Source organism: Squalius cephalus, assembly GCF_949319135.1.
Source record: "Squalius cephalus genome assembly, chromosome: 15".
NCBI lineage: Eukaryota > Metazoa > Chordata > Actinopteri > Cypriniformes > Leuciscidae > Squalius > Squalius cephalus.
In genome coordinates this window covers 3,279,715-3,340,662 of record NC_137136.1, presented here as the reverse complement: position 1 = coordinate 3,340,662, position 60,948 = coordinate 3,279,715, and the positions used below count along the sequence as shown (strand labels likewise).

Here is a 60,948-nt window from a genome sequence, read left to right as displayed (position 1 = left end):
ACCAGCTGGAGTGCCCTTGAGAGCCACCAGAGGGCACTCCACACCAGACTCTCACATTCACTCACAGACTACATCTCCCATCATTCTCTGCCTGGACTCATCAGCACTCATTATCACATTCACCTGTATCTCATCTTCTTGTTTAGTTCACCCCATATAAGCTTGGTTCACCCCTTCACTCACTGCGATGTTTTGTTTGTGTCACACTGCATCTCTGAGCGTTTTCCCTGGTTTCCTGTTTCTTGGTTTTTGGATTTCTTGCCTGTTACGTGGACTATTCTCTTGCCTCTGACCCCTGCCTGTCTTGTTTTGTTTTTGTTTGTTTGTTTGGACTGCCTACCTGTGTTTTGACCCATTGCCTGTTTATTGGATTACGTGTCTGGATTGTCTCTTAATAAAAGCTGCATTTGAGTCTCGGAGCAGTTTCGTGACAATTATATATATCATCATATCGTCCAGCCCTAAAACTTTTATAGTTTGCAGTGTTTATTTAAAAACTTAGTGTTTATTCAAATTATGCAAAATATAAGATGGTAAATATTTAATTGATGATTTGTCAATACAATATATAACAATACAATATATAGGGTATGATTTTACCCCAAAAGTCAACATATTGACACAAAATGACAACTGCAAATCCACGTTTCGCTGCCTGGAGTCGCTATTTCTGTGAATTGCAGCAATTAATTTGCGTATCTTTGTTGTAGCTTTCGATAGTCTGTATAAATATATCTCAGATTTCTTTGTCAAATCTATTGGTACAGTCAATAGCTATGTTTCCATCCACACGTTTTTATCCGAATTAAGTTATATCGAATGAAAAATGTCTTATGGAAACAGTAAAATTCGATTGAATTTCATGAATATTGACTCAAATGAAATACGTTCGGTCTCATCGGATTTTATCTTGATCGATATACGGCTTATGCGATAAACTCTGATGGAAACGATCATTTGTTGGTAGATGACGCGATCCATTTTGTCTAACTAAACTTTGTTTGCAAATGTTTGCTTAAATGTTGTGCGATTCAGTGCGAAAATGAATGGAAATACCTTAAAATGTCTCAAATCAATTCGATATACCAATTTGATCGCAAACCAGCATGTGACGTCATTACGCACAGGTTTTTATTCGCTTTAAAGCCGTTTGATGGAAACACACTTTCACCAGCTTTATTCGCATGAGTTTTTTTTTACCAAACTTCAGATAATTCGATTGACAAGTGGATGGAAACTTAGCTATTCTCAAAGCTCTTTCGCATTTTAGATGTGTTGTGTGTGTTTTTCACGCTGAAAACCAATGCTACTACTTAGTCTTTTGCCACTCAGTGGGCGTAACCGCAGTCACTCCGGCCGACAGTGACGTCACACACATCTCCTCTCATTCCCTCCTCTCATGGTTGAGTAACCCGAGACGTTTTACAGAAGGGCTGGATTTGGTTTAGAGGGTGGGCTCTTCAGGGCGAGACAATGTTTATAAGAATGAAACTTAGTGGCTCAGAAGATCATTCTTTCACCTCTGACACATCGGGAAACATCATCGTTCCTGCTAAAAAAAAAAACTCTAGGTAGTGCTTGAATAGAACAGATTTTTTACATTACACTTATGTACATGTAATGATGAAAATGATGCAAAAACTGCTGTTCTAGTGCTGTACTGTCATATGAAAGATAATGCATGGATTTATGTTTTTCTTAGACAAGCATGTGATGTTGTTTACATAAGGACAACTGAATTGACCAATGCTCTGTTTGGGATTTTCACTTTGTTATGCTGATCATCTCTTTCTCTCTCTTACTTTCTAGCTTGTGAAAATGGAGTCTTTGACTGCAGCAAACACACAGTTCTCCATCAACCTGTTCAAGAAGATCAGCGGAGGAAACGCATCAGGAAATGTGTTCTTCTCTCCTGTCAGCATCTCCTCGGCTCTGGCCATGGTGTCGCTCGGTGCAAGAGGAAACACAGCAGATCAGATGATTAAGGTGATCTCACACAATATACTTTTAAAAGAGGGTGACGAGAGAGAAGACTGAGACAGAGGGACCAGGAAGTGACACATGCCTTTGCATGCATTCCAGATTTAAAGGGGTCATGAATGGTTTTGTTTTATTGTTTTATAATGTTTGCTGGGGTGCACTTATGATGTTAATAGGATTTTTACATTAAAAAATGGTCATCATTTATATATAAAAGGCATTTTTCTACCCTTTCTATTTTTCTACCCTTTCTATTTTTTCTACCCTTCTTTTTCTTCTTCTTCCTCGTTAATGGCCTCACTCAATAGGAGTATTATCTACTATCATTATCTACTTGGATCATCATTCAAGTGGATGCTGCACACTGGTGGTGGTTGAGGAGAGATCCCCTGATATGATTGTAAAGCGCTTTGGGTGTACAGTAGTACATATGAAAGCACTATATAAATGCCTCATTCTATTCCATTCTATTCTATTATCACCACTTACTGTATATCTTACATGGGTATCTGTAATCTGTATTTTTTGTTTGTTTAATGCCCCGCTCACCCTCTGCTGGTGCTGTATGTTCAGCTCCTCCAGCTTCCAATCTTTCCCCTCAACTTCCAGGATGGGCAGAAGCATCACGATTCCCATACATTATATCCTATGAATCTCTCAAACCATGAGATTTACTGGTTGTTGATCATCGTATTTGTTACATTTAAAAAATACATGCTCTACTGTTTTTAAAACATCACTGTAAGGACCACCCATTGGCCCAACGACGGAATCCAACGGTGGGTGAAGGAATAATGTGTGTATGTCTTTTCAGCGCTCCAGTGTAGTTCACTTAAAGCTACACTGTGTAACTTTTTAAGTTGATTCTTAGCAAAAAAAACTTTGTTCTATCAAAATTATATGTGCTCATTCATGTGGAATAACTTCTACCAACTAATAAAGTATTCTCGTAAGCTTAGAATCTGCCATTTATAATACATACGAGCGAGTCTCTCGAATGGCGGTAGCCATGTTGCGCCTCCATCTTGAAAATACATACGCCAAAGAGGGACATACCTGGAAATTCAAGCTTCGCCTTTCGCGCTTTACACTCAGTGACACCGTAACGAATGCGGGGGGGAGATTACTTGCGACTGCCGGCAGATTTGAAAGATTGCTGAAGATGGAGGATCATGCCTATTTTCAAGGACGTGTAACAGAGTCGCCAAGGAAGCGAAAGAGAGAATTAAAACGTCAACGCGACAGGCAAATCAGCCAGCCCGGTCTCACCCCAAAACGTCATATACTGACGGGTCTTGACCATACGTCAACATACGACGAAAAGGGTAACCCTATAACGTCAATATGAGACACAGACATAAGCGCACCAGCAGCGCCTCCTAGCGGTACCCTAACGCATACCTAAACCTACCCATAACCCGAATCGTCACACATGGACATTAAAGGGGTACCCTTTTCGTCGTATGTTGCCGTATGGTCAAGACCCGTCAGTATGTGACGTTTTGGGGTGAGACTGTGTTAAATCAGCAGGACCAAAGTCAATATTGGAGTAAATTTTCCCAGATGGAAAGAGCTCACGAGGAGCAAAGATTTTAAAACGGACGCGGAAGTTGCCTGCTTTCTTCTCGACAGGTAATTCAGCCTATTTGTGTAAATTCGAAGTTTTATAGTTGCTTGTCTAACCATAGCATGTTTGAGCATAACTCCAGAACGACCTCTAGTATAACTTGCGTTACTTTTCCTCGCGTCAATGGTGAAAAAGTATTGTTTACCCTGTAACATAAATCTGTGCTGCGACGGATCACAGGTGATGAATAGTTTTAAAGGCGGAATTAGACAAAGTCGAACTGGAAGCCATGCTAATCTTGGAATAATGCGGCCACCGTAGGAGTTAAAACGCCCTCGGAATTGAAAGGAACAGAAACTAATATTCACTGGGTAGTCATATACAATTTCACCGCTAGATGGGGGAAAATATCACACAGTGTAGCTTTAATTTATTGGAATTTAGTTTCAATATTATTTTAGCTCTATGCGTAATCTGACTCCAATTTCAAATGATAATCAAATTTAGATTTTTTTTTTTTAATAGTTGCGAGCTTGCAACGTGCTAAGATGATCCTGGTAAAGGGTCCCAAATACTGCTACCCTTAAATAACCAGACCAGAACAAAAGGGTTATAAAAATATTGTTTAGAGTTCTTTTGGATCAATCCAGCACCTGGTTTCGGGAGATATCTTGAAGAGACATCACCCAGAGAGGAGAACAGGATTCTCCTAAGTTCTCAAACTTTCTCATTAAACCAATGACTGCAATGAAATTAAGACCATTTTACCAATCGCACTGAGACACTTAAAATGATACTAAACATGAAAAGGAAAAAAAAATAGATTCACAAGATACATCATATGTGATATATAGACATTCTTAGTGAACTTTTCGTGACTTGACTCGCGAGAAGAGGAGGGGAGGAGGGGAGGAGGGAGAGGGGGATGCAGAGATAAGGAAGAAGAAAGGTTTGGACAGGCTAAGTCACACTCAATAATGCAGGTCTGTCCTGTGCTCTGTCTTTGCTATCTTTTGTCCAGGGTGCGTTTTATGGCTTTATTGCATGAGTTTGGTCTTAGCAGGAAAATCTGTCCTTACATCACATTCATCACACATACCGTTTTCATGCTTCCCCATTATTTATTGCAAGTGTTGAGTTCAATCCTGTGTGCTTTTTCCTATCCTGATTTTAGCCTCTGATTTGAATTCTCTGTTTGAAAGGGGCGTGTGTGCTGTGAGACTTCAGAGCCCACAGCTGTGATTGGCTAACATCTGATACCGTTATTGTACTGAGAGTTGAAGGATGTCAGATGATTGTTGGCCAACCAGCGTCTGTTGGCCATTCATAAATCCTCTCCCGTGGCCTCATGGGATAGTAAAGTGTCCATCGAATGCGCACTTCAGAACCTTGGAAGTAGTAGTAGGTCATCCGGGGACTTTTCGCCAACTGTGTTTCAAATACAGTGCATACTAATCCAGACTCAAAACACTTCTGTTTAGCTGTGCATTTACTGAATGAGATCTGTGCCACTGTTCGTCTGACTATTTGTACTGTATTTTATATTATTTTATTATTCAAACTGTTTTAATTATTCTTATTTCTTTTGATTATTTTATTTTCTTCTATGTAAAGCACTTTGAATTACCATTGTGTATGAAATGTGCTATATAAATAAACTTGCCTTGCCTTGCTTTACTCTTTTGGTGTAGGGAAGTATTCGATTCTGGACGCACCACATGTAAACTGAGTTCCAGGCATGGCATAAACAGTAAAGCGCCAGCAATTAATCACTCTTTCCACTCATTAAAATGAGCATTTGAGAAGTGCATTCACAATATATGCTTAAGTTATCTTTATTAACTCTACCATATCAATGCTGTGTAGGTCCTGGGCTTTAACAATGAACCACCAATGATGCAGCAAACCCAGAATCCTCAGACTCCTGCTGAACTCAAGGTTTCGTATGAATATTTACATCAAACACTAACCCAGTTAACAGGGAACGTTCTCAGAACTTTAGCCAACATTCTGTCTAGGTTCTGTTGCATGAACAGCTGTATTTACTGTAGAGATGCATGTATCCTTTGGGTTCGTCTGATTCAACTGATTAAATCTGATATTGTTGATGCAAACAGAAATGTCCAGAGGAAAAACCTGAGGACCAAATTCATTCCAGCTTCAGCAAGTTCATGAGTGATCTGAACAAACCAGGAGTCCCGTATGTGTTGAGTCTCGCCAACCGCCTCTACGGAGAGCAATCCTACCAGTTTGTTGAGGTAAGACTTGGTTTATTCACTGGAGGTTCTGGAAATGTTCTCAACTCTAATATCACTTCCACCTCAATCGGTTTGCTGAATTACAGAAATTCCTCGATGACACAAAACACTACTATGAAGCCGGACTGGAGAAGGTGGACTTCAAGAACCAATCAGAGGCTGCTCGTGTCAACATCAACCAATGGGTGGAGACAAAAACACAAGGTGAAATCCAGCATAAACTTATTCTCAATTTTAAACTTATTTTACATTCTTACAAATAAAAGTTATTTCATGTTTTTTGCAGCACTTTAGGTTCAGCAAAAATGTCTTTTCAAGGGCCATGTTTGGCTTCATGGGTTCTTGAGTTGAGCTTTATAGTAACAATATCAAACCAACCAGTTCAAATCACTGCTCAAAGTGAACAATGTCCATTTGTATTTTAGAGAAGATCAAGGACTTGGTGCCACAGGGAGCCATCGATGGGAGGACGAAACTGGTTTTGGTGAACGCCATCTACTTCAAGGGAAACTGGGAGAAGAAATTCCCAAAGGAATCCACCAGAGATGGGCAGTTTAAGCTGAGCAAGGTGAGAATTCCTGCTCTTTTTTATATTATTTTACTTATATTTGTAACATTCATGATGAAATCTGAGAGGTTATAATGTATTTCCATTGATGCTTGGCAGAATAAAACTAAACCAGTGAAGATGATGTATCAAAAGGAGGACTTTCCTCTGGCCTTCATCCCAGAGATCAAGAGTCAGGTTCTGGAGCTGCCGTATGTCGGGAAGAATCTCAGTATGTTGATCATCCTTCCTTACAAGATGGAAGACGACACCACTGGCCTTCAGAAGGTGATTTGAATGCTTAATTAGCCAGCCGTGACCAGCCAGATGTTTATTTGTGAAGCAGTTTTCATTTTGACTATTTCAACTATTTCTTTGACATGTCTCTCTCATTATCCAGCTTGAAAAGGCACTGACCTACGAGAAGCTCATGGAATGGACCAAACCAGAAGTCATGCATAAACAAGAGGTTGAAGTATCTCTGCCCAGATTCAAGATGGAGGAAACCTACGACATGAAGAGTCTTCTGATCAGCATGGGAATGGAGGATGTTTTTGATGAGAAAAAGGTGAATCTTTCAGGCATGTCCTCCAACAATGACCTGGTGGTGTCGAAGGTGATCCATAAAACCTTTGTTGAAGTCAACGAGGAAGGAACCGAAGCGGCTGCAGCCACCGATGCCGGCCAGACTTTGTGTTATATCAGCCCGCAGGTCTTCAACGCAGACCATCCTTTCCTTTTCTTCATCCGACACAATCCATCCAAGAGCATTTTGTTTTATGGACGCTTCTGCTCTCCATGAGTGAGTCCTGCTGCATGAGACGCTTCCAGCTAGTTTAGGTGATGATCTGGTTAAAATGAGTAGAGGAGACTCGAGACGACTACTACAAATCAAAACAGTTTAAGAAAAATGTATATGTGCCAACAGATCTTTTGCAATTTACAGGAGAAAGACTTATTTAATTAATAGTATAAAATTTTACAAAAATGATTGCTTCAAACACAAATTAATCCTACAAGGTTAAGTGGGACCTGCATTACAATTATTTGAAATACATTCATTCCTAATCATTATCGTTAACTAAAACCATAAATGTTACTTGAAAAAAAAAAAAAACATTTAGTTTAAGTTGAAGTACTCAAATAATTAAAAATGACAATGTACACAACAACAATTACGAAAACTTTAAAATGCAAACAAAATAGCCTATAATAAAAAGGAAATCTAATTGAAAATATTACCAAAAACTATAATAGTATATCAATGATAAATGTTACAAACTGCTCGGATACGCAAAGTCTGAGGATCCAAAGGCAGTAGTTTATTAAAGGGTAATCCAAAGTAGTGATGTGAGCTTTCGAAACACTCCTTCATGAAGCTTCGAAACCTTTATGAATCTTTTGTTTCGAATCAGTGGTTCGAAGCGTGTTTTGAAACAGTGAATCATTTTGCAAAGCAATTGGTTCAATTGATTCAAAGCTTTTCTCCCATCACTAATCCAAAAACGTAATCCAAAACAGGCAAAAGGTCAAAACACAGGCAAACAATCCAAATAGATACCAGGAAAAATCTGGAAGAACAGGCAACAGGCTTAAAACCATGGAACAGATAATCAAAGAAGCGCTCAGAAATGTAAAGGTGACACACACAAGACTTAGCAATGAATGACTGAATAAATCAGGCTTATATAGATGGAGTTAAAGCTACACAGTGTAGGATTTTCTCCCATCTAGCAGTGAAATTGTTTATGACTACCAACTGAATATTACTTTCTAGCCCCTCCCATTCAGAGGGCGCTTTAACTCCTACGGTGGACGTACTATTTCAAATCTGCCGGCAGTCGCGAGTAATCTCCCCCTCGCATTTGTCACGGTGCCACTGAGTGTAAAAACGCGAAAGGCGAAGCTTGAATTTCCAGGTATGTCCCTCTTTGGCTAATGTATTTTCAAGATGGAGGCGCAACATGGCTGCCGCCATTCGAGCGACTCGCTCGTATGTATTCTAAATGGCAGATTTTACGCATACGAGAATGCTTGATTAGTTGGTAGAAGTAATTACACATTAATGAGCACATATCATTTTGAAAGAACAAAGTGTTTTTTTGCTAAGAATCAACTTAAAAAATTACACAGTGTAGCTTTAACAAGGTTACACAGCTGACAGCATCAGGGATAATGAGTCCGGGAGAGTTCTAGGAAACGTGTTTATGATTGAAGAAATTAAATGCATTGCAGTTGTCCTGAGTCTCATTCAGGCTGTGGTTTTGGACGGGTCTCTTCATGCTACTGTACATGTAATCAAATCTATCAGTTTACAGAATCATTTATGAGGCTACATATCGTCACCTTCCTAAAATAATTGCCTAAGTCATTTTTTTACAAAAATGATTTTTTTGCATAAGTCATTTCCTCATGATTCTGGCCACCTCTGGTAAAATCGGCCACATCCTCAGTTGAACAGATCATGCAATTCTACCCCTATAGTATAATCGCCTATGTCAAGTGTGTGACTTAGGCCGTTTTATTTTGCCTAAGTTAAAAGGCAATGAGACTTAGGCAATTTTACAAACCTTTCAAGATGGCCGGTGCATCAAGAAGATCGAAAAGCTACTCAACCTCTGAAGTTATTTTCATGATTCAGGGCTTACCCCCTGTTGGTAAGTGATGAGGTTTACTATAATATAGGCTAGACTATAAATATTGCATAGTTTTTTGTCTTTTTTAGTCCACATTTTAGTCAATAAAAATAGCTAAGTCAATGAAGCTAGCATTAGGTTTTCTGTTAACCCTCTATGGCATGGTGTTGCCCTCAGGCAACAAACTACCCTTTGGACCTCACACCACCCCTTTAATTTTTTTTATATATTTTTTTAAATAGCCTATATAATATCCCCTGACATGTCTGCTCAATGAAATCAGGGGCTGAAGTGGGTGTGACCTTTTGTTTGGGGGTGGAGTAGTCCTTTCATGAAGCAAAGCCACATGGTACACAGTGCCACCAATTAGTAAGATAAATATCACTTTTTAACATGTTTAAGTTAAAATAACTTTATATTAAAAAATATATGCATGTGCATCAGTATGTAAATAAGTATGTTTGATTGTTTAAAGATTTATTTTGTTTTTATTTATATACTAAAACTGTGTTTTTTTGTTTGTTGCCTCAGGGCAACACTGTGCAGTTAGACCGCTTTTGTTCAGGCAATATCATAGGGTTAGGAGGACCAAATGGTGCATTCAAGTTCTCCTGGGAAGTTTGTTTTTACAAGTTCGGAAAACTCAAATAATGCGCATTATGTGTCATAATTTATGTTTCATTATTATTGTTGTTGTTGTTATTATTATTATTTGAAAGCCAAGATTTGAATAGGCTACCATATTGGAATCAAACAGCTAGAAATGATGTGTATACACTCACCTAAAGGATTATTAGGAACACCATACTAATACTGTGTTTGACCCCCTTTCGCCTTCAGAACTGCCTTAATTCTACGTGGCATTGATTCAACAAGGTGCTGAAAGCATTCTTTAGAAATGTTAGCCCATATTGATAGGATAGCATCTTGCAGTTGATGGAGATTTGTGGGATGCACATCCAGAGCACGAAGCTCCCGTTCCACCACATCCCAAAGGTGCTCTATTGGGTTGAGATCTGGTGACTGTGGGGGCCATTTTAGTACAGTGAACTCATTGTCATGTTCAAGAAACCAATTTGAAATGATTCGAGCTTTGTGACATGGTGCATTATCCTGCTGGAAGTAGCCATAAGAGGATGTGTACATGGTGGTCATAAAGGGATGGACATGGTCAGATTGGCACTAAGGGGCCTAAAGTGTGCCAAGAAAACATCCCCCACACCATTACACCACCACCACCAGCCTGCACAGTGGTAACAAGGCATGATGGATCCATGTTCTCATTCTGTTTACGCCAAATTCTGACTCTACCATCTGAATGTCTCAACAGAAATCGAGACTCATCAGACCAGGCAACATTTTTCCAGTCTTCAACTGTCCAATTTTGGTGAGCTCGTGCAAATTGTAGCCTCTTTTTCCTATTTGTAGTGGAGATGAGTGGTACCCGGTGGGGTCTTCTGCTGTTGTAGCCCATCCGCCTCAAGGTTGTGCGTGTTGTGGCTTCACAAATGCTTTGCTGCATACCTCGGTTGTAACGAGTGGTTATTTCAGTCAAAGTTGCTCTTCTATCAGCTTGAATCAGTCGGCCCATTCTCCTTTGACCTCTAGCATCAATGAGGCATTTTCGCCCACAGGACTGCCGCATACTGGATGTTTTTCCTTTTTCACACCATTCTTTGTAAACCCTAGAAATGGTTGTGTGTGAAAATCCCAGTAACTGAGCAGATTGTGAAATACCAACAACCATGCCACGCTCAAAATTGCTTAAATCACCTTTCTTTCCTATTCTGACATTCAGTTTGGAGTTCAGGAGATTGTCTTGACCAGGACCACACCCCTAAATGCATCGAAGCAACTGCCATGTGATTGGTTGATTAGATAATTGCATTAATGAGAAATTGAACAGGTGTTCCTAATAATCCTTTAGGTGAGTGTATAATCTGTTTGGTTGTAAAATGTATTACCTGAATGAAATGAAATCGAATGTATCGTCCTGTGGAATCATTCATTCAGACAGACAGCATACGAAGATGTTCAACTAATAAAGATCTTCATCGCTGGCAAACAAAATAATTAATTTGCAGATTTGCTTTCACTTGACTTGACTGTACTGTAGGTCCACGGCCAGTACAGTCGGACGCTTGATGTTCTTAAATCTTCCTGTTATAAGTCCGAGTGTGAAACCGCTTCAGATTCAGTGCGTGCAGGAAACCGAACAAATCATTCAAACTGATTCGCAAACTGATTTAGACAGTTCTGCCAACTTATTTGATTAAGTCCCCAGCAAAGAAGAGCTGGAGGTAGAAGTGAGGAGATGCACATGCCTCCTCAGAATGATGTTTAGTTTGTTTGTTAGTGTTTTATTGTTGACAGAGTTGAACATTTAAAATTGCCTAAGTCACAAAGGCATGTTCAGAAATCTGCCTAAGTCATTTATTTCTGTTACGTTACATAATTGACATGCATTGTTATTAGTATGTCAATAGTCATCTTCTGCCATAACCTTTTTGAGTGACATTATCAATAAATATCATATATTCAATTATTGATTCAGTTTTTTGTGTTTTCTGAGAAACCTGAAAAAATGACTTAGGCAATTATTTTAGGAAGGTGACGATATTATGTTTATGCATTCACTGTAACAGTATATTCAACATAAATGAAATAAATCTTTACAATTCTTCAATAAAACCTGATTTTGAGTCATTTTTAACTGTAAACCGCTTTCACAAATTAACTGTGGTCAAACTCTGGTGCCAATGAAACTCAAAGAAAACTGGTTTCTGAAAAGAGTGTTGAGGGAAAACATGGAAAGAGAGGAAATTAATTTACCATTTTAATTAGTAAAATAAGTTTATTTTTATGATTGTAAAATCAGGGTGTATATGTATGTATATTAATCAAAAAATGTATTGGCTAAAATTATATTTTTTATATTTTTACCATTAAATTTGAGAATTATGTTTCATAATATTACTGTATAAAAGTTGCTGAAAAACTTTGGAAGTTTAATGAATTTCGGGAATACTTTAGATTGGGGCTTGTTGTTGTAAACTGCATTTCATTTATAGTTTTGAGCTTAACTGTCATGTTTTGATGAAAAGCCAATAAAAGTTGCACAAACTGATCTGTGGTTACAAAAAGATGAGTAAAGACTGACAATTAAATATTAACCAAACTCAAAGATCAACTCAAAACTAAAAGGAATCTGATCTAAAACTTGTGCCATGATCTAGAATCAGACGACCTTGTAACAAAAGCCTATAGTCCATATAATGTGACAATATGGGTAATAATGTTCAATCATATTCAAGACTAGTGTTGTTTTATAATTATTATTTTCATTATTATTATTAATATATCATATTATAGCCTATTTTATAATTAAAATAAAGCTTAATTTTAGTTTAAGTTTAGTTATTTTGTTATGAGCTTTTGTCGATTTTATTCGGGTGGGTTTTTCCATTCAATGTAGCCTTTATTTTAATTGCATTTTTAGTAATTGATTAGCTTATCAAAATAAATATATTAATAAACATTTCTTATTTGTTAAACAACTCTTGACAAGTGTTGTTATTCTCAACTAAAACTAAAAATGTAATTACTTTGGGTAGTTAAAATAAAGATGAAATAAAATATATATATTAGATGGAAAAACTTAAAAATAAGAAATGTTTATTAATACATTTATTTTGATAAGCTAATCAATTACTAAAAATGAAATAAAAAAGGCTAAATTGAATGGAAAAACCCACCCGAATAAAATCGACAAAAGCTCATAACAAAATAACTAAACTTAAAATGAAATTAAGCTTTATTTTAATTATAAAATAGGCTATAATGATATATTAATAATGATAATATTAATTATAAAACAACACTAGTCTTGAATGTGATTGAACATTATTACCCATATTGTCACATTATATGGACTAGGCTTTTGTTACAAGGTCAGAAACCAGTTTTCTTTGAGTTTTGTTGGCACAAGTTTGACCACAGTTAATTTGTAACAGCGGTTTACAATGAAAAAATTACAATAAAAACTCAAACAAAGCAGGTTTTATTGAAAAAGTGTAAAGATTTATTTCATTTATGTTGAAAATACTGTTACAGTGAATGCATACCCGTAATATGTAACCTCATAAATGTTCTTTTAAACTGAGATTTGATTACATATACAGTAATAGGGCTGGGTATTGACACAAATTTCACAATTCGATTCGATTCAATATTGATTATTTTGGATATCAGGTACAATACATGGCAAATTTTCTCAAGGAAAACAAATCTCTTAACTAAAGCTGTAAACTATGGGAGTCAGTTGTAGCCTATAGGCTTCATTAGCCTACTATAATATTGAAGGTAAAAATTAACTGATTTGTATACATACTCTTAAATTACACTTTTATTTATTTTTATAATAATAAAGTTATATGAAATATAAACATTTAAATGGTGGCTGTCATAAACTTGCTTTATTTATTTAAACATGCATTTAATATTGAAGAATCTAAAAAATTATAATGAATATGTAATATGGTGCATATATTTAGCAAAATGCTCCTCTCTAGAGTTAATTTTTCAAGCTGACTGACGAGTTTATGGTCACTGGATATGTTTTTTCTGAGGTAAATGTGACGTCACATGACATTGTTTACAAGCTGTTTTACTGACGTCTTTCCATGGTTGAAACACTGATTGAGCGATTCCATGTGACATGATACGGATTTCGATAAGTTGTACTCTATCTTTTAACACACTTTCAGATGCTCATTCATGTTTATTTCGCGCTGTAACTGGTGTTATTAAGGCGGAAGAGAAGATCACGTGCTTCTGCTTCTCTTGAGCTGCACCAGAGCGATCTCACGCCACAGCGCCGAAACTGTATTTATGGTTTTGAATTTCATAAGAAAATGGACGTAATTTGAAATCTGAGACTTTGTTTCATATCAGTAGCACAAAGATTATTGCGATTTATTGGATGGGATGTCGCTACGATGTTCCATTCATTCATCAACTGAAAACAAGATGACTAGCCTAATCGATTCTTGGGATTTAAAAATCGATATCGGTTCGTAAAAATGAAATCTGGGGACTGCAGATGCAAATTAGCCTAAGGCTAACTCTGGTGTAATGCATCAAATGTTTACATTTATGTTTTTAATTGCACATGGTCCCTTTTAAATAAAATCAAATCAATCAATCAAAATCAATATTTTTTTACCCAGCCCTATACAGTAGTATGAAGAGACCCGTCCAAAACCTCAACCTGAATGAGACAACTGCAATGATTTTAATTTCTTCAATCATAAACACGTAAACATATGTTTCCCAGAACTCTCTGCCTGTGTCAGCTGTGTATTATTAACCTTGTGAACTCTGTCTATATAAGTCCGGTTAATTCAGTCATTCATTTCTAAGTCTTGTATGTGTCACAACTGCATTTCTGAGCACATCTTTGATTATCTGTTCCATGGTTTTGTCCCTGCCCTGGTTTCTATTTGGATTGTTTTTGCCCGTGTTTTGGATTACGTCTTTTGATTAGTGATGGGAGAAATTAAGCTTTTCAAAGCTTTGAATCAATTGACCCTTTGCAGAGAGTTTGATTGACAGGCGATCTGACCGATCATAATCCGCCATCCGCCGAATCCGCCATTCAGGAGAGTTAGTAGATTAATGTCGGTGGATTAGAAACGGTGTGTACTGACATCTTTCCATGGTTAAAACAACATTCCTTCTTATATTCATTCATGTTTATTTGATGTTTTAAACGACATGAATCGGACATGGGTCACAACGTGTAAACGGACGGATATAGGCAACCAATCAGAATTGGGCATCAAGACCTGCAGTGTAAACGAGGCTTAAGTGAATGATGGGTTTCTAAACATTTATGATGTAATGAAGCCTTGTTTACTGAAACCATGTGACTTTGGCACTTTAAAACACGCGTTGAACCACTGGTTCGAAACAAAAGATTCGTAAAGGTTTCGAAGCTTCATGAAGGAGTGTTTCGAAAGCTCACATCACTACTTTGGATTACCCTTTAATAAACTACTGCCTTTGGATCCTCAGCCTTTCTGAGCAGTTTGTAACATTTATTATTATTGATATACTATTATTGTTTTTGGTAATATTTTCATTTAGATTTCCTTTTTTTCAATTTTGTTTTATGTCAGTTAATGTTTATATTATTTCAAGTAACATTTATGGTTTAGCTTTTGTATAACTTTATACTATTCAAGTCTTTCTCCTGTAAATTGCAATAGGTACTAATCTGTTGGCACATATAAATGTTTCTTAAACTAAAATATGACAGGTTGATTTGTAGTAGTTGTCCCGAGTCTCCTCTACTCATTTTAACCAGATCATCACCTAAACTAGCTGGAAGCGTCTCATGCAGCAGGACTCACTCATGGAGAGCAGAAGCGTCCATAAAACAAAATGCTCTTCGATGGATTGTGTCGGATGAAGAAAAGGAAAGGATGGTCTGCGTTGAAGACCCGCGGATAGGTCCAACAATCAAATATTATGACGACACCGGTGGCTGCAGCCGCTTCGGTTCCTTCCTCGTTGACTTCAACAAAGGCTTTATGGATCACCTTCGACACCACCAGGTCGTTGTTGGAGGACATGCCTGAAAGATTCACCTTTTTCTCATCAAAAACATCCTCCATTCCCATGCTGATCAGAAGACTCTTCATGTCGTAGGTTTCCTCCATCTTGAATCTGGGCAGAGACACTTCAACCTCTTTTTTACGCATGTCTTCTGGTTTGGTCCATTCCATGAGCTTCTCGTAGGTCAGTGCCTTTTCAAGCTGGATAATTAGAGAGACATGTCAGATGAATAGTTGAAATAGTCAAAATGAAAACTGCTCCACAAGTAAACATCTGACTGGTCACGGCTGGCTAATTAAGCATTCAAATCACCTTCTGAAGGCCAGTGGTGTCGTCTTCCATCTCGTTAGGAAGGATGATCAACATACTGAGATTATTCCCGTCATACGGCAGCTCCAGAACCTGACTGTTGATCTCTGGGATGAAGGCCAGAGAAAAGTCCTCCTTTTGATACATCATCTTCACTGGTTCAGTTTGATTCTACCAAACATTAATGGAAACACATTATAACCCCTCAGATTTCATCATGACTGTTAAAAATATTTTAAAAAGAGCATGAAATCTCACCTTGTTCATCTTAAACTGCCCATCTCTGGTGGATTCCTTTGGGAATTTCATCTCCCAGTTTCCTTTGAAGTAGATGGCGTTCACCAAAACCAGTTTCGTCATCCCATCGATGGCTCCCTGTGGCACCAAGTCCTTGATCTTCTCTAAAATACAAATGGACATTGTTCACTTTGAGTAGTGATTTGAACTGGTTGGTTTGATATTGTTACTATAAAGCTCAACTCAAGAACCCATGAAGCCAAACATGGCCCTTGAAAAGACATTTTTGCTGAATCTAAAGTACTGCAAAAAACATGAAATAACTTTTGTAAGAGTGTAGAATAAGTTTCAAATTGAGAATAAGTTTATGCTGGATTTCACCTTGTGTATTTGTCTCCACCCATTGGTTGATGTTGACACGAGCAGCCTCTGGTTGGTTCTTGAAGTCCACCTTCTCCAGTCCGGCTTCATAGTAGCTTTTTGCGTCATCGAGGAATTTCTGTAATACAGCACTGGTAGGATTGCTCAACAAACTGGTAGGATTGCTCTCCGTAGAGGCGGTTGGCGAGACTCAACACATACGGGACTCCTGGTTTGTTCAGATCACTCATGAACTTGCTGAAGCTGGAATGAATTTGGTCCTCAGGTTTTTCCTCTGGACATTTCTGTTTGCATCAACAATATCAGATTTAATCAGTTGAATCAGACGAACCCAAAGGATACATGCATCTCTACAGTAAATACAGCTGTTCATGCAACAGAACCTTGACAGAATGTTGGCTAAAGTTCTGAGAACGTTCCCTGTTAACTGGGTTAGTGTTTGATGTAAATATTCATACAAAACCTTGAGTTCAGCAGGAGTCTGAGGATTCTGGGTTTGCTGCATCATTGGTGGTTCATTGTTAAAGCCCAGGACCTACACAGCATTGATATGGTAGAGTTAATAAAGATAACTTAAACATATATTGTGAATGCACTTCTCAAATGCTCATTAGAATAGTTTCAAATGTTCTAGAAAAGACAATGAAGAACTGATGATGTCAAACACATTCTTTGTTGATTTTGGCCCTCAGGCCTTTGATAATTAAATGAGTGGAAAGAGTGATTAATTGCTGGCACTTTACAGTTTATGCCATGCCTGGAACTCAATTTACATGTGGTGCGTCCAGAATCGCATACTTCCCTACGCCAAAAGAGTAAAGCAAGGCAAGGCAAGTTTATTTATATAGCAAATTGGTAATTCAAAGTGCTTTACATAGAAGAAAATAAAATAATCAAAAGAAATAAGAATAATTAAAACAGTTTTGAATAAAAAATAAAATAAAATACAGTACAAATAGTCAGACGAACAGTGGCACAGTGCTCATTCAGTAAATGCACAGCTAAACAGAAGTGTTTTGAGTCTGGATTAGTATGCACTGTATTTGAAACACAGTTGGCGAAAAGTCCCCGGATGACCTACTACTACTTCCAAGGTTCTGATGTGCGCATTCGATGGACACTTTACTATCCCATGAGGCCACGGGAGAGGATTTATGAATGGCAGTGAAGCGACGCAACTGATGCTGGTTGGTCACGTGACAGTATCAACATGGTGGATGTAGAACGTCTGGATTACATTCATAATACACATTCATACTTCATATAACACGCTTTTTAATGCCCACGAAGTAAATTCAAATTCAAATGTAGTGCATACTCAGACAGTTTGTGATTCAGACGCAGCTACAGATTAGATCTCATTCAGGAAACACAATTTTTCCATTTGTGAAAGCATTTTTACATATATAAAATGTAAACGCTATATACAGAAATGGGAAGTAATGAAGTACAAATACTGTGTTACTTTACTTAAGTAGATTTTTCTGGTATCAGTTTACTTCACTATTTTTCTGACAACTTTTTACTTTCACTCACATTTTTTTACACAAATGTCTGTACTTTCTACTTATATTTTCAAACCTGGCTCATTACTTTAATTCTAATCTGTATTTGCTGACATGATCAATACTATTTCTTGTCATTGCATGTCTTTTTCAACAGAAAACATGACTCCCCCATTGGTGTATAATTTTCTTGACTATCACGCACCACAGACGTAGGCTATAAGCTCCCACAGAGCAAGGCAGAAGACAACAAGAAGAATGATTAACGTTATGGATGAGACAGAGGGAGTTAGCGATGTCGACATGACTGAGAATAGAGACATTCCTGATGACGCACGGCCATATATGAGGGAGATTATGTAATTGTCTGCATTAAAAAGGATTCCTGGCGAATGCATTGCTAATTGTGCGAACCTAAAAAGCACAAAATGCTGGCTTTCAAGAATTCGCTGTTGAATTTAAGAAAGCACTTAAAGGTTGTGTATGACAGATAATGCCCAGTTTTTGAAGCGATTCGCAGGGGTTCAGATTTAGGAGCGGCTAAGGATTTTTCCCAACAATTTTGTTTCTCAGTGTTTGTATAAGGGATGTTGCCACATGTTGCTGGTGCTGATGGCACACACATTAATATTCAGTCTTTAGCACACATTGTTTAGTCCAGTGTTACGGTTGTGATGCTTTTGTTGTTGTTCCTGCTGTCTCCTTCTCCTCCTTTAGGATTGGTCATGGACTTAATGAGAAGTGTTGGTGGTTGGACCAGAGAAAGAGGGCTGGACTATAAAATCCCTTGGAATTCCTCTGGAGGGAGCTCTCTGTTTTTGTTTTTTTTTGCCTGCACTTTGTTGTACTGTGTGTTTGACCTGTGAAAGTGTAATACAATGTCTGCTGTGCTCTTTCTGTGTAGAGTTAACAGAGTGCTGTTAGCCACCTAATTTTTGGTGACATGTTTTTAGAAACTTCAATGTTTTTGATTACATCTGTTACATACAAGCTACATGACTTTGAGAAGCCGTAGGGGGTGAGTGCCTCATTTTCTTTGTAGGCCAAAAGGCCTTCACTTTTCTCCTGTTTACTGGATAGTTAAGGAGATAGGGTACTTTTTTGTATATTTTGTTTCTTTTATTTGTGATCAATAGGGAAGTTAGCTTTCTTGTGGGAAAGTTAGTCTCTGTTTGTTTGTTGTTTTGGCATTAGCTCACCCCTGAAGTTAAGTTTTTGCTTCATTTGATTTATTTGATTTACTCAAAACACTTTGTAAACTCTGAGATACCATATTCCGAAAACAATCAAGAGAGCAAGAAAAGTCAAATAAAAAGACTAACTGAGAAGCATTGTGTTTGTTACTTCCCTGACCTAGACCAGGGTCCGTAACACCAGTGAATAGTCAGCAATTTGAGCATGTACTGATTTAAATACTTTTTCTTTTTTATTATGGAAATGTGTACTCTGCTGTTATTTTCTCCACTAATAAGCGGTCATCACAATTTTCTTTCTGTTTGTACTTAAATAGAATTTACAGTATAACTCGCCTCAATTTTGTCATTTTTAAAGCATCCAAAGACAAGAGGCAGAATCACCCTACAATCTATGATGTGGCCTAGGGGGCGGGAAAGGTTTTTTTTTTTTTTTTTTTTTTTTTTTTTTAAATCAGCTTAGTCTTTTCTCTGCTTGTGTATTACATGGTACGGTAGTTGCTCCGATACATTAATTAGCTAACAAAATTTGAAAGGTAGGCTAAGTTCTTTTGTATTAAAGCATTAATAGGATGTGAGGTCCATTTACCAGCGCGACACTAAAACAGGTAGTAGTAATGGCTACTTGAAACATGAGTACAAAAAAAACAAAACAAAAAACAGATGCATCACCCATGTAGGCTATCCAGTAGGTGGCAGTAATACTCCTAAGGAGTGAGCAGCAAAATGCCTTTTATTTATATATTTGGACAATTTTTGGTGTAAAAATCATACTAAATTCATAAGTGCACCCCAGGAAACATAAAAAAATAATGAAACAATGCAGTTCATGACCCCTTTAAAATCTGGAACGCATGCACTCGTTGTGTTAACTTGCTTCCTGGTTCCTCTGTCTCAGTCTACTTTTACTGTTGTGTGAGTCTGTAAGATCACCTTAATCATCTGATCTGCTGTGTTTCCTCTTGCACCGAGCGACACCATGGCCAGAGCCGAGGAGATGCTGACAGGAGAGAAGAACACATTTCCTGATGCGTTTCCTCCGCTGATCTTCTCGAACAGGTTGAGGGAGAACTGTGTGTTTGCTGCAGTCAAAGGCTCCATTTTCACAAGCTAGAAAGTAAGAGAGAGAGAGAGCGAGAAAGATGATCAGCATAACAATGTGAACATCCCAAACAGAGCATTGCTCAGTTCAGTAGTCTGTTCTATTCAAGCACTACCTAGTTTTTTTAGCAGGAACGATGATGTTTCCCCAGAGGTGAAAGAATGATCTGCTGAGTCACTGAAGTTTCATTCTTACAAACGTTGTCTCGCCCTGAAGAGCCTATCAAATCCAGCCCAAACGTATCGGGTTACTCAACCATTATGGGATTAATATCCTGCCATGATTCAAAACTGAAAATAAAGTTCTGAAAGGTTGAAACTAAGTGTTCGAAAACTCAAAATCTTACAAAAAAAAGTTTTGCAAGATCGAAAAATAAGATTTGCAAGCTTGCAAAATGTAAAATATATATCTCTGCAAACATTGTTGTTTTTGAGATTTCCTTCTTCAGAACTGCAACTTTTTTTTTTACGATGTTGCGCAAACAATTTTTCAGAGTTTCAAATTTGTCAGTGTTCTCCCATTGTATTAGTCTGTTTTCCAGGTTTGAAACCTTGTAAATGGTGATCTGAAAACTGGTGTGCGAATGTGTGAAAAAAAAGTTTTGAAACTCTGAAAACAGAGTTTTGCAGGCTTGCAAAGTGGTAAAAAAAAAAAAAAACTCTGCAAACATCATTTTGTTTTGAATTTTTTATTTTTTTTATTTTATTTTTTACAAAATGTAAAAAATATATCTATATATATCTCTGCAAACATTGTTGTTTTTGAGTTTTCCTTCCTCAGAAGTGCAACACTCTTTTTTACGGTGTTGTGCAATCATCTTTTCAGAGTTTCGAATTTGTCACTGTTCTCCCAGTGTATAGTTTGTTTTCCAGATTTGAAACCTTGTAAATGGTGATCTGAAAATTGGTGTGCGAATAGGTGAAATAAAGTTTTGAAACTCTGAAAACTGAGGTTCGAAAGGGCGAAACTTATTACATTACATTCCTATTGCAGACTATTTTTTCAGAGCTGAGTTTACAACACCCACTTTGCGGAGATACACCCACACAGTTGCGAGCTTGCGACTCATGTGATTTGTGGCAGCGTTGTCACGCAGCTCTGCTCTGAAACTCTGAATCTCAGACTGAGCAAAAATGAAGCTTCGCAACTTAAACAAAAAGCCTGGAGGGAGGGCCTTCTGCTCTTGGCCAATGCTTTGCTGTCTGCTGACGTACTGTACGTCATATTCAGGCGAGGCAAAGCGCATCTCAAACAAGCTTATTGGCTTCTGTGCGTCAGATGCCATGTCACTTAAAGGAGAACTCCGGTCAATTTTAACATTGAGCTCATTTTTTTGTACATTTGGAGTGCTGTCAGTACAGAGAACAACGACAAAAATCGGTGTTGCCTACACCGTGTTATCCTCTTTTTAAAATTTGCACCCTGTTGACTTCAATGGGGCAAGTTTTAAACCTGCTTTTAGCCTCTTAACATCCTTGATGTGTCATTACAAGTGCACAGGTCATGTGAGTGATTCCTTCAGAGTGAACACGAGTGAATCTGACTGCAGTAGATGTGAAAGATATGAATAAAAATTATATTTATTCAGCCAGCGCTCATACCTGTATTTACATCCTGTTTTCGGTCAAAGTCCATAGTAATCGATTGTCGAGTTCACGCGCATTGGCGATAATTTTTATTCATATCTTTCACATCTACTGCAGTCAGATTCACTCGTGTTCACTCTGAAGGAATCACTCACATGACCTGTGCACTTGTAATGACACATCAAGGATGTTAAGAGGCTAAAAGCAGGTTTAGTACTTGCCCCATTGAAGTCAACAGGGTGCAAATTTTAAAAAGAGGATAACACGGTGTAGGCAACACCGATTTCTGTCGTTGTTCTCTGTACTGACAGCACTCCAAATGTACAAAAAAATGAGCTCAATGTTAAAATTGACCGGAGTTCTCCTTTAATGTTAAAACTGCTACTGCAGATTACGACGCCAGGAAAATATAAAAAGCAAATTTGCCTGTGAACGCTTTATATAAAGACAACATAGGAAGGTCTAAATCCGGGTGATCATTTATATCAATATTATATCGTCATATCGTCCAGCCCTAAAACTTATTGTTTGCAGTGTTTATTTAAAAACATCAAATTATGCAAAGTATAAGATGGTAAATATTTAATTGATGATTTGTCAATACAATATATAACAATACATAGGGTATGATTTTACCTCAAAAGTCAACATATTGACACAAAATGACAACTGCAAATCCACGTTTCACTGCCTGGAGTCGTTATTTCTGTGAATTGCAGCGATTCATTTGCTTCTCTTTGCTGTAGCTTTCGATAGTCTGTATAAATACTTCTCAGATTTCTTTGTCAAATCTATTTGTACAGTCAATCTCAAAGCTCTTTCGCATTTTAGATGTGTTGTGTGTGTTTTTCGCGGCATTCACGCTGAAAACCAATGCTACTACTTAGTCTTTTGCCACTCAGTGGGCGTAACCGCAGTCACTCCGGCCGACAGTGACGTCACACACATCTCCTCTCATTCCCTCCTCTCATGGTTGAGTAACCCGAGACGTTTGAGCTGGATTGGTTTAGAGGGTGGGCTCTTCAGGGCGAGACAACGTTTATAAGAATGAAACTTAGTGACTCAGCAGATCATTCTTTCACCTCTGACACATCGGGAAACATCATCGCTCCTGGCTGCTAAAAAACCTCTAGGTAGTGCTTGAATAGTTCAGATTTTTTACATTACACTTATGTACATGTAATGATGAAAATGATGCAAAAACTGCTGTTCTAGTGCTGTACTGTCATATGAAAGATAATGCATGGATTTATGTTTTTCTTAGACAAGCATGTGATGTTGTTAATATAGGAAAGGACAACTGAACTGAGCAATGCTCTGTTTGGGATTTTCATATTGTTATGCTGATCATCTCTCTCTCTCTCTTACTTTCTAGCTTGTGAAAATGGAGCCTTTGACTGCAGCAAACACACAGTTCTCCCTCAACCTGTTCAAGAAGATCAGCGGAGGAAACGCATCAGGAAATGTGTTCTTCTCTCCTGTCAGCATCTCCTCGGCTCTGGCCATGGTGTCACTCGGTGCAAGAGGAAATACAGCAGATCAGATGATTAAGGTGATCTCACACAATATACTTTTAAAAGAGGGTGACGAGAGAGTAGACTGAGACAGAGGGACCAGGAAGTGATGCAAGCCTTTTATTGTTTTATAATGTTTGCTGGGGTGCACTTATGATGTTAATAGGATTTTTACATACAAAAAATTGTCATCATTTATATATAAAAGGCATTTTTTCTACCCTTTCTTTTTCTTCTTCTTCCTCTTGTTAATGGCCGCTCACTCAATAGTATTATCACCACATACTGTATCTTGTGAGACTTCAGTGTAAACGCCCACAGCTGAGTATTACATGTGGGACTCTATCGTAAACGTTTACCACGTTTTTACTATTACAGCTCTCAAGGTTAATTAATCGTGTTGTTTGTTGAAATTATATTTAGATAGCGTATATAGGCAGGTAGATAGCGTATATTGATGGCAAAAGTGCACACATCCTTCACTAAAGCAGAAGTACAGATACTCATGTTTCTACGGAGCCCCTAAAGGGACGTGGTGGTCCACTCATTTAATTATCAAAGGCCTGAGGGCCAAAATCAACAAAGAATGTGTTTGACATCATCAGTTCTTCACTGTCTTTTCTAGTACATTTGAAACTATTCTAATGAGCATTTGAGTTGTGCATTCACAATATATGTTTAAGTTATCTTTATTAACTCTACCATATCAATGTTGTGTAGGTCCTGGGCTTTAACAATGAACCACCAATGATGCAGCAAACCCAGAATCCTCAGACTCCTGCTGAACTCAAGGTTTTGTATGAATATTTACATCAAACACTAACCCAGTTAACAGGGAACGTTCTCAGAACTTTAGCTGACATTCTGTCAAGGTTCTGTTGCATGAACAGCTGTATTTACTGTAGAGATGCATGTAAAAACACAAGGTGAAATCCAGCATAAACTTATTCTCAATTTCAAACTTACTCTTACAAATATAATTTATTTCATGTTTTTGCAGCACTTTAGTTTCAGCGAAAATGTCTTTTCAAGGACCATGCTTGGCTTCATGGGTTCTTGAGTTGAGCTTTATAGTAACAATATCAAACCAACCAGTTCAAATCACTGCTCAAAGTGAACAATGTCCATTTGTATTTTAGAGAAGATCAAGGACTTGGTGCCACAGGGAGCCATCGATGGGATGACGAAACTGGTTTTGGTGAACGCCATCTACTTTAAAGGAAACTGGGAGATGAAATTCCCAAAGGAAGCCACCAGAGATGGGCAGTTTAAGCTGAACAAGGTGAGATTTCATGCCAGGGATGGAAATTAACTTTTTTGTCCACCGGCCACTGTGGCTGGTGGATTTCAAAATCTACCAGCCACTCAATGTTTTCACCAGCCACTTTCTTGTTTTTAACCGCCAATGTGAAACTGCATGTGAAAATTAATACCACTTAAAAATGAAAATTCTGTCATCAAATACTCACCCTCATGTTGTTTCAAACCTGTATGAATTTCTTTCTTCTGCTGAACAGAAAGGAAGATATTTAGAAGAATATCAGTAACCAGACAGTTTCTGGGTCCCATTGACTTCCATAGTAGGAAAAAAATATACCATGGAAGTCAATCAGACCAGAAACTGTCTGGTTACTGACATTCTTCTAAATATCTTCCTTTCTGTTCAGGTTTGAAACAACATGAGGGTGAATATATGATGACAGAATTTTCATTTTAAAGTGGAGTATCCCTAAAAGCAGTTTATTTAATCTCAAGTCTCAATGAAATACTGACATTTTCTATTTCTCTCTTATACACTCTTTCTCTCTTATATATATATATATATATATATATATATATATATATATATATATATATAGTGCCGTCGCAGGTGGGGTGCCAGGCCCTGTGCGAACTTGAAATGCGAGGCCCTGCTCTTTGATGTGGATGCTCAATTGCGCATGAATAACAGTCACACGGACGGACGTAGCTGTTCTAGTTCTATTGCACGCATAATCTCGCTGCAATACGTTTTTATCAAGTAGAATAATACAGCATAATCATGCACATCTCAGAGTCAGCTATGACTTTTTGCTATTTATTTCAGAGGGGAAAAAAATCAAATGTGCAACGAGGGGCTTTACATCAAGTCAGCTCGAGAATTTTCATGTGAATACATAAATAGATCCGCCTATGTTAGTAACGTGTGTTTTAATGGTCCAGTGGTAGAACTTTCGCCTATCGTGTCAGAGGTTCTCGGTTCTAGTCCGCCCTCGTATAGTATTTTTTTTTTTATCGTATAGTTTTTTTCCTCATCAAAACCGATTATGTTCATCAGTGGTTGTATATCAAGCAGGGACACATTTGTGTGGATTATGTTTGGTTATTTCACCAGAACGAATAGAGTATCCGCAACGGATTGAAGCGCGCGTCCGAGTGAAGTTAGTGCGGTGTGTGCGCGAGCCACACGAGAAAACACTGTATCCGCGCCACTGATCGCAGCGGCAACGAGCACTTTGATCACTTGATTTAAAAAACATTTCAGCGCTAGATCGTCTCTTATTTAAAAAAACGAACGAAATGAATGCTCTGCCAGTTAACTGGAGATGTTTTATTTGTAGAATTGTTATATTCGCGCCGCGAGATGTTTTAAAAAGTGGTGGGGACAAAAAAAAAAGTAATGTAACAAAAAACAAAAAAAAAACCAGCAGGATTGCGAGGCCCCCTAGTGGCGCGAGGCCCTGTGCGGTTGTACAGTTCGCACAGTCTATGCGACGGCTCTGTATATATATATATATTTCTCTTTTTTACCTGGATGTGGCATTTGGATGATTCGTGGTCTTTTATGGCTTCCAGTTTTACGTTTTTAGTCCCAACAATGAAACTATTCGGCCCTGTTTACACGAGAACGCTCGCGGGTGCAAACGTAAAAATATTTTATCAGATGTGCCTTTCGTTTAGACGGCGACGGCGTTTTTGGGCTTAAAAACGCAAAAAAGTGAAACACCCTCCAGAGTGGAAATCTTAAAAACGCTCCACCGTCGCGTTCCCGTCGGTGCGTATAGCGCGTCCGGCACGAGTGATTTCAATGTTAAGTTAAGGCAAAGATGTTTTCTCTGCAGACCTCTTAACCAGCTCTTAACGCCCGCGATGTAACGCCACATTTTTTTTTTTTTTTCTAAAAGTGTCCGCCGTCTGTGTGAAACAGTATGCTATTTTTATTTACCCGCCACGGTGGCCGGTAGGTGAAGCGAGTTTACCCGCCACAACACAAAATCACCCGCATTTGGCTGGTGGCGGGTGCTAATTTCCATCCCTGTTTCATGCTCTTTTTAAAATAAATTTTAGCAGTCATGATGAAATCTGAGGGGTTATAATGTGTTTCCATTAATGCTTGGCAGAATCAAACTAAACCATTGAAGATGATGTATCGAAAGGAGGACTTTCCTCTGGCCTTCATCCCAGAGATCAACAGTCAGGTTCTGGAGCTGCCGTATGACGGGAATAATCTCAGTATGTTGATCATCCTTCCTAACGAGATGGAAGACGACACCACTGGCCTTCAGAAGGTGATTTGAATGCTTAATTAGCCAGCCGTGACCAGCCAGATGTTTACTTGTGGAGCAGTTTTCATTTTGACTATTTCAACTATTCATCTGACATGTCTCTCTAATTATCCAGCTTGAAAAGGCACTGACCTACGAGAAGCTCATGGAATGGACCAAACCAGAAGACATGCGTCAACAAGAGGTTGAAGTGTCTCTGCCCATATTCAAGATGGAGGAAACCTACGACATGAAGAGTCTTCTGATCAGCATGGGAATGGAGGATGTTTTCGACTCGCAGAAGGTGAATCTTTCAGGCATGTCCTCCAACAACGACCTGGTGGTGTCGAAGGTGATCCATAAAGCCTTTGTTGAAGTCAACGAGGAAGGAACCGAAGCGGCTGCAGCCACCGGTGTCGTCATGAAGTGTTTGTGTTATATCCAACCTGGTCTCACAGGATTCCGTGAAATGTCCACGGGCCCTTAACTCAAAATCCGTGGAGCCATCACGGAATCGCCCCAAATTCCGTGATGCGGCCACGGATATAACTCCAACGCAAGTCAATGACACTGACCTTCCGTGGTCCACACACGGATACCCGTTTCAATGACTGAATACAGAACTCACTCAACGGACGTGCTTTCTCATTTGGAAACGCCACATTTGAAGTATTTGTTTCTTTTCCGACATCAAATGCCATAATGACGTTAACCTGTCTGTTATTGTAGCTATTGCATTGTCCTGTCATCATAAAATTTCAGTTAGCCTAACCAAAGTCCCGTGATGGCACCACGGACCGCAACAACGGACCTCATAATGGACGATGTAATGTTTCTGGCTTGTTTAGGAACTTATAAGCTTTAGGTCAACTGTGTTGCAATGGCATGTAATTAACTTGACATTTTGTCTCGTCCTGTCATCATAAAATCCAGTTTGATGGCGTTTTACACCTTGCTCGCTTGGCTAGTCAGAACTAAAATCTGTGATAGGAGCACGGAGTGAGTCTGTGGTGAGACCACGGATAACTCCAACGCAAGTCAATGACACTCATCTTCCGTGGTCCACACACGGATATTTGTTTCAATGACAAATAACAGATCTCACTCAATGGACGTGCTTTCTCATTTGGAAACACAACATTTTAAGTAGGCTATTTATTTTTTTTAACACCAAATACTATAAAGACGTTAACCTCTCTGTTATTGTAGCTATTGGATTGTCCTGCCATCATAAAAATTCAGTTTGATTCTGTTAGCCAAACTCAAGTCCCGTGATGGCACCACGGACCTCAACAACCTGACCTGATCACTGGATGTTGTAATGTTGCTCACTTGTTTAAACACTTAAAAGCTTTATGTCGACTGTGTTGCAATGGCATGTAATTTAGTTGACATTTTGTCTTGTCTTGTCATCATAAAATCCAGTTTGATGGCGTTTTACACCTATTGCTTGCTTGGCTATAGTCAGATCTAAAATCTGTGATTGGAGCACGGAGTGAGTCAGTGGTGAGACCACGGATAACTCCAAGGCAAGTCGACTCACGTCAGTTCGTGATATGGTCACGTAATTTAATCTATTGATTCGTGCCACGTTTATTTATTCGTTTTATTTATTTACGTTTATATTTTCGTACACTACCAGCACGTTTTTTAAACTAATGTATTGTCAATGGGAAGCGTCTTTCGTGATCACAGCACTTTCTGCCTGTCGGCTGCAGCAGAGAATCTGTTTAATCATTTACGAGATCTTATCTTATCATGCTTTATGTATTTTTAATGTTATTATTTCGGTCTTATTGCCAGGGAAGCTGGATTGCTTTGCTGTTTATTGATATTTTTTAAATTATATTTTATCAGTAGGAAATCGCGCTGAAGAAGTCTCGTTCCGAATACATCGCGATATTTGGCATTAGGTCACGTGTCGTGTGTCAGATGTTGGTAAGTAGTAAATACCTAAATACGTTGTCTTAATAATGTGTATATTCTGTCTTTCCTGTTTGTCGATATTAATCTGCCATTATATCTGCCATCTCCACGGAGACTTTGCGTTTCATTGCTTTCTAATTCAAAATAGGGTGATTAAACACTGCCTGTCACGTGACGTGCTATAGGCCTAGATATTCATATCAGATTAAAAATAGTACAATTAGTTCCAAAGCTGTTTTTGTAGTAGAAGCACAGTAAAAACAACACTTACCATGCTTTTACCACAGTAACATTAGTTTTACTGTGATAAGTGTAGTAAAAAGACAGTAATCACAAAACTTACCATGCTTTTACCACACTATTGGTAGATTTAATGTGATACTTATTGTAAATGCACAGCAATCACAACACTTACCATGCTTTACCACAGTAACCCTAGTTTTACTGTGATAGGTGTGGTAAAAGGACAGTAACCACAAAACTTACCACGCTTTAAACCTCAGCAACCTTAGTTTTACTGTGATTGGTGTAGCAAAGGACAGTAATCACAAAACTGACCATGCTTTTACCTCAGTATTGATAGTTTTAAAGTGATATTTGTTGTAAATGCATATTAACCACAACACTTGCCATGCTTTTAATGCTTTACAATGTAACATCCAACATTTGTTAGGTATATCAGTACTTTTTCCTTTAAATAATCCTATATATTATACATAATGATATTTTCTTTTCTCTTTTTTCAGCTGAAAAGACCAAAAGGGCCTTTCGGACTCAGTCAGCCCATTATTGTTGGAGGAGAAGTAAACGGAGGAGACAGACAGCTGCAAAGGGAAATATTCACAATGGTGTGTATGTGTTGGTTTTAACCCTAAATCAAACATTTTATCAAGCATTTGTTGTTTCTTAACTTTTCTCACAAAACCCATAGCCCAATCAGTACGAACATAGTCTGAAAGTCTTAATAATTCACAAGATTTAACAAGTTGTCAAATTCGTATGATACTCGTACATATTTGTATACTCGTACACAATCCTGCAGCTTTTACTCCTAGTGCTGTCATTGGCTTCTGCCTCAATTCCTGTCCATATTTATCACGATATTTCAGTTGCGCCACTTCTTGGAAAGTTGTCGGATGTCACACACACTGTCAGAAAGTTTATATTAATTGCAAATTGGTCCCCGTCTGTTAATGTTCCAGTGATACATGCTGTCTCTCCACACCTCATAACCTACCTCTGTTTGCAAGAGTGTAAAAGCTTATCTGACTTGTCACATGACATCAGATACTCGATTATTTTGTCATAATCAGATCAGTTACACTGCTGATAACTGTCCCGTTTGCATGTAAATCGTTTTCATATGATTATTGCTTGCTATTAAAGACATACTTTTATTTATAGAAATGCCCACATATCAGTGAACTTATAACATAAAAACGCTTTTAACATTTAATTATGCAACACTCTTTACAGAAAACATATCCTACAGTTATAAACTGACTATTTGTAAGTAATGTATTAAAATTACCTTCCTTTCTGTTTTGCAGGATTACTAGTCCTTTTTGTTAAAGCTCTACCAATATCAAACTCAACCCTCACAAGAGCTACTAGTGAGTCGCAGCGAATCTTGCCGTGATCAGCCCTTCCCAGGTGAAGTTTCTAGAATATTGCAATCAGTATTTACTCATCAAATGTTCTCTCCTGAATCATATGGTAAATTACTTATTTATAACTGTCTTAATTTATGTTTCAAGAACAATAGTAATTGCACATAGAGTAAGTCGAAACTTTCTTGTTTTACAGCAGAGAAGGAAGACCAGTCCTTATATCAACGCAAGCTAATCGAATAAGTCCTTTGTTTCGGGTGAGGAAGGAACATCTGGTGCCCAAAGGAGACAGAAAAGTGTGCGAGTCCATTGGTATGTCTTGTATTGAAACCATGCTGTAATATGTAGTACATCATTTGATGTTGACAATTTTACATTGTACAGGTTATCACTTGGTTTTTGACCAAGTGAAGCTCTTGAAACAATTGACAGAAGAGTATGTTGTCTGGAAAGAAATAAAGCATCACTGGCAAAGGCTCAAAAGAGACCATGCCTTTCTAAAAGATCTTTTAAAATAGGCTGCTGTTGATATGGGTAAAACGGTTTTTGTTCAGTACTTAGCTTATATTATGTGCTGCAATATTATATATATATATATATATGTATGTATATATATATATATATATATATATGTGTGTATATATATATATATATATATATATATATATATATATATATATATATATATATATATATATATATATATAATACTTCAATGTGTATAATATATCATGTACTGACTGCTGCTTTGTAAATTTATGTAAGGAACAGGCAACTCTGGCCCATTTGCGTTCTCCTTTTTGAGGTTGAGAGTCAACCTCCAACCCTAATCGAGCACATCTGAAAATTTTAACCAAAGTCTTCAAGTTTATTTCTAGACAATAGGCAGGAGGGTTTGAGGTCGGAGCTAAACCTGCAGGACAGTGGACGCTGAGGGCCAGAGTAAACCATCACTGCTTTAAATAACGCAGAACATAAGCTGACCCGACTGTCCATTAAACAAATTCATTTGAATGGTTTCTGTTTTTTGTTTTACTTTCAGACCAGGACTGGAGAACGCCTGACAGTGGGATGTTGAGACTTCTTCCTCTGGTTGAGAAAAAGCTACACCACATCAGTGATCGCATCTTCTGTTCTTCAACTGAACAAACTGTTTAGACGAGGAAGAAGAACACGATAGAGACGTACAGGGAAGAGCAAGAAACCAGTTTAGCTGTGATAATGAATCATTATTTTCCAACACAATATCAAATCTGTTTTCTGTATCATAGGTGACTAAATATGATTATCTGGCACTCGTTTTGTGGCTTCAGCAGCTGTGAATGGATTCATATGATGTTAATGTATTTTTGAAGACACATTTTTATTTATCTTGAATCTCATTTTTCTTTATGCTACTTTATCAACTTTATGCTTTGTCCTCCAATAAAGTGTTTAATAAAGTATGGTGACTATTGTGTATTGAAAGTGGTGTTTGGTACAGTAAATATAAATTTTTATTTGAGAAATTTTAATTTCTTATTTCTTTAGTTTAATTAACCCTTGTGTGGTGTTCATATTTTTGTTATTCAGCCAGTGTTCGTGGGTCTGGTGGACCCGCTGCATTTTTTGGTTTTTAATTCAACATAATCAAACAATTTATGTTAAAATACTCAACAGATGTTTACTTCATCCCAATTACAAGCATTATAAACAGCCTTTATGGTTAATATTTCCTCTTTAGCTTTGTGAGATCACATTTGAGAATTGCAGCCTTGTGCGGGAACGGCAGGGGTAGAAACAAAACTCACTTTTGCACTCACACTCTCTCACACTTCAAATCTCTCTCACACATACACACGCAACACACACACACACACACTCACACACACACAATAACAGCAAGCCCTGACAGGAGGACAGAGTATAGGTAAACAGGACCTAAAAATTTCCACACTTTTATTAGCCCCCGGGTCCAGTGGACCCGAACATCCTTTGTGTAATATAAATGTGTAGGGGGGGTGTACAGTGTGTGGTCATTGATCAAATGTGTTCTGATATATGTTCTTCACAGAAAATGAGCTAAGGCCAATGAGTCTGAGGTTGAAAAAATAATTAATCGTATAATTTTTCTTTTGATAAAAAATGAAAACGGGTCCAACAGACCCGAACACCATACAAGGGTTCATTTAAAAATAACTACATATAATTAATAACTTATAAATAACTACATATAACTAATGACCATGATTCTTTTACTTGGGACATAAAAAATGTAGATCTGGTTTATGATATTTGGGACAACAATGCAACAAATGTTGCACATACTGTACTTGCATGTATGCCAGTTAGCAGTGAAATAAAAGGAAGCTATAATGAAGTGAATGCACCTGCATGAAGAGGCTGCAGTGGGCTATCTTGCTATAAATACTTAACACTTAATTGAAGATGATCCATGTTGATCATTCTAGTACATCTACTACTGCTTTTCAGTTGAAAGCATATATCACTGATGTCAGGCATATAAGCAGCAATCAGAGGGGGTGAAAAGGAAATGTTGGCACTGTTTTTTTGTTGTTTTACTGAATGGTGCATTACCCTTGTGTAATAGTAATAGTGTGTGTAGATCTGTGTAGATTATACTGCCCTTCCACCCCCAGGGGCCCAGCAACGGCCCCCAGAAGAGCAAACAAATGCACATTTCAAATGACTGTAACTCAAAGTTCGGTTAATGTATCAAAGAGAAAATCAGCTGGACAACTACTTATGCTATGTTTAATAAATAATGTTGGCCACAGTTTTCAGACATATATGGAAAGCTGGCATAAAGGTTATTTTTAAAGTGCTCACAGTAAAATATAAAATTTCAGCCTGTCCCTCATATATGTCATAAAGGTTTGCACAATGAACAAATTTAGATATCCAGTTGTCCATTAAATATATTATTTATTTAACATTTATTGTTTTATTACTAAACGTTTTAAACTACATTACCCAGATGTCTCTGTCATTCTATCAATGAAACAGGAAGCATGGAGCTGTAGTTCATTGAAATGTGCAGACATGCTTAGGGTTAGGGTTAGGATCTCGGTAAAGGAGTAATTTCTCACAACATAGAGACACTTTATAGTTAGCTTAATGTATAACTAACGTAATAATAACATCAAACCATACTTTGTAACATGAAGCGCCGTTTTATATGGGTTAAAACGATAGTCCAATCACAGCGAGCTCTGCGATAAAGTCACAGCCAATAACAACACAGCTGAACAGATGCGTCACACTTACATGCCCATTTATGGTAAATGATGACAGATCTCTTCTGGTTCCGGCTGCAGGGATAGATACCTTAAATATTTTATATTTAGGCTGTTAAACATGTATTCCTTCTAATTAAATTATAAAACTTGTATTTAAAAACAAAATACTCCTTTGTGTGGTTACCATCCAAAAACGAGGTCACATGATCAATGACACAAATTTGCTCATTTGATTAGACTGATGCATAAATACATTTGAAAGAGAAACTTTTTTCTAAGCAATGTCCTACAGCAGGGTAGTTTTGCAGTATTTTAATTAAAGATAATTACATGTTCTAAAGTGCTTCTAACATTTACAGTGTATGTATAGTATATTAAAGGTATATCATATCATTATATTCATATAAATGTAACAAAAGCACAATGAATGGACACAATTTTGAAAGCTTATTCCAATATTTAATGTCAAACTGTTTAAAGACATATGTAGCGCCAAAACTACTGCACAACAGTATAAAAAAATCAGTTAATTAAATATCCAGATACAATCTATTATAGTGACACATACATTAACATTAAAAAATTGCTATGATGAAGTTATATATTTACAAACCAAGAGATGAGATTCAACTTTGTTATGTGAAAATACATTTGTTTCTTCGCTTTAAAGAACAAATAGGCAAAAACATAAGCACAACATTTTACATTCTCAACTTTCATTCTATATCCCTGTGATTATTGGTCACTAAATGTAACTATGCAATGATTATGTCCTTTAGCAAAACACCTGATGAGCACTGACCCTTTTTTATAAAGGCATTAGGCAGAAATCAAGTACAGTTTATGAAGCTGAAAGAGAAAACAAAATGCTTTAATAATATGGAAAAAGATAAATCACTATTTTCAAAATTGGTTCAGCATAATCAAAGAGATCACGAGGAGGAGTGGGACTTCACATGAAGACTTTCAGAAACTGAGACAGAGCAAAGGCTGCATCTCGCTGGACACATCCTACACATTCCCAAACAACACCACCCAAACACAGTGATGAAGTGGACACCACCAGGAGGATGCAGGAGACAGGGAAGACCAAGGAAGACACGGAGACAGATGTTTCACGAAGATCTGAAGAATGTCAGTGTCCCATGGGAAGATGTGAAGAACTTGGCCACGGATCGAATACGCTGGAGGACACTTGTTGCCCAATGTGCCCAGCACAGCACTTGATGACATTGTGAGTTTATCCATAACTGTAGGATATGTTTTCTGTAAAGAGTGTTGCATAATTAAATGTTAAAAGCGTTTTTATGTTATAAGTTCACTGATATGTGGGCATTTCTATGAATAAAATTATGTCTTTAATAGCAAGCAATAATCATATGAAAACGATTTACATGCAAACGGGACAGTTATCAGCAGTGTAACTGATCTGGTTATGACAAAATAATCGAGTATCTGATGTCATGTGACAAGTCAGATAAGCTTTTACACTCTTGCAAACAGAGGTAGGTTATGAGGTGTGGAGAGACAGCATGTATCACTGGAACATTAACAGACGGGGACCAATTTGCAATTAATATAAACTTTCTGACAGTGTGTGTGACATCCGACAACTTTCCAAGAAGTGGCGCAACTGAAATATCGTGATAAATATGGACAGGAATTGAGGCAGAAGCCAATGACAGCACTAGGAGTAAAAGCTGCAGGATTGTGTACGAGTATACAAATATGTACGAGTATCATACGAATTTGACAACTTGTTAAATCTTGTGAATTATTAAGACTTTCAGACTATGTTCGTACTGATTGGGCTATGGGTTTTGTGAGAAAAGTTAAGAAACAACAAATGCTTGATAAAATGTTTGATTTAGGGTTAAAACCAACACATACACACCATTGTGAATATTTCCCTTTGCAGCTGTCCGTCTCCTCCGTTTACTTCTCCTCCAACAATAATGGGCTGACTGAGTCCGAAAGGCCCTTTTGGTCTTTTCAGCTGAAAAAAGAGAAAAGAAAATATCATTATGTATAATATATAGGATTATTTAAAGGAAAAAGTACTGATATACCTTACAAATGTTGGATGTTACATTGTAAAGCATTAAAAGCATGGCAAGTGTTGTGGTTAATATGCATTTACAACAAATATCACTTTAAAACTATCAATACTGAGGTAAAAGCATGGTCAGTTTTGTGATTACTGTCCTTTGCTACACCAATCACAGTAAAACTAAGGTTGCTGAGGTTTAAAGCGTGGTAAGTTTTGTGGTTACTGTCCTTTTACCACACCTATCACAGTAAAACTAGGGTTACTGTGGTAAAGCATGGTAAGTGTTGTGATTGCTGTGCATTTACAATAAGTATCACATTAAATCTACCAATAGTGTGGTAAAAGCATGGTAAGTTTTGTGATTACTGTCTTTTTACTACACTTATCACAGTAAAACTAATGTTACTGTGGTAAAAGCATGGTAAGTGTTGTTTTTACTGTGCTTCTACTACAAAAACAGCTTTGGAACTAATTGTACTATTTTTAATCTGATATGAATATGTAGGCCTATAGCACGTCACGTGACAGGCAGTGTTTAATCACCCTATTTTGAATTAGAAAGCAATGAAACGCAAAGTCTCCGTGGAGATGGCAGATATAATGGCAGATTAATATCGACAAACAGGAAAGACAGAATATACACATTATTAAGACAACGTATTTAGGTATTTACTACTTACCAACATCTGACACACGACACGTGACCTAATGCCAAATATCGCGATGTATTCGGAACGAGACTTCTTCAGCGCGATTTCCTACTGATAAAATATAATTTAAAAAATATCAATAAACAGCAAAGCAATCCAGCTTCCCTGGCAATAAGACCGAAATAATAACATTAAAAAATACATAAAGCATGATAAGATAAGATCTCGTAAATGATTAAACAGATTCTCTGCTGCAGCCGACAGGCAGAAAGTGCTGTGATCACGAAAGACGCTTCCCATTGACAATACATTAGTTTAAAAAACGTGCTGGTAGTGTACGAAAATATAAACGTAAATAAATAAAACGAATAAATAAACGTGGCACGAATCAATAGATTAAATTACGTGACCATATCACGAACTGACGTGAGACGACTTGCCTTGGAGTTATCCGTGGTCTCACCACTGACTCACTCCGTGCTCCAATCACAGATTTTAGATCTGACTATAGCCAAGCAAGCAATAGGTGTAAAACGCCATCAAACTGGATTTTATGATGACAAGACAAGACAAAATGTCAACTAAATTACATGCCATTGCAACACAGTCGACATAAAGCTTTTAAGTGTTTAAACAAGTGAGCAACATTACAACATCCAGTGATCAGGTCAGGTTGTTGAGGTCCGTGGTGCCATCACGGGACTTGAGTTTGGCTAACAGAATCAAACTGAATTTTTATGATGGCAGGACAATCCAATAGCTACAATAACAGAGAGGTTAACGTCTTTATAGTATTTGGTGTTGGAAAATAAATAGCCTACTTAAAATGTTGTGTTTCCAAATGAGAAAGCACGTCCATTGAGTGAGATCTGTTATTTGTCATTGAAACAAATATCCGTGTGTGGACCACGGAAGATGAGTGTCATTGACTTGCGTTGGAGTTATCCGTGGTCTCACCACAGACTCACTCCGTGCTCCTATCACAGATTTTAGTTCTGACTAGCCAAGCGAGCAAGGTGTAAAACGCCATCAAGCTGGATTTTATGATGACAGGACGAGACAAAATGTCAAGTTATTTACATGCCATTGCAACACAGTTGACCTAAAGCTTATAAGTTCCTAAACAAGCCAGAAACATTACATCGTCCATTAGTGAGGTCCGTTGTTGCGGTCCGTGGTGCCATCACGGGACTTTGGTTAGGCTAACTGAAATTGTATGATGACAGGACAATGCAATAGCTACAATAACAGACAGGTTAACGTCATTATGGCATTTGATGTTGGAAAAGAAACAAATACTTCAAATGTGGCGTTTCCAAATGAGAAAGCACGTCCGTTGAGTGAGTTCTGTATTCCGTCATTGAAACGGGTATCCGTGTGTGGACCACGGAAGGTCAGTGTCATTGACTTGCGTTGGAGTTATATCCGTGGCCGCATCACGGAATTTGGGGCGATTCCGTGATGGCTCCACGGATTTTGAGTTAAGGGCCCGTGGACATTTCACGGAATCCTGTGAGACCAGGTTGTTATATCAGCCCGCAGGTCTTCAACGCAGACCATCCTTTCCTTTTCTTCATCCGACACAATCCGACCAAGAGCATTTTGTTTTACGGACGCTTCTGCTCTCCATGAGTGAGTCCTGCTGCATGAGACGCTTCCAGCTAGTTTAGGTGGTGATTTGGTTAAAATGAGTAGGAGAGACTCGGGACAACTTCTACAAGTCAAAACAGTTTAAGAAAAATTGATATGTGCCAACAGATCTTTTACAGTTTGCAGGAGAAAGACTTATTTAATTAAAGCTACACTGTGTGATATTTTCCCCCATCTAGCGGTGAAATTGTATATGACTACCCAGTGAATATTAGTTTCTGTTCCTTTCAATTCCGAGGGCGTTTTAACTCCTACGGTGGCCGTATTATTCCAAGATTAACATCGACTTCACAAAAATTGCGCCTTTAAAACTATTCATCACCTGTGATCCGTCGCAGCACAGATTTATGTTACAAGGTAAACAATACTTTTTCACCATTGACGCGAGGAAAAGTAACGCAAGTTATACTAGAGGTCGTTCTGGTGTTATGCACAACCATGCTATGGTTAGACAAGCAACTATAAAACTTCGAATTTACACAAATACGCTGAATTACCTGTCGAGAAGAAAGCAGGCAACTTCGGCGTCCGTTTTAAAATCTTTGCTCCTCATGAGCTCTTTCCATCTGGGAAAAGTTACTCCAGTATTGACTTTGGTCTTGCTGATTTGCCTGTCGCGTTGACGTTTTAATTCTCCCTTTCGCTTCCTTGGCGACTCTGTTACACATCCTTGAAAATAGGCGTGATCCTCCATCTTCAGCAATCTTTCAAATCTGCCGGCAGTCGCAAGTAATCTCCCCCTCGCATTCGTCACGGTGTCACTGAGTGTAAAAACGCGAAAGGCGAAGCTTGAATTTCCAGGTATGTCCCTCTTTGGCGAATGTATTTTCAAGATGGAGGCGCAACATGGCTGCCACCATTCGAGCGACTCACTCGTATGTATTATAAATGGCAGATTCTACGCTTACGAGAATACTTTATTAGTTGGTGGAAGTAATTACACATGAATGAGCACATATACTATTGATAGAACAAAGTTTTTTTTTGCTAAGTTACAAAGTGTAGCTTTAATAATAAAATTTTACAAAAATGATTTTGCTTCAAACACAAATTAATCCTACTAGGTTAAGTGGGACCTGCATTACAATTATTTGAAATACATTAATTCCTAATCATTTTAGATCAGGGTTATTATCGTTAACTAAAACCATAAATGTTACTTGAAAAAAAAAAACATTTAGTTTAAGTTGAAGTAGGCTACTCAAATAATTAAAAATGACAATGTACACAACAAAATTACGAAAACTTTAAAATGCAAACAAAATAGCCTATAATAAAAAGGAAATCTAATTGAAAATATTACCAAAAACTATAATAGTGTATCAATGATAAATGTTACAAACTGCTCGGATACGCAAAGTCTGAGGATCCAAAGGCAGTAGTTTATTAAAGGGTAATCCAAAGTAGTGATGTGAGCTTTCGAAACACTCCTTCATGAAGCTTCGAAACCTTTATGAATCTTTTGTTTCGAATCAGTGGTTCGAAGCGTGTTTTGAAACAGTGAATCATTTTGCAAAGCAAATGGTTCAATTGATTCAAAGCTTTTCTCCCATCACTAATCCAAAAATGTAATCCAAAACAGGCAAAAGGTCAAAACACAGGCAAACAATCCAAATAGATACCAGGAAAAATCCGGAAGAACAGGCAACAGGCTTAAAACCATGGAACAGATAATCAAAGAAGCGCTCAGAAATGCAGAGGTGACACATACAAGACTTAGCAATGAATGACGGAATAAATCAGGCTTATATAGATGGAGTTAACAAGATTACACAGTTGACAGCATCAGGGATAATGAGTCCGGGAGAGTTCTATAAAACGTGTTTATGATTGAAGAAATTAAATGCATTGCAGTTGTCCTGAGTCTCATTCAGTTTGTGGTTTTGGACGGGTCTCTTCATGCTACTGTACATGTAATCAAATCTATCAGTTTACAGAATCATTTATTGAGGCTACATATTATGTGTATGCATTCACTGTAACAGTATATTCAGCATAAATGAAATAAATCTTTACAATTCTTCAATAAAACCTGATTTTGTGTCATTTTTAACTGTAAACCGCTGTGACAAATTAACTGTGGTCAAACTCTGGTGCCAATGAAGCTCAAAGAAAACTGGTTTCTGAAAATAGTGTTGAGGGAAAAACACGGAAAGAGAGGAAATTAATCTACCATTTTAATTAGTAAAATAAGTTTATTGAATGTAACATCAGGGTGTGTATATATATATTTATATATCATCAAAAAATGTATTGGCTAAAATGAAATCTTTTATATTTTTACCATTAAATTTGAGAATTCTGTTTCATATTATTACTGTATAAAAGTTGCTGAAAAACTTGTTGTTGTCATTTATAATTATAATTGAACTGCATTTCATGTATAGTTTTGAGCTTAATTGTCATGTTTTGATGAAAAGCCACTAAAAAGTTGCACAAACTGATCTGTGGTTACAAAAAGATGAGTAAATATGGCAATATTAAATATTAACCAAACTCAAAGATCAACTCAAAAGCCTATTAGCCTATTTTATAATTAAAATAAAGCTTAATTTTAGGTTTAGTTATTTTGTTATGAGCTTTTATCTATTTTATTCGGGTGGGTTTTTCCATTCAATTTAGCCTTTATTTTTATTTCATTGTTTTTGTACTTGATTAGCTTATCAAAATAAATGTATTAAAAACCATTTTTTATTTTTAAGTTTTTCCATCTAATATAGGCCTATATATTTATTATTTCATCTATATTTGAACTATCCAAAGTAATTAAAATTTTAGTTTTAGTTGAGAATAACAACATTTGTCAAGAGTTTAGAGTTTGTGTCTACACACACACACAAATATTTTTAAACAGAAATGATCACTGGAGTAAAAAAAAAAAATTGTGACAAGAAGGTACACCGTGGTTCCAGAAGGTCATTTAAAATGTCTTAGTCACTGCATAGATTAAAAATAAAATAAAATAAAATAAAATAAAAACACTAATGTCTGAGAACCACAAATGCATCTTTATTTTTATTTTTTGTTTAAATGAAAAGTATAAACGCTTTTATTTGAAGTTGAATAAGCATCACTCAGGATCCCACAATTTACCCATTCGTTCCAGCCTGTATCAACTTTTATGTCCTTAAACGCTCGTTTTTTGGGGTCCACATATAAAAATACATTTCTGGGTTTTTTAGCTTGTTTGCTGTACATCTTGTCACATAGCATCTTTTAGACATTGTTCTCTTTCTAACATTCGTCCGGTATCTCACTATGGGAACCAATTACACCAATTACACCACATCTGCCAACCATGGCAGACCAATCGCTCAGGGAGTCCCGCCTCCCTGTATATAAACCGCAGCTACCTGCCTTTTCGTCATTCTCGCTCTCTTCCCCGTGGAAGATATTGGAAGCTGTCCTCAGCAGACTTGGGAATTATTGCTTAACAGTTTCTAGACAGAGCCGAGAGGTAATGTCCCTAACGCAATCAATTTTTAAGTTGTTGAGTGACTTCGTCACTTAAGAGTGCGATAACTAACGTGTCAAGACGAGTTTTCCTGCTCTGAAGTTTTCCATTTAGTTTCCAAGTTTTTCTAGGTGCTCACCACGCTCCAAAAAAATAAGGAAAAAGAAAGCTCTCTAATCGCAGCACAGCTCCGTACTAGTCGTCACGTTGTGGTGTAACTTACCGTACGAAGGGAGTGCAAGCTCTATCATGGCTACCGCGATAGAACCGGAGAGCCCCGGAGGAAAGGGTCGTCCTCCATACTTGTGTGCATATGGATTGTGGATTTCTGCTAGGGATGCACACAGCCTCTGCATCTCCTGTCTGGGCGCTAAACACGCTCAGGCAGCCCTGTCCAACCCCGAGGGCTGCCCGCACTGTACGACATTCTCGACTAAGATCCGAGAAAGGAGACTCCGTGTGGCAGTCGCGGGAAAATCGGACCCATGCCTCTCTGCTCAACCCAGAGAGGAACCCATGGATTATCCTCAGACCACCAGCTCATGGGCAGAGATGGTGGAGAAGGTGTCACCCATCCTTCCCCCGCTGTTTGGAGACCTGTTAGCGGGAGAGGAAGATGACGAGGTATTGTCAAACATCCTCGAGGATGAGGATGATGACGAGGAAGATGTCATTCTTCCCCCGAACCAGTCCCGGCCACCGAGTGCACAGGATGAGAGTTCACCCTCCCCTGTACAGGTGGACGCTGATCTAATCGAGGTCTGTCGCAGGGCCGTGGCTAGATTGTCTATTGACTGGCCTTCTCAACAAGCAGGTCAAGGGGCTGAAAGAGACCTGTATGATGGAAAGAGACTCCCATCACATCTCCCACCAGACAGGCAGTTTATTCCAGCCGTCCCAGCCTGTGTGGCTGAGATGAAAAAGTTTTGGGACAAGCCTTTTTCTCATCGAGTGCCCATTAAGGGTTTCTCAAGGCTAGATGTTCAGGGAATGGACGATCTAGGGATGGCAGATCCTCCCCCTGTGGAAACATCGGTAGCGATCATTTGCACCTGAGCCGCAGGGCGGCGCTCTTTTCAACCGGAGCCTCACTGCCAGGAAAGACAGAGCGCTTCAACGCCTCTGTTTTTCAAAAGATCTACAAGTCAACTGCGCTGTCCGTTCGTGCTTTGAACGCGACGTCCCTCCTTACAACCTATCAAGCGGAGCTATTAGAGGAGATGGGTCGTCAGCTGGACTCCGGATCTCCCAACCCAGTGCTTTGGGAGGAGATATGCGTCATCGCAGCTTTAAACCTGCGCACGTCCTGCGGAGCAGTTCAAAGTTGCGGTCGGAGTATGGGCTTAGCAGTTGTGGGAGAGAGATCGCTGTGGCTGGGTTTGTCAGGACTCTCTGAAAAAGAAAAAGTGGAGTTTTTGGATGCCCCTATAGATCCAAAGGCCATGTTCGGCGCGACGGTAATGGCAATGCGGCAGCAGTGTGACCTGCGGAAGAAGGAGGGAGAAGCTTTCCAGGTCTGTCTCCCCAGAAAGCCGGCTGCTCGGCCTTATCACCCAAGCCGGCCGAATTTCAGACCCTCAGGGAGAGGAGGGCACTCAGATCATCAGCCTTCCCGCCCCGTGCCACCGCAACAGCAGGGCAACGCATCTCCACAGTCAAAGTCCGGTTTCGTTAGGCCGAAACAGTCGTTCGCAGCCGCAGCTGCGAAACACCGATCGGCTGCCGCTCAGGGGAATAAGAAGAGGCGGTCGACCTGATAAGTCAGTTCTGCATCAGGAAGGGTTGGGAGACAGCACCCAGGGTTTCTCTGTCCCATCCCTTCAGAACGATTCCTCTCTCCCTCCCACGGGGAAAAGGAGAAGGAATGCAGAGGTAAAATGTGTTTGTGTGGACAGTTCAGAGTTCAATGTGTGCGGGAATGTGGCCAGTGTTCTACTAGTGCCCCCCAAGAGTTTGTCTCCCCCTCCACCTTCGAGGTCTGTTATGAGGGGAGAAGGTCTAACGTTCACAAGCATCCCATCAAAAATAAAGTTTTCTCTGACGCATACAGGTCAAGGACCGAGGGCGCAGAGTGGGATAAAAAGAGAAAAAGATCACACAAAAAAAATCACAAAAACAATCACAAATGAATACCACTATAACTCCTTCACTGGAGCAGTATTCCCCCCTTTTGCCGCTAGAGTGTGCTGCGGCACCTCTAGAGAACAAAGACGGCAAAGGCCCACTCGCTGCTCAGGCAGTGAAATGGTGCGCATGCGCAGTTCATCTCTGGGTGCTAACTGCTAACCACTATAGAGAGGGGATACAGGATTCAATTCGCTGTAAAACCTCTGTTCGATGGAGTGGTAATTTCGGTGGCCAAAGGGGAAGCAGCTCTGGTTTTAGAGGAAGAAATAGCCTCTTTAATGAGAAAAGGAGTGATAAGAGTGATTCCAACGGTAGAGAGCCAGAAGGGTTTCTACTCTGTTCTGGATTTACGTGCCAATGGCAGGCAGAGAGCGACACACACACACACACACACACTAGTGACGCATCTGGAGAGATTAGGTTTCAAAATAAACCAGACAAAGAGTTGTCTATCTCCGTCCCAGGAAATAGTCTACTTGGGTCTCAGGTTGAATTCTGTGACGTTTCGAGCTTTCCTATCAGAGGATTGCATCAAGAAGATTCACAGCTGCCTCTCCCTTTTTCAAAGAGGGAGATCAGTCTCGTTCAGGATGTGTCTTCGGCTACTAGGACTGATGACCTCAACGGTGTCCGTGGTTCCCCTAGGACTACTGCGAATGAGAGATTTTCAGAACTGGACAGCGTCACAAGGCATTCGCCCCAAGAGCCGCCTCAACCGCAGAGTGCGTGTCTCACCAGAATGTGCGAGCACTCTCTGTCATTGGAGAGCCCCATCAGGACAGGATGCCCTCTAGGTCCTATTGTACTGAGAAAAGTGGTGACGACGGATGCATCTCTCACAGGCTGGGGCGCAGTGTTCGAGGGCAGAACAGTGAGAGGAGTTTGGTCTCCGGCACAGAGAGAGAGGCACATCAATTTTCTAGAGATACTGACAGTGTTTCTAGCTCTGAGACATTTTGTGCATTTTCTCAAGAAACATCACATATTGGTCAGGACAGACAATGCAACGGCGATAGCCTACATAAATCGTCAGGGAGGAGTTCGTTCTCACATGCTTCACATGTTAGCGAAGAGACTAATAATGTGGAGCAGCAGGTCTCTCCTCTCATTACGTGCAACGCAAGTCCCGGGAATAATGAACAGGGGAGCGGATATACTAGCCAGAGGGAATCCTCTGTACGGGGAGTGAAGACTCTACCCCTAGGTGATCCTCATGTTATGGGAGAGATTCGGCCAGGCTGCCGTAGATCTCTATGCATCACGTAAAGACGTGCAATGTCCTGTTCTTCTTCCTGGTCGGCGACGATGCACCATTGGGTGTGGTGCGCTAGCCCACGAGTGGCCAGACGTGCTGCTATATGCGTTCCCTCCGTTGAGCTTGATCGAGCCGACATTACGGAGGGTTCGGGAATGCAGACATGTGATGATTATGATCGCGCCTTACTTGCCTGGGAGACTGTGGGTGGCGGAGATTGCGCAACTGCTCTACGACCGGCCATGGCTGTTACCAGCGCGCAGGGATCTTCTCTCACAAGCACGGGGGGAAATAATCAATCCCTCCCCTCAGAAACTAGCTCTCTGGGCCTGGCCCATGAGAGGGTGAATCTGAGCGCAGCCGGGTTACCTTCGAGAGTTATTGAGACGATTCAGAACGCGAGGGCTACCTCGACACGTTCTTTATATCATTTTAAATGGGGAGTTTTCGAGGAATGGTGCGCAGATAAGAACATTGTTAATTTCCTGTGTTCTGTTTCGGACGTGCTGTGTTTCCTTCAGGACCTCCTGGATAAAGGCAGAGCTTTTTCCACGGTTAAGGTTAATCTGTCCGCTATCTCGGCATGTCATGTGGGTATTGATTCAGGCACTATGGGCCAACACCCCCTGGTCTGTAGATTCCTGAGAGGTGCACACAGACTGCACCCAGTATCAAAGCCATTGGTCCCACCATGGGATTTGTCACGTGCTCTCTAAAGCCCCTTTCAAGCCCATTGATAAGATGGACTTAAAGCTGCTCGCTTTAAAGACGGCTCTACTACTCGCTCTTACAACAGCAAAGAGGGTGAGTGAACTACATGCTTTATCAGTTAACCCCTCGTGTATGAGGTTCGCTCCGGGTGGTCAAAGAGTACTTTTTAGAACTAACCCGGCGTTCGTGCCCAATGTATACGATCACACGGATAGAGTAAGATCAGTGGACTTGTTGGCTTTTCATCCACCTCCTTTTTCATCTCCAGAGGAGGAGAGGCTACACAGTTTATGTCCGGTTCGTACGCTGTATATGTATGTACAGAGAACCCGCACATTGCCAGCTGTTTGTCTTGTAGGCTGACTCTTACAAGGGAAAACCTATCTCCCATCAACGCCTTTCCCACTGGGTGGTAGAGGCTATCGTGTTATGTTACAATAGCATGAATTTAGAGCCCCAGTAGGTCTACGAGCGCATTCTACTAGTGGTATGTCTACATCCTGGGCTCTATTTAGAGGCTGTAGCGACAAGGCCGGACATGCGGTCACATGCTGTTCCAATTAGTAAATCCTTGTCTCCAAACACATCCTTCGTTGTCTCCTTAAACAACGGTCTGGGCATGGTGCCACTAAGTCTACCATGAACAATCAAAATTGCAATCTGTTGTTCCCCAGAGGGACATTTTAGTCACAAAAGGAACCCTGTTCTGGACAATCCCCTCTAAAACCCCCATTTCAGCATGGACTCCCTGTGACTTTACAACCTCATGACCCACACACACACACACACACACACACACACACACACACACACACCATTCATGGAGCTTTTCAGAGAAAAGTACCCCTAAAATGTTTGATATGTATTCCTGTGTTTCTCAAGTGTCTTCACATGCCATAACGGAAATACTGACCATTTCATTGTGTGTTTAATCAAACTTTATTTGTGTGTAATTATGCATATAAATGTAACGTTATGTTTCCCCAATCTTTACCTGTCATAATTGATATCTCTGTAATCCTCTCCATCTCACGGAGACGAATCTTGACTGCAAAGTACAATAATATGCATTTGTTCCAGGAAATATCATATTTCTAAGTATGAATCCTTTCTCTCATAAGACATATGGTAAAAGTAGGCGTGTTTTTCTTTACACAAAGAGACTTCTCCCGCGTCAGATCAGAAGAACTGATTCGCTGTCGTTCCAAAGAGAAGGCGTAAACAGATGTCTGTAAAAAGGCAGAAACCCCCTCATCTCACTCTCTTCTCTCATCGATCCCGCTGATCCCACTTCCTCGCTTCTCCGGTCCCTGACCTCCTCCTCCTTCTCCACGTGCAGCGCTGCTCCAGCTGGACAGGCCTTGCCCTGGCCTCTGGGACACATGGCCCGCGCCATGTAAAAGCCTGCCGTCTTTGCAACCAAGATTTGAAACCTCTCCCGTCCCGGGAGACGCACCTGACTTTCTCGGTAATATTACATTCAGTGAGCCTTTTTAAACTTCGCGGCACTGGAAGACCCAGAGGTAAACAACCTGCGTGAAGTTGGCCCCCCACCCAACGCAAAACGTCGTCAAACTATGCTCAATCGTTTGTGCTCCGTTTGTGCTGTAAAAAGTTTCGTTTGTGCTGCTTCGGTTTTTTAGATATTAAAAGAATATTTTTAGGTCATTCTGAGTTCACTTAGCTCCCCCACATGCTCCAAATTCACCCAAAATAGACGCAATCGTTTGTGCTCCGTTTGTGCTGGTTTGTGCCGGTAAAAGTTTCGTTTGTGCTGCGTTGGGTTTTAAAATATCAAAAAATTGAATTATAGACGATGACGTCACCAGCCCCCCCACATGCTCCAAATTCACCCAAAATAGACGCAATCGTTTGTGCTCCGTTTGTGCTGGTTTGTGCTGTAAAAAGTTTAGTTTGTGCTGCTTCGGTTTTTTAGATATTAAAAGAATATTTTTAGGTCATTCTGAGTTCACTTAGCCCCCCCACATGCTCCAAATTCACCCAAAATAGTCTCGTTCGTTTGTGCTTCGTTTGTGCTGGTTTGTGCCGGTAAAATTTTCGTTTGTGCTGCGTCGGGTTTTAAAATATCAGAAATTGAATTATAGACGATGACGTCACCAGCCCCCCCCACATGCTCCAAATTCACCCAAAATAGACGCAATCGTTTGTGCTCCGTTTGTGCTGGTTTGTGCCGGTAAAAGTTTCGTTTGTGCTGCGTCGGGTTTTAAAATATTAGACATTAAATTATTGTTGATGACGTCACCAACCCAAAATAGTCTCGTTCGTTTGTGCTCCGTTTGTGCACAACTAACTGAATGGGAGAGACACTGAATGAGAGAGAATTCTAGACGGTGCACCAGCCCACTTTTTTTAACAGTAGACTAGTTAAAGTAACAAGGTAAGACCTAAAGAATCGGCAAACCAAATCATAATATTCACTTAGGTTATACTGTATGTTGTCCTGTGCGTTTTCAACTTTTAACGAACACTGCGGATCACAGGATGTGGATGCAACACAAACTTCAAGGTAAGTGTTTTTACTTACTGTATGTTGTGTTTTGTTAATAACATATGAAAATTGTCACAAATACATGCACCATAATCTGTTTGCTGCGTTTATACTCGTGTGTAAAGGTCTATAGGCTACAGTAGGCTGGGGTGGATTCTTCTTCTTTTTTTATGTCTCTTAAAGGTGAACTAAGTAACTTTTTTACCTTAACTGAACAGCTTCGGAGTCATTGGAATGGTTACATTACTTATTTCGGGTTGAATGGTGGTCGTTTCGCACCCCCCTGGTGCCCGTGAGCGGAAAATCCGCACTTGCAACTTTGAGCCGGCGGGCCGTGCGGCCGCCGCGTCAGGAAGTCTCGCGTGATATCAGGTCTCGCGATGTAAACAATTGCTTTACGGCCAAAAGAAATCTGCTAAAATGCTGTCATTATTGCACTCCCTCACGCTGTCCGAACCCGAATGAAGAAGACGTTTTAAAGAATGTCCCATCTTCTTTGATGTCGATGATCTACTAGCCTCTGGTGTCCGAGAATCGCCTACGAGTTTTTACAACAGTGTTGTCAAATATCTATTCCGAAGCTGTGGGGGGAGCTCTAGAGAGAAACCTGCGAGCAAAAAGCGAGAATACAGCGAAGAAATCCCGAAGTTACTGAGCCCCGCTTTAAGCTCACTAAGGCTATTTATTTTTTTTTATTTTTTTTTATGAAACATACACTGATATTGTGAAATATTATTACAATTTAAAGTAGCTATTTTCGGTTTTAATATAATTACAATGTCATTTATTCCTGTGATGTAAAAGCTGAATTTTCTGTATCATTAGACCTACTCCAGTTTTCAATTTCACATGATACTTTAGAAATCATAGTAAAATGTTGATTGTATGCTCAATAATTATTGGTGCTCAGTTAAGAAAGGCTCTTAATTTTGATCAATGTTGATCATCCTTTTATTTTTTTATTTTTTTATTATGTCCTTGCTAAATAAAAGTATTATTTTTCATATTAATTAACCAAAATCTTTGAATTGCAGTTTATATTGGTTTTCAGAAGAAGAAAAGAACAACAATAAGCAGCACAACTGTTTTCAACATTGATTGTTGTTCAACAAAAATAATTTAACTTGTGAAATTAAATATAAATAGTGCAATCAGTCTTTTGTGTATAATACAGCATGTGGGCATATTTTGTTTTTATCTGACGCTCCTGTCACTCCACTTCTCAGGTCGTCATACATCTCCCAGACACATGGAGACCTCCTGCAATAGGCCACATAATGTCCAAGAGCATCCTGGGTTAAGCCTCCTCTAAAAGCAATGACTGCCCGTAAAGTAAATCTCTTTCCCTGGAGCATCAGATCGGAGGGAAATTCACTCAAAGGAAATTCTGTGGAGTTGCTTCCCAGGTCAGTGTCAATCCACATAAGTTCTCCCAGACTGTAACTGTGAGAAACTTTCCCTGCACAGAGCACTTTTTCTGAGGTATCTGGCTTGATTGCAGAGGGACACTGTGACGGACTTTGGATCGGCCTGAGGCAGGGGGACTCCGGAAGGTCAAGGCCTTCTTCCACTGCGGTCTGAAGATGAGCCATGCCAGAAGCCTGCAGTACAGCAACAGAAGTACAATCAAATGCAATTTCCCTTGTGACTTGTTTGCTGAGACCACAATACTGTGAAGAGCACTGTTTTGATAATGAAACACAAGTGCGTTTTGTCATTGACTTTTCAATGATAGTGGAGATGTGGCATTGTGCATCGATTTGGAGGGCACCAGACTTCAGTCGGACAGCTTTGAATATTTCGCTTAGCAGTTCTGCCCTCTGTATGTAGGCCTGTGCATTCAGACCCTTTGTGGTGATGGATTTCACTAGCTGGAGGAGGTTGTTGGAATCCTCATTGCGAACAATATTTTCAAAAGTGACACTATCACAGTAAGCACAACATAAGCATTGACAAAAAGCATCAAATGCACATGTGTTCAGCACAGAGATTCTTGATTTCCTGAGTTTAACAGGCTGTTGATTTTTTCCATTTTTCAACAGGTCCACTTTGAGTCTTTTCCCTCTCACAGATGGATCTGCATGGAGCCATTCAGGACAAGGAGAGAGGTATGAACTCCTCTTCCTCTTTTTGGGTGGAACTGCTAAGCCTCTCCAGTTTTCAACAGCTTCTTCATCTGTTGGATGGATGTTTGTGACAGTGTCAGACTTCCCAGAGCAGGAACCATCCATTTCTGGCCTTCCATCTACACTGGAGGTTGTGGTTGGTAGTGGATTGACTCCTGTGTCGATCACTGTCGCAACAGCCTTATCCTCTTCACCTTTTTCCACACTCTTTTGTTTTGCAGAAAAAATACGCATGTTGCCTTCAATGAAGGACAGATGTCGAGCAATGAATCGATCCACTCGAATAGGCAAGTGTTCATGCTTGAAAAGGCCGCGTTTGATGTTTTTAAACTCGGCTTCGACATTGGCTGAACTTGCGGTGATTTTGGAGCTCCGGAAGTGAGGGATCATTACCCCTGTCCAGAGAGGTAAGTAATTTGCAAGCCAGATTATATGTGGAATAATCTCAGGGAGGAAGTGCATATTGTCATGATCACCATTAGATGTGGCAAGTGACCTGCTCTCCTCACATTTATCTGTTACCCACTGCTGCAGGTCTGTCTGTGTTTGGTCACATGGATCCACTTCCTCCAGGTCCGCACCCTCTACATCTGGAATGATGACACACTCTTCTGCAATTCGGGCTTTTAGGTATTTCTTGCACCTTTCTGAAATGAGGGGGGCTCCAGAGCTGTCACTGCCCTCTGTTTCGCTGAAAGCCACAATAGTAATGCATCTTAGTAGCTCTCTTGCATCGTCCATGGATTGTGACATGAGAAGCTGAGCTATTGACCTAACAAAGAAATCTTTAATGCGATGTGGGTTTTTTTTCAAGCAGTCCCACCGGCAGATCATCTTGATGCAGTGTGCAACATCAACCCGCACAAAACAAGGTGGGATTTTTGCTGACTGTCTACCGAGTAAGACACCACAACACTCATTGATGTAGGTCTTAAGATCAGGATGAAAAGTAAAAGCCTTTACCAAAGCTCCGAGCAAAGCCAGAGAAAAGTCACTCACAACCTCTTTTGGAGAAGGTGCACCTGCGCGTATCCATTCTGTCAGCCAATGTGTTATGGCATTAATATCATGTCTCTCTGACAGCATTTGCACCACTGGGACACTTGAGCTCTCACCCCCTGCCACAACACCCTGATATAGGAATATATGGCCAGACTTGCCATTTGGTCTCTGTAGTTTCCTCACCACTGAGCCAGTTGCATCAAAACTCACAGTGGGGTTAGTAGATGTCTTTGATAATGTCTTGTACATATACATTTGTGTTTGACTCCAATAGTGACAGAAAAACTTGTCTAGTCCAATGTCTTTAATGCTACCACTGTGAGGTGCACTGTATTTTAACATCTGCAATGATAGAATAGGATCCTTGTCGCCTAATTCTAAATCATTTCTCTCTTGCTTTGCTTTGCGCAGGGTGGCCAAATTTGGCAGATGACTTGGCTCAGGATCTCCAAAATCCATCAGCTTTGTTGCCTCTGATGCCCTCCATACATGGGGTTCCTTTCTTCCCTCACACAGTTCTTTAGATATCTGCACACGCAAGTTACCAGACATGGCACGCTTGGAACAGCCAGTATGCAGGGAGTCATCAGTGTTTTTCAGCGAACACCTGAACATCATTGTGCTGTTTATTTCAGGCTTTTTGTCACATTTTATGTGAATGTGGCCACGACACTCCTTACAGTTGCCTCTGATAACAATATATTTGTCTGTGACTGATGGCTAGACCTTGGCTCTTTTAAAAGCAAATGTGCAGGGGCATTTCACTTCTTGCCAAATGTGATGATTTATCACATGCGTCCAGATACCAGGCTTCAAAACTGTGTATTCCCTTTTTTTTTGTTTTAGAGAACTTGTTTTTGTATGTTACTGTTTCAGGCATAAATTCAATCCATTTCTGAAATGGAACTTCAAAATCAAAAGTGCAGCAATCTTTTGGACTGGAGGAAAGGGACCCTGGCTCAAAATCAGTGTCATCACTACTGCCACTTGTTTCATGATCACTTTCATGAGTAAACCCTAAAGCAGTCCAGATGTTGTGTCTGTTTAATTTAACAAAAGTGTATAGTGCCTTTGCAGTTATCTTGTTGTCTAGCTGTTTACTAAGCTCTGTCCAGATGCTCTGATTAGGAGTAGCTATGTTGCCATTTTGGACTATGGCCTCTTTCGATGAACACAGGACTGTGAAAATGGAATCCCTATCGACTGCTGGTTTCTTGGGCATCTGGCATAAGCAAAACATAATTACCCTCAATTATCCTGACTCCAAAAAATATCATGTACAGCATAAATTTGTTTTAATATTACTGTATTGGTCTGAATATAAGGATAAAATAATATAGTAAGGATAATTTAAGTCAGAATTCTGAGATATAAAGTCAGAATTCTGAGATATAAAGTCAGAATTGCGAGATATAAAGTCGCAATTGCGTGTTATAAAGTCAGAATTCTGACTTTATAACACGCAATTGCGACTTTATATCTCGCAATTCTGACTTTATATCACGCAATTGCGAGTTTATATCTCGCAATTCTATCTCGCAATTCTGAAATCTCAGAATTCTGACTTTATAACACGCAATTGCGACTTTATATCTCGCAATTCTGACTTTATATCTCAGAATTCTGACTTTATATCTCGCAATTCTGAGAAATAAAGTCAGAATTGCGAGATGTAAACTCGCAATTGTGAGATAAAAAGTCGCAATTATCTTTTTATTTTTTTATTTTGTGGCGGAAACAAGCTTCCATAGAAAACGTCATCCACCACTGACATCATTTGAAAGTACTATTTGGACACCTAATAGGCCCTATGCACAGCTGCACTACTTCCTGAACTTCAGCCAGCTCCTTTGTTTCCTGTCTGCCATTATTGGACAAACTGATTAATCCAGGTGTGTCTGATTATTGTTGTTGGTCAGACACACCTGGATTAATCAGTTTGTCCAATAATGGCAGACAGGAAACAAAGGAGCTGGCTGAAGTTCAGGAAGTAGTGCAGCTGTGCATAGGGCCTATTGCATCTTTTAGATTAATGCTGATGCTCATAAGTTCATGACTCTAGCTAAAACACCCAAATAGTCTGTTTTTTGCTTGGCTGCAGTACATACATATGTGCAGTATTGTTATAATACTAAATTTCTAAAAAATATATAAAAGTTGAGGTCGGGGCCTCAAAGTCCTCACTGAAACTATGCCTGAGCCAAGGCTGTGTCCATGTAAAGTTAAAATTTAAACTTTGTTGTAGGACTAAACCAAATATATGGTTGGAAAGGGCTCGACCTGGAGAGTAACATATGTCAGTCTGAAGGTTGTAAATGGCTCCTGCTTTGAAATATTGACCTCTGAACCTTGACCTTGGTGCATGTTTGAAAGCTTGTCATTCAGGAACATAAAGGGCTACAGACATGAAACCAACTGTTATAAATAGCTGTTGACTTCAGCTATATGACTATACCCATATGGGTAGAGTCACCAAGAGGTTTTGCTATCAAAAATGGTCAAACTTGATTTTCACCTATTTAACAGTAAGGTATTTAAAATTGTATTACACAAATGTTATTCCCATCCCCTTTAACCCATCAGTGTATTCTTGCATCATTATTTACAAATCTCAATTTCAATATATTGAGACATATATTTTTAAACTACAATTCCCTCTAGCCGCGCCATGCCACTTCATACTAATTAGTACCATATTTGTAGTTTTTCTGTTTGCAAACGTTAGGCTGTGAATAGGGTTGTAAAAAGATGTATGCACTGAATATATTAAATATCTAGTACAGCCGAACTAGTACTTACACTGTATTTAGGTGTTGTGTGATATGCAAAAGTAAAGATTTTGGTTTATTTCGGATATTTTCCGAGCTGGAAAACAAAACAAATCAGCGTCACAGTCGTTCTTCCGGTTTGCAAAATAGGGTTTTCTAAACACATATCATGATAATATCTTAATGTTTAACTGCAGCCGAAGCATATATTACAATGAATTTATGTGGTTTACTTTAAAAAAGCAAACCGGTGATTAAGGCGATTTTAGCAAGTAGGCCCATATACACGCGTTTCGGGATTATGTTCACACTCGGCTGGAGTTACATAACGTACCTCCCTAATTACACATCGGAAGTGTAATTTAGGAGCTTTAGGCATTTGTATATTGTTTAATTAGAATTTCCAAAATGTTTGTTCGGCCGCTATGACTTAAATGAAATTGTTACGTTACACAATACTGCATTTTGTTAGTAAGGATGTAAATGTAACTATGTAAATTACGTGGTCAATGATATGAACAGTGTGTGGTCAATGATATATGGACAGACCTAAAAAACACCCATAATAAATTAAAACATTTACAGTGCGTACTCACGTTGTTTGTAATAGGCTTAACTTACTAATATAAGGCTACAAATTACTCCTAAATGTGAAAATATGTATATAATTTTCTTTCTCTTTTCCTTGTTGTTATACAGGTATACATTACCTTTATCAAAATCTCAATAGGCTATTAACTTTGCTAATGTCCATATATTAACTCTCCTTATGTGATTTATGTCCATATTAAATTCTGATTGTGGATTTACTGATTATCAAATAAAGTTTAACTGGAAGTTTTCAACCATCCCCTTGATAAAAACAGTCCATAACAAACTAGCTGTCACAGATTGTCAAACTTCATAATAAAAGACAAATCTGAAAATGTCACATAGTACACTTCATTTATTTTGTTAGGTATAGTTCATGACAGTGAAGTGAATAACAGAAATGGCAAATGAACAACAAATATAGTACCAAAAACAGCACTTTATTTAAGATGATCTCAATTCCCTTATTTGAAGTGTGTGTGTGTGTGTGTGTGTGTGTAGTCCCATTTGTGAAATGCACATTTTCATTCCCATCAAAAAATTAAATAGTTATTTTACATTGTCAACACACAATCAGCTTCAAGATGAGTAACTGCTACATAGGGTTAGTCCAAACAGTATGTTATGCAAATAAGGACATGGAATGATTTCATAGTTAATTATGATACTGTAATTTAGCAAGAGGTTGAAAGATTGATAATAAAAATTAAGGCATTTCGAAACCTGTGAATAAAATGGGAAGTTGCTCATGTATTTTAATTTTATATTTGTGGCAGAGGTTATTTAATATGAAATCTTAAATGAAACCGTGTCCTTTTCAATATTGAGCTATGTCCCCCAATAAAGCACTCCAACTGTGTGTGTCATCAGTGGACTGAACATTTTGGTAGTTGTGAAAGGATCAGTTGTTGCCCATAGTTTAGCTTGTCTGAGTCAAAATACAATCAACTGTAACTTTTCCATGGTCTGTTGGCAACAAAACAATCCATATAGGGGTCCTTCAAGTTTAAGAAATGTTAAGTCTGTTGCACTTTATTGAATCCATACAGATAAAAGAGGCTGCAACAAGCTTGAATAAAAACCATGAAGAATATTAAAGTTCAAATTACATTACAAACTGTTTAGCTGATGTAACATGACAATGTTATGGAACAATACAAGTGGACAACAAAAAAATATGTAAAGAAAATACACTTAACAAGAACAAGGAAAAAAATGCATGTTTGCAATGTATGTTGCATATTTGCAGGATAGCTGCATGGGAATCAGGCTGGCTGCCAGGATGGAGGCCAGGTCTTTCCACTGAGAAAAACATAAATGAATAGAGGGAAGTTGAGGGAGAATTAGTTAGTATAATACACATTGAATTGATTGTCATGAATGTAACATTTACTGTTTTACAATACTTTGCAGAGTAATGCAGAGCATCAAGAATCTGTTGTTCCAGAGTGGGGACGAGGTGAGCAGCTTAAAAGGTCAAAATGTTGTGGAATAAAATAAATCCTCTGACTCACAAATAAATGTATCCATTCGCAGTGTACTAATCGTCAAACCCTGAAACCCTGATGTTTCCTCTGACTATACCATCAACATCTCCAATCACTGCATTCCTCTTCTAGAGACTTGCAGCAGAAACTCAAAAGTGAATAATAAATACTCAAGCATGCACATCATAATCTAAGTTAAGTCATTAAAAGTACTTTATATATCCCCGTGGGAAAATTCAGATGGGTAATTTTGTGTAGCCTGACCTAAGCCAAAAGACAACAGCCCATGTACGTTGACCTGAAAAATGCTTGGAATAAAGACTAGCTAGTAGCTATATGCTGAATTATTGGAAAAATGTTGTGTAAATAATGCATCCCTACTTTGTGGCCCTTCCATAGTTACATTTAAATAGTGAATTTCACTTTTGGTTTCATATGGCTGTGGACACACTCACAATTGTAAACAGCATACAAAAACTGTTTGCATGATCATTTTTCTTTAATAATCTCTACCCAAGACAATGGCTTGTCAACAATCCCAACAAATGAAAACAGTACATTACACTACATTTATTCATTTAGCCGACACTTTTATCCAAAGCGACTTACAATTGCTGTTTATGTCAAATGTCGCACGCCTCTGGAGCAACTAGGGGTTAAGTGTCTTGCTCAGGGATGTACAGAGTACACTCTCTGCCAGTACAGAGAGATCCAAGAGCCCAATAATAAAATGCATGCAATCGTACATAACCAAAAGCTATTTAACATACCACATTGTGCAGGGCTGCCAGTCATAAAGATGTTCTGTCCTCCCCTGTGGCAGGAAGACAAAGACATTGTATTACTGTATGTTATTTAAATATTGTACTTTAACAAGGAGTGAAAATATATTAATTGTTGGCATAGTTTATATACTGCATATTTAGAATAATAGTCATCAAATAAGATCCATGACTGACACTTCAAGCTAAAGGTATTTACAGGATGCCTACATATACAGCTCAATGTTGTGACTTAGACAACAGCATTTTGTCAAGGTAACATTAAGTAATCACTGTGAAGCTGCTTTCATACAATCTGTATTGTAAAAAGCGCTATATAAAAAGGTGACTTGTCTTGACGTGGGTGTCTTTAGGGGTAATAATTGTTTTTTTTGGGGATAAATAATAAAAGCGATAAAACCATTGTTTTTATAATCACATATTTGTTGCTGCATTTTAAGTGAAATTTAACTTGGTTAAGGTTTTGAAATGACAATAGCCAATAGCATTATTTAAAGGTATAGCGGAGGATCTTTCCGAATTTTAAATAAGTCCCGCCCTCTCCACTTTTTGAAAAGTTTGATTGATTCACCAGAATGATTGACAATTAGGAGGACCAATAGTATAGGGAATCCACCCGGAAATAAAAAATCCTCCGCTATACCTTTAACTAATTGAGAGGAAACACTGTTATCCAGTTAGTCATTGTCCTACCTTTCTGTTCCTTGTCTTTATTATTTCACGGACTGGGAACATTTCAAGCCGATTGTGAGGGCAATCTGTAATTGTAAGGAATATATTATTGCACCAATGTCCACAATATGTGTAGTATTTTTTGTGCAGGAATCAATTCACAATGCACACATTTATGCATTTTTTCCACTGTTTGTCATTAGCACATTTAGCTCCTCCTAGTGAGATTTGAGAACCACAGGAGTATCAAAGGCTGCATGGTTCTATTCAAAATCTTTGTTTCTTTGCCATCCCTTCTTTATGTTGTGTCTCCTAATGGACTGTTTACATTTTACATCGCTTGCCACAGAGCAGATATATTTTACACTGGTATTCTTTACACTGGGATTTTAACTTTGCAGCTCTCTAATTACAGGGATGTGTAGACAAAATCAATCATTTTTAGAGGGTTTACAAAAATCACATTAACTTCATGACGATTATGCGGGGGTAAAATGTCTGTACAATATATGCCGTGCATAGACTAAAACACACCTTTAATTTTTTGTGGTCTTTTACGTTTCCGTGGACCCTGCAGTGGTGGCTGCACAGCTGGGACCTGGTGTGCTGGTTCATGGAAGGGTGGAGCTGGGTGTGGTGGTTCTCGGATGGATGGAGCCAGGTGTGCTGGTTCCTGGATGGATGGAGCCAGGTGTGGTGGTGTGTGGTTGGAAAGAGCCAGGTGTGCTGGTTCCTGGATGGATGGAGCCAGGTGTGCTGGTTCCTGGATGGATGGAGCCAGGTGTGCTGGTTCCTGGATGGATGGAGACAGGTGTGCTGGTTCTCAGATGGATGGAGACAGGTGTGGTGGTGTGTGGCTGGAAAGACCCAGGTGTGCTGGTTCCTGGATGGATGGAGCCAGGTGTGGTGGTGTGTGGTTGGAAAGAGCCAGGTGTGCTGGTTCCTGGATGGATGGAGCCAGGTGTGCTGGTTCCTGGATGGATGGAGCCAGGTGTGGTGGTGTGTGGTTGGAAAGACCCAGGTGTGCTGGTTCCTGGATGGATGGAGCCAGGTGTGGTGGTGTGTGGCTGGAAAGACCCAGGTGTGCTGGTTCCTGGATGGATGGAGCCAGGTGTGGTGGTGTGTGGTTGGAAAGAGCCAGGTGTGCTGGTTCCTGGATGGATGGAGCCAGGTGTGCTGGTTCCTGGATGGATGGAGCCAGGTGTGGTGGTGTGTGGTTGGAAAGAGCCAGGTGTGCTGGTTCCTGGATGGATGGAGCCAGGTGTGCTGGTTCCTGGATGGATGGAGCCAGGTGTGCTGGTTCCTGGATGGATGGAGACAGGTGTGCTGGTTCTCAGATGGATGGAGACAGGTGTGGTGGTGTGTGGCTGGAAAGACCCAGGTGTGCTGGTTCCTGGATGGATGGAGCCAGGTGTGGTGGTGTGTGGTTGGAAAGAGCCAGGTGTGCTGGTTCCTGGATGGATGGAGCCAGGTGTGGTGGTGTGTGGTTGGAAAGAGCCAGGTGTGCTGGTTCCTGGATGGATGGAGCCAGGTGTGCTGGTTCCTGGATGGATGGAGCCAGGTGTGCTGGTTCCTGGATGGATGGAGCCAGGTGTGCTGGTTCCTGGATGGATGGAGCCAGGTGTGCTGGTTCTCGGATGGATGGAGCCAGGTGTGGTGGTGTGTGGCTGGAAAGACCCAGGTGTGCTGGTTCCTGGATGGATGGAGCCAGGTGTGCTGCTTTGTAGATGGAGGGACCCTGGAGTGCTGGTTTGTAGATGGATGGAGCAGGGTGCGGTGATGTGTGGTAGGAAGGAGACGGCTGTGGTGACGTGCAGACGGATGTAGTCTGGGTTGCTGGTGTGCCAATGGATGGAGCCTGGTTTTGTGATGCTGTGGCTGGTGTTTCCTGTTGTGGTGACTGGATATGGGTGGTAGCGGTTAAGTCACATGTCACCAAATGTAGGACGAAGTTCTCCTCTTCTTGAGGTAGTTGGTCTGGGTTGAGTCTTGTCCAACCTATAAATGGACATGGAGAACACACAAATATAATATATAATATGCAAACGCCGGTGCTGACCGGTAGGATGCTACTGCCAGTGATGCATGCACTCGTCGGGAGAGTGGCATTAAGCAAAGTTGAATCTTCTGTAAAAACACTGAATACTGCTCTTATTAATACATGTGCAGAAAAAACATTAGTTCAAAAATCGGGGTTGACTTGCTTTATTTTTTATTTCAGCCAGTGATGTTGGGAAACGTTATATGTTTTGTAAAAAAAAACATACTCCACCCTGCTCTTATCAATATGCTATTAGTTAAATAGCATTAGATAGCTATTACCGATGTTGGGAGAAACTGTTTATTATTTTTTAAATATGCACATCGCTTCTCTGTATATGAGCCATAATAACTGATTTAGCTCTATAGTATTGTTAAATCTGTCATTACTTAGGCCTATGTTAGCTAGTCTAAAATCATGAAAGTTAATAATAATTACTTACTATTGTAATTATTAACTGTAGTTAATTTAGTCTTTCTGGTGGCTAATTTTAAGTATTATTATTATATAGAATGTTGAATTATTTAGAATAATTATTAAAATAATTTATTAATTATAATCTCTAGGGAGATGACTGAGGCTCTTAACCCAAGATACAAGCCACCATCAAGGGATAGCTTGTCAAACCACCTCATACCTGCCTGGTATGAAGTGGAAAAGGCCAACTTAATTTCAATGTTAAGTGGTATCAGCAACATGGCCATTACGGCAGATGGGTGGACAAGTGTCTGTCAGGACCACTACCTGACAATCACTTTGCACTATGTCAGGCAGGGAAAAATTGAAGGCAAAGTGCTTTGTACCAAGGCAGTTTATCAGGCACAGACAGGAATTAATGTGGCTGAGGAGATTGAAGAAATACTTCAAGAATACAGGGTTAGGGAGAAAGTGGTGGCAGCAACGGTTGACAATGCTGCCAACATGGCTGTCGCTCTGAGGACCCTAGCTATTGTGAGAATAGGCTGATTCGCCCATACTCTGAATTTAGCTGCTCAGAAGATAATAAAATGCCAAAGCATCTCCAACTGGGCAGCAAGAGTGCGGAGTGTCATCGTGTGGATGAAGAGCGTGAGCATGGCAAAGGTCGTCCTCAAAGAGAAGCAGAAACTCCTGAGTAAGATTTTATATTTCCATTGCATGCTAATATAACATTTTGATGAGATGTATAACTAAATATATGCAACAAACAAATTGATGGTTCTATAATGTGGATTAGGTGATGTGCTAACAATAGATGTTCCTTTCTCTCAGACCTGCCTCAGCATATGATGATTTTGGATGTAAAGACAAGGTGGAATTCTTCCTATCTAATGATCAAAAGGTTCTATGAACAATTCCCCG

At 39.2% G+C, this 60,948-nt stretch overlaps 2 protein-coding genes, 2 long non-coding RNA genes and 1 pseudogene across 6 annotated transcripts; 4 read left to right on the top strand and 1 right to left on the bottom strand.

The window, feature by feature from the left end:
- Positions 1-1,395: 1,395 nt before the first annotated feature.
- On the top strand, positions 1,396-8,689 carry LOC307172357 (leukocyte elastase inhibitor-like). Its single transcript, XM_079894670.1, has 8 exons — positions 1,396-1,571; positions 1,810-1,986; positions 5,414-5,485; positions 5,665-5,805; positions 5,892-6,009; positions 6,231-6,373; positions 6,473-6,640; positions 6,753-8,689. Exons 2-8 carry the CDS (start codon positions 1,819-1,821, stop codon positions 7,152-7,154), a joined length of 1,212 nt encoding a protein of 403 aa, XP_079750796.1. The 5' UTR covers positions 1,396-1,571; positions 1,810-1,818; the 3' UTR covers positions 7,155-8,689.
- A 6,471-nt stretch (positions 8,690-15,160) lies between these two features.
- LOC307172353 (leukocyte elastase inhibitor-like) lies at positions 15,161-20,343 on the bottom strand (annotated as a pseudogene). The gene is made up of 6 exons (XR_013824101.1): positions 20,165-20,343; positions 16,997-17,068; positions 16,534-16,817; positions 16,174-16,316; positions 15,919-16,086; positions 15,161-15,806 (listed from the first exon to the last, which is right to left on the bottom strand). The product of XR_013824101.1 is annotated as a leukocyte elastase inhibitor-like (transcript).
- A 2,432-nt stretch (positions 20,344-22,775) lies between these two features.
- LOC307172638 (leukocyte elastase inhibitor-like) lies at positions 22,776-38,533 on the top strand. Its single transcript, XM_079895176.1, has 7 exons — positions 22,776-23,052; positions 23,295-23,471; positions 24,154-24,225; positions 24,575-24,715; positions 26,814-26,981; positions 27,094-27,383; positions 37,950-38,533. Exons 2-7 carry the CDS (start codon positions 23,304-23,306, stop codon positions 38,062-38,064), a joined length of 954 nt encoding a protein of 317 aa, XP_079751302.1. The 5' UTR covers positions 22,776-23,052; positions 23,295-23,303; the 3' UTR covers positions 38,065-38,533.
- On the top strand, positions 28,671-31,957 carry LOC307172371. The gene is made up of 4 exons (XR_013823698.1): positions 28,671-29,731; positions 30,434-30,536; positions 30,693-30,805; positions 31,536-31,957. It is a non-coding gene; the product is annotated as an uncharacterized lncRNA (long non-coding RNA).
- Positions 38,534-50,384: 11,851 nt separating the features above from the next.
- LOC307172375 lies at positions 50,385-51,965 on the top strand. 2 transcript variants are annotated; one of them, XR_013823702.1, is made up of 5 exons: positions 50,385-50,671; positions 50,799-50,894; positions 51,082-51,163; positions 51,348-51,482; positions 51,678-51,965. It is a non-coding gene; the product is annotated as an uncharacterized lncRNA (long non-coding RNA). The 2 variants fall into 2 exon arrangements; XR_013823703.1 differs by having other exon boundaries at positions 51,079-51,163.
- Positions 51,966-60,948: the final 8,983 nt, after the last annotated feature.

Bases quoted from the DNA above. Each gene is read 5' to 3' on its own strand.
- LOC307172357 (XM_079894670.1), top strand. From the start codon at position 1,819: ATGGAGTCTTTGACTGCAGCAAACACACAGTTCTCCATCAACCTGTTC. The intron at 1,987-5,413 runs GTGATCTCACAC...AATGCTGTGTAG, and splicing joins CAGCAGATCAGATGATTAAG to GTCCTGGGCTTTAACAATGA. The intron at 6,374-6,472 runs GTGAGAATTCCT...GATGCTTGGCAG, and splicing joins GGCAGTTTAAGCTGAGCAAG to AATAAAACTAAACCAGTGAA.
- LOC307172638 (XM_079895176.1), top strand. From the start codon at position 23,304: ATGGAGCCTTTGACTGCAGCAAACACACAGTTCTCCCTCAACCTGTTC. The intron at 24,226-24,574 runs GTTTTGTATGAA...TGTATTTTAGAG, and splicing joins AGACTCCTGCTGAACTCAAG to AAGATCAAGGACTTGGTGCC. The intron at 27,384-37,949 runs GTGTTTGTGTTA...GAATCCTGTGAG, and splicing joins GCCACCGGTGTCGTCATGAA to ACCAGGTTGTTATATCAGCC.